The following is a 72,089-nucleotide window of genomic DNA, read 5'->3' on the forward strand; positions in this document are numbered from 1 at the left end:
GGAGTCAGCTCTCGGGGTTAATTAACCAAATTGCCCCTCTCCGGTTCATCCCGGTTTGTAAATAATTCAATATTTCTTCCGGCTCCCTGACCTAATTATTTGACTGGCTTAACAATTATTTTTCATGATTTTCTCTTTTCCACTGTGTTCGTAATGGTCCTAAGGACCGCGGCGTCACATTTTACGGTTCGAAATTTGAGTTTAAAACGACTTCGCAATCGTTCCCGAGAAGGTCACCCATCGGTGTGACTCTCGGCTCGTTTAACTTCTTATGTTCTGTTTTTCTTATTCATACTTAACTAATTGGCATTTACTAATTATTTATGTTTATAGCTTATTTAGTTGTCTTAAATGTGGTTCTAATCCCCTTAATTATCCGGACCGACACCGGTCACATGAACAGTGAAATATATCAGGCTATACAAATAGGGGTGTTACATTTTCTATTAATATGCTTGTAAGATATAGTTCCACTCCTACACGGAGATGTTGGAATAGGATCAAACATATATTGTAATATGTAAAAGGAATAATTGATATGGGTTTATTTTATTCTAATAAATCTAGACCAGCTCTAATTGATTAAGCATATGCAGAGTATTTATCTGATCCACAGAAAGTAAGATCTCAAACAAGCTATTTATTCACTTGTGATGGTATAGCTATGTCATGGTGATCTACAAAGCAATCTATACGCTATATAATGGCGATCTATGAAACAATCTATAAGTGCTACTTCTTCAAATCATGTAGAAATAATAGTGATTCATGAAGCAAGTCATTCCATTTTGCTGAGATCCATAACTCATTTTATTTGAGAGAAGTGTGGCTTGTCTTATAATAACATACTCACAGTATTATATTAAGATAATGCAGCATTCATAGCCCAGTTAAAGGGGGGATTCATTAAAGGAGATAGAATGAAACATATTTCACCAAAGTTTTTTTTCACTCATGATCTTCATAAGAATGGTGATATGATGTGCAACAAATTCAATCAAGTGAAAATCTGGCAGATTTGTTCACCAAGTCTCTGTAACACCCCCATATTAAGTAGTCTATACATTCTACTATTCCGGTGACTAGTGTCTATCCGGACAGTCAGGATGTGTGAAACCATATTTATATTACCTAGAAAATTCATAGATAAAAATTAATAAAAATTATATGAAGGTAAAATGGAAATAAAAAAAACAAAGCATAAGTGGTTAAATGAGCTGAGGTCCTAGCGATGGGTGACCAAACCGAGGAGCGACTGCGAGCTCAGTTGTCACCCTAAATTCGTGTGGGACCCTATGACACCACAGGCCTAAGGATAATTGCGAAGTTAATAGTAATGTAAAAACCACAGAAAAGAATAGAGAACAAGTTCAAATAATCGAATCAGAGTTCAGGAAGCAACCTAGTGCTATGGGAAAAACTGATCAGATAGACAATGGGCAATTTGGTCAATTCACCCTTAGAGGTGACTCTTGGCCTAAATGTCCATTAAAATGTAGGAAATTAAAATTACAAAAAATAGATTAAAAGTGAAGAGGTATATGGAAGAAAAGAACAAAAGAAAATAAAATTTGAAAATTAAAGTGATTATGACATCATCCTTATGTAAGCATGACACAATAAAAATTTACAATTTAATTTAATTATTTTGGATAAGCATATAATGGGATAAATACAAATTAAAAAGAAAAAAATTAGTCTTCTTCTACCCCAAATTGCCGTCCCACTTTCTCTCTCATATACTCTCTCAAAATTCCTCCATTAATAAGCCAATTCAAGCTTTCAAAGCTTGATTTCTTCCCATAAACCCTAACAATAAACCATAAAAAACTCTTAATTGGCCCTATAAGAGAAGAATTGAATCAAGAAATTTGGGAGAAAAGTGAAAGAATAGAAGATTGAGGGGAGCATCATTAAGGTGAGTTGTCTCTTTACTTAACTAAGTATATATGCATGAATTTAAGTTGAAATTGATGAATTTATATGAAGAAACATGAAAAATCATGCATATTGGGGAGAGATGAATTTTTTTCCAACCATGGTATAGTGAGGCCTTGTTATGTTTTAATCCAATTAAACATGTATTCAAGCTTAAATAAGTAAGAATAAGTGATTAGTATGCTTGAATTTGTATGAATTAGGGAATTGGAAAATTAGGGTTTATGGTGATTAGGGTTTTGAATGAAATTGGAGATTTTTGAGAATTGTTAACCAATTGATGTGTATAATGCTCAATTTTGGTCATTTGGTGTGCTTAGAATTGAAACCTTGTTATATAGAATTGAAGTAAGTGAGGTAGGTTAAGTTGCTGAATTCTTGACCAAAGAGTCCAGCAAGTTTAAACAGCCATAAGTAGAGTTGTGTTGCTTCAATTAGTGTGAGGCCAATTGAAGATGAAATTAGGGTCATAATTTCATATTTTTTTATGAAGAAACCTTACCCAAAAACTGACCATAAGTTAGTCTAAAATTGGCTTAAATCCGGAATTGGTGCCCTGATTCTGGGCAGAATTAACCAAACAATACAGGTTCAAGTGGTCATAACTTTGTTTAGAGATGTCCAAATGACCTGATTTTTGAACCATTAGAAAGCTTAGACATAGTAGAACAACTTTCATGAAGAATAGAAACTCAAATTCTGACCATAACTTAATCAAATTGCTAACCAAAATTAGGTCATTAAAACTACCAGAACCAGAATTTGCCCAGAAATTCTGGATATGGATCAATCCAGCCAGTTATGGTAAAAATGCCATAAATTGAGCTACAAAACTTCAAATGGAGTGATTCAAAAAGGAAATTAAAGTAGAGACATTAAGAACAACTTTGATGAAGAAAGTTTAGCCAAATTTCCACTGTAGATTGGTCCAATGGAACAGTAACATTAGTAATAAAAGCTGAAATTTTGCAATTACTCCTAACAAGCCTTGAATTGCAATTGATAACCAATGCCAACAAAATTGTAACCCAAAATGTGGTAGAACCATATGTTTAGAAATTGTATACCTATTAACTATGAAAAAATCAATATTTTGAATGAATAGTAATGTGAATAGTAACTACAATAATATCAAATGCAAAGAACTCAACCCTTATGAGAATTTATAAGTAAAATTAAGTATGCAAAATTCAATTTGTTGAATTAATTAGTAGAAATGATTTGGGTGGATATTGAAACACTTTAATTATGTGTTTCAGTTGGTAAGGAGTCATTCAAGGAAGGGGAAAAAGTTAAATCAAGTCAAGATTAGTTAAAGAGGTTCGTGTACAACAACTAACTCGCTTTTGTTTTTCAAATTAAATTTTGTATTGAATGAGTGGTGGAAATAGTTGATAATCTTTATTATATTGAATACCTTGATTGAGAAAAATCATGTGATGCTAGCCCATTTTTGAAAAATTAATTTGAATAAAATAAGAATATGAATTGATGAATACTTTTGATGCTTGAAAAATTTTTGAAATTGTTTGAAACCGCAATTGACATGACTATATGTTTTGAATTCCTCACTAGTTGTCTAGTGGGATGAATTGGATTATATTCCGTCTCTGACTAAAGTGTTGAGATATGTGCCAGTTGAGAACGAACTGAATGAGTACTCATATATATGTGCTAGCTAGCTTGGCATTCCCCATTAGTCTTTGGTTATTGGGACAAATTGGATAATTGTGTCATGATCAAAACTGTGTGACTTTTCAGAAATTTTGATTTATGATTGATGGAATAAAATTTATTTTTATTAAGCGATTTTCTAGCTTCAGAAATAAAGCATGATTTTATATGCATTAACATTTTAATTGATTTAGTTTGGAAAATTGTGATTTATATTAATGTGTAATTTTTTTTTTAAGTTGTGCACCACTGAGTCTTTGGCTCAGTGATAGCTTGTTTATGCTGCCACAAGTAAAGAGGCAGATAAAGCAGTAGAGTAGACTGCTTATGACGTGAAATTATCAGTATTTTGAAGTCATTACCGCGTATATAGATTATACCCTTATAAATTTTCTTTTAATGTATATGTATCTGTGTGTATGTACATGACAGACTTGAGCAGTTGTATAAAGATTTTAGAATTTTATTTTTGATCAGTATAAATATTTGTTATGTAAACCTATTATTTCTTATTAATGAAATGTTTAAGTTCTTTTGAATTTTTCAAATAATGAATTGCTATTTTTAATTGAGTTGATGGGATTGAATTGTGCTGAAATTATTAGAGTTGTGGTTAAAATGTATATTGGAAGTGTTTTTAACAAGTTTTGAAGAACTGTTTTCTCAATTTATAAACAAAACTTTATCAAAATTTTTATAAAAATTTTAGAAATTTCGAAAAGACCATAAATTATCGTTATGATATAAACCCCAATAAAAAAGTTCTTTAATGGTTATTTATCATCTCTTTCCACTTTAAAAGGAATTAAAATTGTTCAAAATCCCTTATAATATATTTAATGGATTATCAATAGGCGAAGTTCGGTAATTCATTGGATATATTACAGGATTATGTAATGCATTATGTAAGGATAAGGTGTGACAGTCTCTACCAACTAACATTTGAAAAAATGGTGTACAAGATTAGAATGTGTCAACTTAAGATTTTAATGCAGATATTCATAAGGGGAGTTAAATTTTTAGGCACAAAAAATATTATACTCTTTTTCCACTAGAATTTTTTTTCACTGAATTTTTTTTTCCAGTAAAATTTTAATGAGGCATATTTTTTGTATAATGGACATCTAAAGAAGAGTGTTATAAATCCATATTTATTATAGATGTCCATTTGATTTTTTATGAATCTATTTATATTTTCTATAAGTTTATTTTAAAAGACCATTTAATATTATGTCTCATAGGATATAATAAATATTCTATAAATATGAGTCTTTTTAACCTTATTGTGATTATATTTTTTGGAATTATTCTCTATCTATATAATAAAATTCTCTCCGTATTCTCTCTATATTCTTATATTTTATTTGTTTTTTTTATTATAATAGACAAAATCTTACAAATTCATAAACCTTAACCTTTTTTTTCTAGCCATACTCAGCATCTTCTATGAGTGGAAGCGTTGACCTAGAGATACCCAATAGTGTTTTTTTTAATTTTTTTTTTTAAATCAGTCAACAAATTATTAAATTAAACATCACTTAAAATAAAAATCAAAATAAAAATACCAAAATTTCCGAGTTAAAAGATGAATTGACCCGTCTCTTCCCAACTACCAAGAAAGGGACTCATGAATTTAGTCCATACGCTTTAGTCGTGAAAAGAATGGCAGAAAGCGGGACCAAAGACTATTAGGAATAAAAATTAAATAAGCTTCCTTCCTTCGTGGCACTACTTTGCTAGCGGTCCCACGGGATTCCAATTAAAGATCAAATAAATTTAAAATTAAATTTTAAATTAAATAAATCCCTATAATTTTTAATTAAGATTAAATAAATTATTATTTAATAAAATATTATTTTTTAATAAAAAATATTTTTCTTAATTTTAAATATTAAAAATTATTTATTAAAGTAAAATTAAAAATAATTGAAGAATAAAAATTATTTATCATTTATAATTAAGTAAAAATTTAAAAAATTGAAGAATAAAAATTATTTAATATTTAAATTATTATTTTTATTTTTTAAAAAAAATAAATAATATTTTATTAGATAAAAATTTGTTTTACTTTAATTAAAAAATATAAAAACATATTTAATATAAAATTTAAATATAAGTTTATTTGACTCTCGATTAAAAATATAGAAACGTATTTAATGCTTTCTCATTATTAATCAACATCACAAACTTGAAATTGCAAGTTTGGACATTAATAGAACTAACCCTACAATGCAAAAAAACAGACTACCCATCACATTCACTTTTAATCCATATGACTTGTCTCCAAATTTACCTTTTCTCTCATTATTAGGATCAAGGATGTTTCCAATTGATGTTGATCAAAATTATTAGCAACTACTAACTAGTGGTCTACCAAATGCGCTGAGTATTTTATAACAAATAATTAAAAATTATTTTTCTAATTGATTTTTTAAATTATGTATGATAAAATAATTTATATATATATAATTAGGGTTGTGCAAACGGTCGGTTTTGTTTCGAATCGAACCGAACCGATAAAATCAAAAATAAAAAATTTTAAAAATCGAACCAAACTTATTAATAAGAGAAAATCGAACCGAACCAAACCGATAAATATCGATTCGGTTCAGTTTTAAACATATCAAACCGAAATTTATAAATTGAGCATTTGATTTCCAACTGGGCTCGGTTCGATTTTTTTTATTTCCTTGATATATATATATTAACAATTTCGGTTCGGTTCGATTTTTTTTATTTTTTATGAAAACAACCGAACCGATTAACCGAAATTATCAAAATTATAAACTGAACCAAACTGATTGAATTTTAAAACCTAACTGATTGAACCAAATTAACTTAATTCGATTTGATTTTTCAGTTTAAACCAAAAATTGCTCTCCCTTATATATAATTATATATGATTCATAATTTTTTTATAAAAATAAATCAATTTAAAAATTAATAAAGTAATCCTATTTGATTCAATTTAATTAATTTTTTTCTCTCTAAAATTAAATCGAATTAAAATAATTAAAATTTTTAAAATATAAAATTAAATCAAATTAAATTATTTTAAAAATTAAATTAAATTATCAAATTAAAATAATTTAATTTAATTTATTCTATTTAAATTAAATAATTCCCCCCCCCCCCCCTATTTCAAATATCAAATGATTTCTGTATTCTCCCTAAGGGGGGGGGAAAAGAGGACGTATTAATAATTGCCCATAAAATGACATATATTGGACCACGTGGCAGTTATGCCACGCATACTCTAACATTTGCAGAGTTGGATAGGGATGTGATCCGTGTGGCTAAGGCTAAGCAGAATTCAGTTTAAATTAAAAAATTGAATCGAATCGAGTTAATTCGGTTCAATCGGTTTAGTTTTAAAATTTAATCGGTTCGGTTCGGTTTTAATTTATAAAAATTTCGATTATTTTGGTTCGATTTGATTTTGAAAAAAAAAATCGATTAAACTGAACCGAACCGAATAATGATTTATATAGTCAAATCAAACCGAATCAATTTTTGAATTAATTTATTTTTATAGAAAATTTATGAATTATATTTAATTTTATATATATTAATTGTTTAATTTCATTGATTAATAGTTATTAGATTCAAACTAAAATTAAAATTAAATCAAATAACTTGAAAATCAAGTTTAAATTAAAAAATTAATAAAAAATCAAACTGATCGGTTTAAATCGAATCAAACAGAAATAAAGCGATTTGATTTTATTCAGTTTTTCACTAATTTTGGTTCAATTCGATTTCTAAAATTGATGATTTAATTTTTATAATTTAATTCGATTCGATTTGAACCGATTGCTCACTCCTACGTATGGCAGTAGGGGCCAACCAGACAGAAATGTAATTGAGGGCGATGGCGCGGGAAACGATGACGTGGAGGCTGGTTTGGCCATAACTTTCCGGGACGAAAATCTAAGCCACTTGTTTGAGTGACAGAGATATGGTGTTGGGTCCCATGTCCAACCTACCTTAATTATGAATTTTTTTCGCAATCCTCACCTTGATTGTATTATGGGTCCCACTGTGGAAAGCTTGATTTCGTATGAAAATAATTTAAGAAAAGTATATTTAATATAAATTTAATTTCATATGAAATAATTTTAATAATAATTAAATTAAATATTTATATTAAAATTTATATAATTTTAATTAAAAATATATAATAAATGTATATATTTAAAAATAAATTTTAATTTAATAAGTATTAAGTTAATTTTTTTATGAGTTTAGATTTTTTATAATTATGTTTATATAATAATAATTAGCTTTGAATTTAATTTAACTTTTTTATGAGATAGATATCTTTAAAATTATTACTTATTGAGTATTTCTTATCATTAATTAAGGAATAAAATATAAATGAAAAATAGATAAATTGTATTATATATTTTCTATTTTGCTCTATTATAAACTAAATTTAAATTAAAAATTTAAGGAATGAGTTTCAGTTTTATAAACTCTTTTACTGAGGCACTGAGCCAACGTTGCCTACCACAATTTAGTTTGCTGCTTGAGCTCAAATAATGAAGATTAGGGTATGTTTGATTTATTGATAGAGTTGTTATTAAAAAATAATTCAAAATATTAAAAAAGTAAAAAATAAATTAATATATTTTAATTATAAAAATATTTAAAAAATAATTGAATTATTTTTAATCTTCAAACTCATTATCAAAATGCAACATATTGTTTGCTACAGAAAATTTGTATTTTATTCTGTCTATCATAAACCTATATAAATATAAATATATAAATTTACATATTTAATAAATAAATTACATCTATATTTTTATTATTTTATGATATATCAGTCTATATAAGAAAAATCTGTTTGCTACATGAGTCATGATATATAGAATGATCCATGAAACTATCTTAAACTGTGAAATTTTCTGTCGATAAACGGATTAAAACTCTCTTTCCTTCTACAGGCAGCAGAGATGGCTACCCCTCAAAGACGCAACAGCCGGCTCTCTATTGCCTTGGAAAGAACCGGCCAATGGTAAACTACAATTCATTAATCAAGCTTCTACTCCATGATCCTCAGATTACTAATCTATCTTTGCAAAACCTGTTTATTTCAGGGTGTTTTCTCAAAAAATTCCAATAGATATTGTAGTTGAAGTTGGAGAAGCCAATTTCGCTCTCCACAAGGTATCTGGATCAAATCAATGTTACCCTTTTCATGTATTTTGAGTGTAGAAGGAATGAATTCTGATTTGTTAATATTTCTTTTGGGAACAGTTCATGCTGGCGGCAAAGAGCAATTACATAAGGAAGTTGATAATGGAATCAACAGAACAAGACCTGACAAGAATCAATCTCTCTGATATACCAGGAGGCCCTGAGATGTTTGAGAAAGCTGCAAAATTCTGCTACGGAGTAAACTTTGAAATCACCATTCAAAATGTTGCTGCTCTTCGCTGCGCTGCTGAGTACCTACAGATGACTGATTTGTACAGCGACAATAACCTCGCAGGTCGCACAGAAGATTTCCTTGGTCAGGTTGCCTTGTCTAGCCTCTCTGGAGCTATTGTCGCCTTGAAATCTTGCGAAGATCTCCTTCCCTTGTCTGAAGATCTTAAAATAGTTCAGAGGTGCCTAGATGTTATCAGCGTTAAGGTGTGTACGCAACTCCTGTCTCAAGTAGAAGCTTAAATTTTCATTTGTTTCAATCAAATAGGCGTTTGTTCTTTTGGTTTTAGGCCTGTAACGAAGCAAACTTTCCAAGCCGGTCGCCTCCTAATTGGTGGACGGAGGAGCTGACGATTTTAGGTATAGAATTTGTGGGGAAAATCATTTGTGCAATGAAAAAACGGGGAGCGAAAGCACTAACTCTAGCCAGAGCTCTCATAACTTACACAGAGAGAAATCTTCAAGATCTTGTTCGAGATCACTCCAGCAACGGCACCAAGTCCTCGGATTTTGACGACTCCGATATTAGGAGCCACCAGCGGAAGCTTATACAATCTATAGTCTCTCTCATGCCTTCTGAGATAGGTGCTTTCCCAATCAACTTCCTCTGCTGCCTTCTCCGGTCTGCAATCTTCCTCCAAGCCTCCAACTCCTGCAAGAACGAGCTGGAAAAACGAATCTCGGTGATATTAGAGCGTGTGACGGTGGGCGATCTTCTGGTTTTGTCTTTCACTTATGACGGTGAGAGACTGTTTGATCTAGAGAGCGTGAAGAGGATCATATCAGGGTTCGTGGAGAAGGAGAAGACCATGGCTGTCTTCATCGGTGGCGATTTCAAGGATAATTTTTCCCCAGCGATGCAGAGAGTTACGAAAACCGTAGACGCCTATCTTGGCGAGATCGCCAGCTATGTAGAATTCATTATCTCCAAATTTATTGGAATTTCCATTCTGGTACCCAAAGGAGCTAGGAAGGTCGATGATGATCTCTACCGCGCCATTGATATCTATCTGAAGGTAATTCATTTTTTTTTTTTTTTTGGGTACTGTAATTGGAACTCGAGATCTCACAGTTATAGAGAAACTCTAGGATCACTGAATATCATCTTTCTGCAAACATTTGACAACTAAACTGTTATATTCATGTTATGCATTATGAGTTAAGCATTTGATCACTGACTATTACGCATTATGAATACAAAAGATAATGAATCACTAGACTGTTATCAGCATATTGCATTATGAGTCAGCCATTCAATCACTAAACTGCTAGTTATTTTGACTTACAGGCTCATCCGAACATCGATGAGATAGAGCGAGAGAAGTTGTGCAGTGTAATGGACCCATTAAAGCTTTCCTACGAAGGTCGACTTCATGCTTCACAAAACAAACGGTTGCCTGTACAGGTTGCTTTGCATGCCCTATGCTACGATCAGCTGAAGCTAAGAAGCGGGGTAGATGAACGCAGCACCCCAGAAGCTGGCGTTGGAAATACGAGAGATCACTTGCGGAAGGATGTGTCTCTGATCAAGGAGAACGAGGCTTTGCGGTTGGAGCTCATGAAGATGAAGCTTCTTATGTCAGATATGCAGAAGAACAACAATAATCAAGGGGCATCTAGCAAGCGTGGCCCTTGGAAGAAGCCCACCTTCTTCTCATCACTGTCCAAGACTTTGGGGAAGTTGAATCCTTTCAGAAATGGGTCTAAGGATACTTCTCATATTGATGAGAGTGTGGAAGTGGGCAATACCACGCCAAGGAGGAGAAGGTTCTCTATTTCTTGATCGTTGGATGTCTTTTAAATGATATGAAAAATTATTTATCCCTACTCATGTATATTATTAATCTTCTGTTAAACTTAATTTAGCATAAATTCAAGAAAGAATATTATATGATGAAATTTAAATGTAAAATTAGTAAAATTTACATATTGATATCTTAGATTCATGATAAATCATATCTAAATAAGTTATACTCAAACTAATAAATTTCCATTAAAAATCTTAGTAATAATCTTATTTTTATTCATTTATGAAGCTTTTGTTAATATAATCTTGAACTCAATTGGAATAATAATTTTGAGCAGTAGTACTATTGTGTTTACATTTAAAGTTTAAAGTCTCATTGATATTATCAATAAATTTTAATATAGTAATTTTGGAATCATTTTCTTAAAAGTTGTGAAATTTTTTTAATTTAAATCAAATGAAAAAGAAAATATCATGATATTGGATGAAAATATAATCAAGGTTGCTTTTAATGGATTCAAAGTATTCAAGTGATATAGTAGCCAATTTGGATGGAAACAACACAGCAGAATAGAATACATTCAGTGTAATGATGTTGCTAAAATCGCAATGTTCTTCCATATCTTTAAGAAATTGCAAGACCATGAAACTTAAAAGTTAAGAGTTGGCAGGAAATTTGATAGATAATAATAATTATGTTAGTTTATACACACACATATAGGGAGAGAGAGAAAGAGGAAAATTAATAAAGCAGAATTGAAAGTATTAAGTGAGTAATATACATTTAATCATTACTCTAAGATTTAAAATATGAGAGAGCAAGTAATATCTTATATATTAATTATAGAAATTGCAGACAATGGTTAAGTTTAGGCCTTGTTTGTTTGATTGAGTGTAAATAGAATAAAAAAATAAAACTTAATAGAAAGTATAGAAAAAAGTCTTATTTAATTTATATTATCAAATTAACTTTCTAAAAAGTAAAGCAATTTACTTCTCTTATATAAAGTAAGTAACTTACTTATGTGAAATTTGATAAACTGTACTTTTTTAATTAAGTGTAATGAATTTATTAATTTATTATATTTTAAATTATTTTATAAATATTATTATTATTTATAATTTAGATGTAAAATACTCCCTGAAAAATTTATTTATATACCAAATACATTTATTATTTCTCCCGAAATAAGTTCCTTGCAAGTTTTCTTTTTAGAAAATATAAAAGTAGATTATTTTAAAAAAAGCCTTTATTTAATTAGAATGGAATTTTTATTATGCATATATTGCAAACAAGTGATGTTTCACTTCTAAGTAGGACAACTTTCAAATTTTATTTGGCTCGCAAAATAACAAAAATGTAGTACGAAAGAAAGCATGGCGATAGCTTTTGCAGTGGGCTTTGGGCTTTAACTTGCTTTTTCAGCTTTGTTAGATAAGCACAATTGTAAGTTTGGGTTGGAGAGATTGGCTCACCCTCCATAATAAAAAGGAAAATCACAATTTAATATTTTATTGTTATGCGCTTTTTTTTTTTTTTAATTTTTGAACTATGACTTTTTTTTTTTTAATTCTTTTGTGGGAAGTCCAGTGGCTGACTTTAAAATTTTTTTTATATTAAAAAATCCCATTGAGCAAAAAATTGATGGTGTTAATGATTTTTTTTTTATTTTGTGTTAACGGTGAAAATCACAGTATTTATTTATTATGAAAAAACCACACATGATATTAATATTTTCTTTATTACCTCTTTTTAATATGGAAATTTAGAAAAATATTAAATGAGTGGAGGAAGAGTATTTTGATACCTATTTTTAAGAACAAAGGAACATTCAAAGTTGTACAAAATTCCATGGCATTAAATTGATGAGTCACAATAAAACTATGAAAAAGAGTGATTGCACAGACTTAGGGACACTACTAATATATTAGAGAACTAATTTGACTTTATTCTTGCAAATCTACAACAATGTTTATCCTTTTGTCAAGAAAATTGTTGGAAATTTCTAGGGAGAGAAGAATGATAACCACAAGTATTCATTGACCTAGAAAAGGTGTATGATTGAGTACCAAGGGATTTTTTTAGTGGGTTCTAGAGAAAAAAAAGGGGTCAATGTCATATATATATATATATATAAGTGTAATTCAGGACTTAAATATATATGAGGAGGCTATTAAAGTGTAAGAATAATGGGGGGAGGGAGGGGATTTCCTTAACAATGGATTTACATTTGTGATCTACTTTGAGTCCATAGCTGTTTACCTAATTTATTGATGTGTTAACTAGTCATATTAATGATGATATTCCATGTTGCATGCTATTTGTAGTTGAAATTGTTTTAATGGATAATAACTCTTAAGAGTAAGAGTTTTAGACTTAGTAAATTAGATGAAATATATGCATTGCAAGTTTAACTCTTGTAAAAAGAATAGAGAGGAGGTTTGATTTGATGGAATTTTAATTAATACAAAAATATAACAAATTCAAATATTTAAGTTCTATTATCCAAAAGAATGAAGTTATAGATGAGGATGTAATGCATTTGTTGTCCTTATTGGTGGCTCCACTAGAGTATATGGAGCCTGTGAAGAAGTGTTTGAGGGATGCTAAGATGGTATCAGAGCCTCCCCAATCAATATTTAGGCCTCCCATAAGCGCTTCACGCTTCAGGTATTCGGTTCTGGGTATGAAGGGGGTGTGTTAAGATCTCACATTAGTTTGAAATAGTGGTAATATGCCCTTTATAGAGCCTTGGACACTCCTCCCTTCTTGAGCTATCTTTTGGGGGTGAGTTAGGCCCGGCTCATATTTTTAAGATGGTATTAGAGTCTTTCAGAGTAAAAGTTCAAAGTTCAAATTCTGATCACCCCATTTATTAGTTGACTATTTCAGTCTAAGGCAAAGTGGGTCTGTGCCTAGTGGGCTTTCGCATGCGAGAGTGTAATAGAGAGATACATAACTATTCTTAAAGTGCTCATCTACAAGCTTAAACTTTTAGATTGAGCGGTTTCTTGATATGACAAATGTACTATATATGTGACCGTGGGATACCTAGCAAAGTGAAAGGTAAATTCTATAAAATTGTGGTTAGTTAGCTTTTTGTATTAGAATGAATGTTGAACATCTAAGATATTATACTCCCAAAAGATGAACGTGATAAAAATGTGAATGTAATATGGATGTATCATGTATGGTGTTACAATATGAATGACCATATCCACAAGATAGTTCATGTGGCACGCATTTGGGATAAAATGAGAATGATTGATTAAGATAGTTTGATCATATCCACCGTAAAAAATCAAATAGCTCTATATAAAAGTGTAATAAATTAGTGGTGAAAAAAGTGATAAGAAAAATAAAGACAAAGAAAAATAGTATCAAATTTTATAATTTTAAATATTAATGCAGAAATTTCAAATGGAGCTAAATAACATTCTAAAAATTTATGTAGTCATCTTAATTAATTTGAGATTACGATTTAATTATTATTGTTGTTGTATTAGAATGTGAATGAAAGTGAGGAAGTAGAGGGCATTGAATTTGGGGTTAGGAAAAGAGGATTGGGGAAAAGTAATTTTTATTGAGCAATAACAATAAAATGTGCATTTGTTTAGACAAAAGGACTTATTCATTAGCAGAATAAATATGCATGAAATAGTAACTAATTTAATTTTAAAAATAAAGGAATTCACTATTGAATAATGATAAAAATAATAAAAAAATAAATTACAATTCTCCCAATTAAAAATAAATAAATAAAATATTCAAAATAATAAAATAAACAAATGAATAAAATACTCAACTTAATTAGTGATGCACCCAAATTTGATAGCAGGTGCAAAATAAAAATTAATCAAGTTTAATCTCTCTTCTCTTCTGTAGTAAAATAAATAAAAAATAAATAAATAACTGGTTATTTCACACAATTTATGAATAATTTATTTAATTAATATATTTATTAAAATTTTGAAAACCTTAATTTTTAAATAATAAAAAAAATGAGATACTATTTTCTGAAAAGGTATTTTTCCTTAAAAAAAATCTGTAAGAAAATGTTAATAAATCTTAAAATGGAAGGATAATATTTTGGATAAAACCTTTATTATACTTCACATAGATTTTGTTTGACAATAATTTTTAAGATAGCGTTTAATATTTTGAATAGAGACAAAATATAATTATTCTTATTTATACTATTTGATAGCATAATGTTTATACTAGCTAATATTTAGAGGTTGAGAGAGTAGTTTATGAAATATTACCATCTTAGCTTTTAGATATTGAGAGGGTATTTTGACTAGAGTAAAAAATAATGATTCCATTGCTTTTACATTTAATAGTTAATTTAACAAATATTTTTATTGAATAATTATGCTTTAAATCACTATATAAACAATTAATTACTAACAGTTAATATCCAATTACTGCTAACTAGTAATATAGCTCAAAAATATTAAAATAATTAATAACTATTAAATCAATTAATATTATCTAACAAACCCTTAAAATAAAAGTGATAAAATCAATTAAACGATATTAATGGATGAGTTATTTATTTATATTTTTAAGTCATTTATTGAATAATGCAATTGCAAAAAAAGGAAATGATTGCAAAAACAAAACAAAATAAAATTAATATTTGCCAATATGAAGGTGTAAATAATTAAATTGAATAATAATTGATTCATTAAAATATAACTTCGCCAGTTATATATATATATATATATAGAGAGAGAGAGAGAGAGAGTAAAAATTAGAAATATTTTTCATACTAATTTAATGATGTAAATTATTGATGTAAGAGAAGGTCTGCCAAACTGAGCCCCCACAATTGCAATCATCAACTTTTTGATGGGAGTTGAGACATCCCAATTAGGGTTGGAAGTTTAATTTCATCCTTGAATTCTTAGTTGGGTAAAATGTTTAATTAGCTTTACAGGAATGTTTAAAATAATTAACATATTTTAAGGTGGTAAAAATAAATAAATAATTCTGATCCATCACTTGTCAATTTTCTTTCTACACATTTCATTGACTACAGATGAATTCAAAGGGGCTTATTATATTTTATTTTATTTTATTTTTTTACAGTTAATAAATATTTATTAATTTGAGTATGTATAGGAATATTCGAATCTGCATGGATACAAGAAGAAGACCACTTGAGTAGTTAGTTGGGTAATAATGAATAAATAAATAAAATAAATAAACGTTGAGTTGTTGGATCAAATTCAGTATATATTTATGTGTTTCTCCAAACTCTTGCTCTGTCCTTATTCATTCTCAAGAGCTGTATGATCCCACAACTTTAAGTAGAATGCATATCCTCCAACTACTCTGAATCTATTTGATTAATCAGTTTGGTTACATATTTTAATCAACCCTTTCTTATGAAATTGTACATAGTAAAGTGAGCTCAATAATTAGATAATTTTGTTTATTTAGTGGTTAACTTGGTTTAATTGTTGACTTTAATTTAAGGAAAAAATATATTTTAGTACCTGTGTTATTACATTGTTAAAATTTAAGAACAAAATTGCTAAATAATATCAATGTATGTTTCCGTTGTAAGTCTTAATGTGCTTTTAAGCTAGTATGGTAAGTGAACATCACATATTTGACTGTATATAATTATATTATCCATCCAATACTAAGTGAGAAAGAATGAGAAAAAATATATTATGGTACCTGTGTTATTACATCGTTAATATTTAAGAACAAAATTGCTAAATAGTGTCAATGTATGTTGCTATGGTAAGTCTTAATGTGCTTTTAAGCTAGTATGGTAAGTGAACATCACATATTTGGCTATATATAATTATGTTATCTATCCAATACTAAGTGAGAAATGATGAGAAAAAATAAAATATACTGACTTTTGCCTTCTATAATAAGAAAATTACAGCATACTGATATATACAGCTAAATAAGTAGGTTTTCACTTGCCATGCCAATTTAAGAATATAAGAAGACTTGCTACATCAGCATATATCGACACCGATTAACAATTATCCTTAAGCACTAGCAGTGTAACAACATAGGTCTTTAAGTATAAAATGAAAAAAAAAAAAAACACCTCATGCTCTTATTAATAAAATGCACAAACCATATAATACTAAAATGTACAATTTCCCTTAATTTAATACTTTCTTAGTCCCATTTCAAATGATTTTTAAGGTTTTTCCTAAAGATTAAGGAAAAAAAATATTAATAATTAACTAAATTATCTTTATATTTAATTAAGATAGAAAGGTAATAAGAAAGAAATAAATATTTTAGAAATAACAATATATAAGTAAAATTGAAAAAAATAATTAATATTTTTTCAATTTTTTATAAATATAAATAAAGTGAAATTTTTTTTTAAAAATCCTTGAAATGGAACCGAGGGAGTACATAGATTTATGAATCATGGAGTACCACTATAGCATAACATTCCTATAAAGCTATAACCCTTTGTCTTGTTACTTAAATCTTGACCGTTTATTAATTCAATTAATTAATTATTTAATTAGTTATAAAAATAAATGTTAATAACTTGTAATTGATTGTATAAATTATTTCGTTCATTAATCTCTCTTTATTTCTATGTTTCTTATTATTTATATGCACTATAATAATTTTATTAATTTCTCTTTTTAAGCAATTATAATGGAAATATCAATACATTTTAGTTGATAAATAAAACTTCTCGATAAAAAAAATAAAGTTTGAATTTCTATTTCTATTATAAATTATGATGATAATGATAAAAAAGAGAAAAGTTTCAATTTTTCATCTTCCTCTGCAATTATGATAATAATTACAAGATGTTTTTCTCAATTTCATATATTATGTTCTATGCATGTTAATTTTATTTTAATGAGTCATTTTCTTGTGATCTTCATAATGTTGTATTTACAATCCCTTCTCTTTTGTAATTATTATTATTATTTTATCTTTAAATTAATATTAAAAGAGTAAAAACTCGAACTTGAATTCACTGTGAGTGATATATTTTCAGTTACTAAATCAAATCAAATTAATTTATTTTTTATTTTTTGACTTATTTTATATTTATCATTGAAAATACAATATTATTACATTTATCAACTCTTCCATAATTTTATTTTAATAACAATTAAATATCAAATAATGATGAGATTTGATAGTAGTGAGAAGAGAGAGTGCACCACTAAAATCATCAAATTTGAACAAATAGCTAAGAATTTTCATGCATCATAGATATCATAACGAAATTTGAAAGTAGTTAATAATATGGATAAGATTGGATGACAAGAAAATAAAATAGAAGAATAAGTAAAAAAAAATTGGATAAATTTTATTTATGAAATTCTGGAAATTTTGAATAAAAATTTGTATATTTAAAATTTTGGCCGATTTTTCTAAGACTAAAAAAATTGGATAAATTTCTAAAAGGCAATAAAATTTGGCTTTTTAAGAACAAGTCTTAATACATGGTTAATTAGCTTAAAAATATATGTTAATTTAGGATTCTGATTTTTTCCACATATATAACTAATCACTTGCGTCCTGCTTTAACCGATGCAATTAGTGATTAATTATGAAAGCCACTGATTAACTGTCAAATTAATTATAATTAATAAACACAATTAACATTAAATAATTTAATAATTAAAATTGTAATTAATTTATAAAATTATCAACAATTTTTTTTTATCATTATAACTTATTATATAAAAATAAAATTTCATCAATTAAAAAAATAAAAATTATGTTTTTAGTATTATACATTATGAGATTTGAATTTTAAAAGAAATTGTAAAATTCAAAAGAGACATGGCAACACACCTCAATCACTAATTAAAAAGAAAAAGAAAACTTTAGAGAAGTCATTATTGAAGGAGAGAAAGCTAATAGACCATCTAACTGAGAAAAATAATAATAAAAAAAAGGAAGGAAGGAATAGGAAAAGTGAAGCTTTCACTCATTGTGTAGTTTGGACTTTGTTGCAAAGTCACAATCTGGAAGAAAAATAAATAAATAAATAAAGGCAAATTGGAATAATTAATATTGACTTGATTTTGGATTTCCAAGATGTGACATTTAACACTCTAAATATTCATTAATCTAAATCACCTTATTAGAAACATATGCCCTTAACAAAGGACAAAAGGATTAAAAGATGCCTATTAACTTAATATAATGTGTAAATTATGACTTTCTAGTGAGGAATGTTTACTTGGCACTAACCAAATCATTGCTTTGATGTAGTAAGTTTTTTTTTTTTTTTTTTTTTTTTTTTTAAATGGGTCAATTTAATAGTTAAATTGAAAATAAATATTAAATTAATTTTTTTTAATACAGTAGAAGATAGGGTGTTCATTATTTAGTTATAATCAAATAATCGAATTGAACCGACTTGATGAAATTTAGTTATTTTATTAAGAGTAATTTTAATTCGATTTGGTTTTTAGGTAATAGTAATAAAAATTTTCGGTTATTGATCTGGTTATCTTTGATTTGATAATATAATTACCGAAATAATTACTTTTTTCATTAATTAATATATTAATTATAATTTTATTAATAATATATTATTTATAATTATTTTTTTATTATTTATATTATTAATTAATTAGTTGAATATTAATAAAATTATATTTAAAATCTTTTTTATTTATAAAAAATAATAAATATAATTTAATATTAATATATTCAATTAATTTAATTATAATTGATAACTGACCGAATATTTTTTATTTTGGTTAATTTTACTTTTCTCGAATCTGAATGCTGACCCTGGAAGGAAGTAACCCTCTCATTTTTTTCATTATAAAAATAAATAATTTTAAAATATATGAACGGTAGACCAACCAAACTACCCTTATCTACAAAAAATAATTAACATATTTGATTTGAATAAGCCTTTCAATTGTTAATAATATATATTATTTATTAATTTAATTTAACAATTTTAAAATTGTCTATAAAATTTGTAAAATCTTATATTTGAGTTTGAATAAAAAATAAAATATATTACCTTTTATTTTTATATGTAATATTTATATAAAAATGAATAAATACATAGTTTCCATCTGTCGAGTTAATTTAATCTATTATGAAAACCAAGTAAATTAACAAAAAATTAAAAATCATAATAACATCAAACTGAATTTTAAAATTAATTAAATAAATAATAAATAATTTTAATTTTAATGGTCGCTCCTATTTTTGAGTGTAGCTGTAGCAATCATGAAGTACCCTAGGGAACTGCCAACAATTTCATATTTATTAAACAATTTGGAAAGAATTATATATATATTTTTTTTGTTAATTTGATCTCCCAACGCAAAGAGTTTTATATTAAACTAATAGATGATTTATGAAGCATTTTTTAATACTTTTATATTTTATTAATAAATGATAGTTATATATTCTAATTGTTATACATTTTAATCATATTTTGATATTTTTATTTGTTGATGTAATGTATTGTATTTTAGTTTATGGAAGAATTTTTTCCTAATTGGCTTCAATTTTTTAAACAATGAAAATTCATTTCATTTAAACTATATTTAGTAACACGTAGTAATGATAATAATAATAATTGTCCCTTCTAAGAGCGGTGAATTGAATTGTAATTAAAAATTTGAAAGTCAAGAAAAAAATTGATAATTTAAAGAATAAGAATAAAGGAGAAAAAAAATAAAATGCATAAAAAATTTATCAAGGTTCGGCTATTCTAAAGCCTATATCCTCTCCTTTAAGCCCTCCTTAAAGTTAAATTCACTAATCAATCTTCTTTAGTTGAATTAGGATTGTTCACTAGTTAAATAAACCTGACCAAATTGACTAACCCAAAATAATCCAAACCAATACATCGATTTAAATTTCAAGTTAGGATCAAGTTGACTTCTTATCTTCAAATACTTTTTTTTTTCTTGGTTTAGAGAATTACTCATTGAATACTCGACTTCCATTTTCTAACCCCTCTTCTTCTCAAGCTTTTGTCATCTTCTTTTGGTTTATGGTTGCTGCCTTCTCAAGCCACCGATTCTTGCACAAGATTCCAAGTGACAAAAACACAATAAGAGTGAAGAGGTCTTGTTTCCCTTTTTATTCCTCTTCTTCCATTGCAAAGCAATAGTCATCGCTTTCAATTTTGCAGCCAACATGTGTGACAAGGTAGATTTTCTCATATGATGGCCTTTTCTCCACCATGCATGGACCAACCTCAAAGTTTTTTCCTCTCAAGTGGAATTTAGAAAACTTGAGAAATTACTAGGTTTTAATCTTCTCTCAAGTGGAATTTAGAAAACTTGAGAAAGTCCTAGGTTTTAATTTCAAATTTGTGTGTATTGCTCTATGTATTATTGGTGATTTTTTTTTGCATGTATTGCTTTTTATGTTGGATTGTGTTTGTTAAAGGGAACATATTGAGCATTTGAGACTTTGAGCCAATTGCGGAGATGACACTTAATTGTAGAGGTAGTACATGTATTGATGTTACTGAGATTTATAACCAACTGAATAAGGAAAAGTAGCGGAGGGCTTTTAAGCTTGGCTTTCTTGTAATTCTTTTGTTTCTTTGCATATTCTGGTAATGCGATAAAGTTGCACTTCAAATGTGTTGATTTCATTTGGATAATTGTGTTTTAGGTTTATTTGTTTTTTAGATTTTTAATAATTATCTTCATTTATTTAATTTTCAATGATTTTTTTAATATTTAAATTTTAATGGTGTTTTATCATTTCAGCAAATGTGAAATGATAGATAATGGATTGTGTCACTCAATCGACCAACCGCAAAAAAATCCTACATCAGGTTGGGTCGATTTGCATAGTAACAAAAAAAAATTATAATTTACATAATATGGATTAGGTCTGTTCGGATGCAAATTTATCCAAAATCGACCTGTGAATAGCCCTAGTGTGAAGACCTTTACAATTCCTTAAGAGCGAACCCTAACTCTCTTACAATCCCTTTTTACTCAAGAGTAATTTAATACTTTATAATAACCACTCTGTAATAAAGAGAAATAATAAATCTATGAAGAATGAAGAGAAAATATGCCAATTTAACTCAAGAGTAGTAAATGAGAGGATGAAAACTTTGCAAGAAAAATTTCAACCTTAATGCATTAGGTAGATGGTTTTTACTATGGTGTGTCATATAGGTGGGGTTGAAAAACTTGTTGTTAGATGCATCTTCTAAAGTCAAAAACCCTTGAAAAGTGAAACATAGCCATTATTTTGTCTTCTATTGAACCAAGAAAAATGTTGTCAGGTTTGAAAGTCACATGTTATTTTTAAAAGTAATAGACTACTTTCACGCGAAGATTTTGCTTAGAAGAAAAGTAACACGTTACTTTTAAAAGTAATAGGGTCTATTTTTATTATTGTCCCAAAAGTTTACACTTTCAAAATATGGCTTTGAAAATTTTTCTAACATTTGAGACATCATATTTCATATGTCTAACGATGTGTAAACATTTTAAACCACCAGTTACTGGATAAAATAATTAATATTGGCATATTTTCCTTTCTATTATCACTACAAGGATCCTAAGCCTAACAACTATAAGTGCTTTACTTACTTAAATTACCTCAATGCTTTAAAATTATATCCTTTGAATTCTCGCTTGTCCCTTAGCATGATATTAGTTGTTTTTTGACATTTAGTGATCTTACATAGTCATTTATTGCTCAATTTCAACCATTGTATGATCCCCATAAAATTTTACTTTCTTTTCTTCCTTTTTCTCAACCTTGATTTGAAGTAATTTGACATTTTTGAATTTGGAGTCTACGAATTTGTCACAATTACTTCTAACATAATTAATAGCACACTAATTGCTTATATAACAACAACAACAACAACAATAATATATCAAATGCACAACTAAACTAGATTATATTTTCTCAATTAACATGCTTCCTTACCTTTTAACATAATTAGGGGTAGTAAAGCACAACCCCAAGTTACACATCTCCTTATGGCGATCACACCTACCATTTATTTCACAATACATAACCAGCAAAAGTCAGCCAAAAATCAACTTCTCATAGGTAGATAATCTAGCCATTATTATCAATACAATACACATATAGGAAATATTTAATTTATACTTATGCAGAATCTCTAATATTCATCTTTATTAAGAAATCCTTTTGTCTTGCAAAACTTGAAAATAATAGATCCAATAGGGTTGAGCTTTTGACTCATTAAGGATACATTAAATAATATACACTACATTTATAAGATTTACATATTAGCCTTTAGCATAGTTCCAATTTCTCTTTACTACATGAATGCAACTTGACAACTAGCAAGCCACAAGTAATCAAAACATTTCATGGATTGACCTATTATTATTAATCACACATATCTTAAGAGAATCTAATATATATCACAAACATTCATTCCAATGGGTGCACTACATAATCCATTGCAGGATCGATGGCATTACATGGTCGAATTTGTGTACAACATATCACAACTTGATTCCACTCTCTTTCTAAAGTAACAACACAACGTGATTGAATCCAATTTCAATTAATTATCTTTCCTTTAATTATTTCAATTCATAAACTTAATCCCTTAGTATATACAAGCAATAGTATAAAATAGTCTATGAAACACTGAAAACATCACATACAAATAATGTAAATAAATATTATGCACAATATTCTAATTTTAATTCTTAGGAAATACAATTAGATCAAATGAAGCAAATGTCATGTTAAAAGATATTGTTAATGCCATGGAATACTATATAATGTATACTCATAGTACTTTAATAGATCAATTGCTCACTCCTGAAATAGGAAAATCAAAAGGTCATTCAAATTTTCTAGAAAAATAATTATAAAATAATAAATTCAAATAAAAAAAATTGTAAACCCCATCATTGATATTTATTATAACACATTCCAAAGACTGTCAGTCAGTTAGTCACAATTCAATTTGTTAACCTTGTTATTTTCCTATTTAAAGCATATCCTTAGTACCCATATAATATTTCTTAATTTTTAGTGGATAATTATTCTCAAAATTAACTTTCCAAAACATCTATAAATAGCTTAAACTGCTCAAAGCAATATTTAGAGATTACTGATATAGAATTTGACTTCACCATTAGGTCCAACTCATTCAAAAATACTAGAAACCACTCACAACCCAAAATCACTCATTGGTACTATTCACCAAAGAGGCTAGTATATGGAGTTCACAAGTTATTGAGTGCCTTACACATCTAGTACTATTTATGTTACTGTTTATTGAAGGCACCAAAGGTATTTTCTCATTTTAACCACACATTTAAAATGTTCATTTCATGCTGGTTTTAAATATGAACCCAATTTTTTTAAGCTCCACTCCGACCATTGAAAAATGACTATGAAATCTTCGATCCTTTGTTGTTAATTTTTGTCATCCGATTATCAAAATGATTATAAAAAATGAATAAACTTATTGTCAAATAAAAGTTTTTAAAATTGCGAAACATGGTAACAAAGTTAGACCATCCATAACCTTCGCCTTTAAAATAAAATTTAAAAAACTTTTTTTCCCTTCTCTATTGTCTCTTTACTTCAATAAAAAATTATAATTATATAATTAAAATATAACATCTTTTTAGTACAATTCACTTCTATTAAAATTTGAATTTGATACGTTATCGTTTCAAAAGCAATGTTAGTTCAGTAGCTAGTGTTTAAGCTATGGCATATTTGGAAAAAACACAATAGGAGGGTCCTAATTTATTGCTCACAGTCACTTTGAAGATTTGGTTGCAGCCAATATGGTCTTATTATGCGTGATGACCTGCTAGTATCTGATCAGGGTTGATCTCCTCATTCTATAACATGATAAATCAACTTTGACGCAGACACTTGTAAGAAGAAATTGGGAGTAATTTCTATCATTAATAGCAATTCTTTTGGACAACTAGTTGGTTGGTCATGCAATAAAGTTCATGGAATCACTGACCCCCTTATCCTAAAAAGACATCAAGCTATTCTTATGGCCAAGAGCAAAGGTTTTCGGCATACTCTGATAGAAGGAGATTCCCAAATTGTGATCAATAGCCTCAGTGATGCTGCGGTTCCTTAAGACATTCAAGGCACAATTAGTGATGTTCTTTTTCTTTGCTCTTGATTTTGATCAAGGCTGTCGCACGTTGGCTGCCAAAGCTTTGGTTTATAACTAGTCGCATTGCCCGCACATTGCACGGATTATTTTAATAATATAGTTTAATATATTTTTATATTTTTAAAATCATACTAAAATTTCATTAATATTAAAATTTTCATTTAATTATATTAAATACAAATTAAATTTTATTAAAATTTTGAACATTGGTATCACTGGCCTGCTATTGAATGACAAGGGGAATGAATGAAAAAGGGCTTCCCGGTGAAAACTTTTATTACCTTATGTTTTGGGCAAATATGTTTTTTTAATCTAATATCAATAATTATTCAAATAAAATTATTAAGTCAAACATTATATAATCTAATAATTAAATTTATAATTAAAAAAAATAAAATAAAATGAAATTTCAACTCAATTAGGCATTATTTAATAAATATTTTTGTTTTTAATTTTCCAATATTTTTTTAATAACTAATAATTAAAAAAAAATTAGTTAAAGTGAAAATTTAAATAATTCATACTATTTAAATTCTACATATTTTATATTTTTAAATAAAATTAACTTAAACTGATGATTTTTATGCCAGGTGGTATAAATGTCAATAGTTATTAATAATTACTGTACTAAAAAAAATAAATGACAAAATTTTAAGTTACCTTTTAAACACGTAACATGATTTTATGAGTTTATTTGTATGCTTTACCTTTAATATGTTATATATTGATTGACTAATTTTTTTTTTTTTAACTCTATAGCCTAAATGATATTTGTATATACATCTTTACCTGTTTAGGCCTTTCAATGAATATATTTTTAGAAAAAAAAAACGATTCAAATATCACTAAATTAAAATTTATTATCAAAATATAACTTTTTTTTAACAATTAATTATTTTATTATAAATTATTATTTAATCTCTCAATTATATTAAAATTAATGACTTGATTTATATTTTAAAAAATACATAATTTAATTATTTACATTTAATTCTGTCAACATTCAGTCCCTCCATTTATTTTTATCAATTTAATCATTAGTTAAAAAATTAAAAGGTAGTAAATAAAGAATAAAAATGTTAATAATTCTAAAAATTTAGAGAAAAATATTTATAATTATAAAAAATAAAGGATGAAAGTGTTTATAGAAAAATAAACAGAGAATCAAAAGTGCATAACTGAATTAAAATTAGTAACTAATTAATATACTTTTAAAATATAAAAAAATAAATTATTAATTTCAATAGAAAAACAAAATAATAATTTCCTCTTTTACGTTTTAAATGTGAGCAGTTGACCACCATAATTAAAACAACATTGCCTGTTTTAGTATTCATTACTGTACTCGAGCATGTAAATCATTAATTGTTTTATATTCTACACAATTAATTTTATCCAGTTAAAAAAAAAAAAAAAAGTCCAATCCCAAGTCTGGACGTCCCACACCAGGCGAGTTACCAACTTGAAAAATGAAAATAGTTTCTCACTGGCTTTTCATCGGGCTGGTCAATCTCTCACTGTCTGTCACTCTGTCTCTATCTCTCTCCTACTTTCTCTATTTTCTCTTCTTTTGCTTCCCTCTCTCTCTCTTTCTCTCTCTCTCTCTTTCCCTCTTCTCCCAAACAAAAACTGCGAACTCAAAAATTTTTTCTTTTTTGATTTCCCTTCTTTTCCACTCCTCTAAACCAATTATTTCCCTAAATAGTTTCTTTGTTTTTTTAGCTTCAAAGTTATCTTCCTGCTAAAAAAAAAAAAAAAGAAACTGCTTCTCTGCCTCTTAAATGCTGCTCTATTCTTGGGGTTGAACTGCTCCCTTACTCCGAGGAAATCCTCCAAATTTGTGAATTCCAATGTTCTTTCTTCTTGTTTCAGAGATTACGCATTTCAGTAAGTTCTAAGCTTTAATGTTGGATCTGAAGATTATTTCTTTTTTGCCCCTCCAGATTCATCTTGTCCCCAGTTTTCTCACTTGTTGGGTCTTTTTTTGTTTTTCGAGCCTCGGGTTTTAGTAGCTTAATGGAGCTTTATTAGCTAAAGGCATTACTGGGTATTGAGAGAATTCTGCATGCTTCCAGGTTCTTACCTTCACCCTCAATTTAACTGTTTTAAACTCCTTAAACTTCTTTGGGGGGTGGTGGGGGTGGGGGTGGGGGTGGGTGTGGTGGTTATATTATATGATATATGTAGTTGGTTCTGCATTTTTTAAGCTGCATTCTAGATCTGTCTCATTTTTGGATAGTGATAAGTGTTTGTAGATTCTAACAAGGAAACTTTTAGCTTCCTAGATAATGCGAGGTTTTTCCTTTTTTGGATTCAAATTGGATTATTTCCGGAGAATTATTCAGCTTTCTTCTAATGTTTGCTATGCTTTCAATTGGGTTTAGATCTCAGTATGTTATCCAGACTTTTTAGGTGGTGTACAAGATTCAATTTCTTTTCTGTTCTTTTCTTTTCTTTTTTTTTTTTTTTGCTAAATAAACCTTTATTTGTTGAGCTACTTCAGCTTTTTTTTTTTTTCTTTTTTATAAGTTTAAATTAATCTTCTTTTTCAGGGATGAACTTTAACACTAATAAATTCTGGTGCCTGTGTCTACTGTCTATCTTCCTTTTCAATTTTCATAATTCATGTCCTTTTACGATATGTTTTCTAAACAATATGTTAATGGGGTTAAACAGGCTAGCCGTTTCATTTATAATTACAGTCTGTGCAGTATCTCATATGTTCTGGCTTTTCACAAAGTCTTGGATTCTTCTTTTTCCTTTAATTGATCATTATGCAAGTGTGATTTGCTTTATTGGTGCCCTTTGATGAGCAAAGGCTTAGTTGTTGTTATTTATTATCCTCCTTTTCTTCATAAGCTTTTGTCATTGAATCGTTTTCTCCTTTGCCCTTCAGCTACCAAATGGGAAAATAACAATTTCAGCACTGGAATGTGATACCAAAAGCATAATGCTTTTGTTTGCTTTATTCTCTCTGTGATTTCTTTTGCTCTTGATTTTGGTGTGTGATTAATTTTTCTAATTGTTCTCAACGTTTCTTTAGAAGTTTGGATGTGAATAACAGAGGGGTATTAAAGAATGAGTTTTAACTTTTCTCAGAAGAAAAGTTGAAAGAATGACCATTGGAAAAGCTTTTCTTTTTTTTTTTTTTTTAAATTAAAGATGTTGGAATCTATTAATGGTTGAAGTACTGCATGCATTTAGCCCTGTTTTGGGTGTTCCATAAACAAGATTATCATTATCATTGTTGCCATTTCTTCATAGAAAAAATGATTCTGCTACTGTTGTAAAATTTAGCTTCACAAATTTCAATATTAGTTACTTCTAAGAGCATGATTAGGTGGGGCTTTTGTTCAACTGTGAATAAAAGCTACAGTGACTAATTCCAGCTGATAAAAATTGTTTTTATGTTCTTCATGATATTTCGAGTGTATGTGTCTGTCTTGCTATTACTGGCTTGTGGTAACTGGATTAGTTATTGGTACATGCCAGCGGGTGGAGAATGGGAAGTGGAGTTCTGATGCAATAATAGTTCATTTTTCAACTCAAACATTCTCAGCAGTAAATAATTGGACTTGCATTTGGCGAACAGAGAGCTGCAAATGCTCTTTTTATGAGAGGTTGTCACAAACTGGATATACTGTCACTATTACATGTGAGGAATGTTACTCGCGTTACAACTGAAAACATGTTACTCGCGTTACAACTGAAAACTATGTCTTTGGTGGTTGTTTTTGTTGCAATTTAGCTTGCAAGTGTATAAATATTCAAGTTTTCTGTGTATGCATTATTTGCTGGCTAACTAATATTGTTTCATTGTCTCTGTACTGAATCAGGAAACAAGCAAGGCCTGCAGGCATTACATTTTCACATACCCAGTGCAAAACAACTTCCATGGAGTTCTTCCTGGCTTCAGTTTTTCGTTTCTTTCTTGTTCTAGTTACTATTATTCCTCTAGCTCATGCGGACCTGAATTCAGATAAGCAGGCCCTTCTCAGCTTTTCTGCCGCTGTACCCCATTATCGGTTACTCAACTGGAACCCTGCGTCATCAGTCTGCAGCTCTTGGACAGGTATTACTTGCAATCCAAATCGCACTCGTGTGATTGAGCTCCGACTACCTGGGGTAGGGCTTTTTGGTCATATCCCAGCCAACACACTTGGTAAACTTGATGCTCTTAGGGTTCTAAGCCTCAGATCCAATCTGCTCAATGGTAATCTTCCATCTGACATTTCCTCTCTTCCATCACTCCAGTTCCTTTACCTCCAACACAATAACTTTTCTGGTACAATTCCCACCTCCTTTTCATCACAACTCAACGTACTGGATCTCTCATTTAATTTTTTCTCGGGCAACATTCCCAAATCAATTGCGAATTTGACACAACTCACTGGTTTAGGCCTCCAGAACAACACCCTTTCTGGACCCATTCCTGATCTTAACCAAACTAGGCTCAGGCATTTGAATTTAAGCTACAATCACCTTAATGGCTCTATCCCATTATCCCTTCAAAAGCTCCCAAAATCATCCTTCATTGGAAACTCTTTATTATGTGGACTTCCTCTTAAACCTTGCTCCCCCATTCTTCCTCCACCTTCGCCCTCTCCAGCTTTCGGTCCTCAGCCAGCAATTCCTCGTAAACAAGGTTCAAAAGCAAAACTGTCAACGGGAGCTATCATTGCCATTGCTGTTGGAGGGTTTGCAGTGCTGTTTCTTCTTGTTTTAATTATTTTGTGCTGCCGTTTGAAGAAAAAGGATGATGGAGGCAGTAGCGTGTTGAAAGGGAAGGCTGTTAGTGGTGGGATGGGTGAAAAGCCCAAAGAGGAGTTTGGGAGTGGAGTGCAAGAACCTGAGAAAAACAAGTTGGTGTTCTTCGAAGGCTGCTCTTACAATTTTGATCTTGAGGATTTATTAAGGGCTTCTGCTGAAGTGCTAGGAAAGGGTAGTTATGGCACCGCTTATAAGGCTGTCCTGGAGGAATCAACGACTGTGGTAGTGAAAAGGTTAAAGGAAGTAGTGGTTGGAAAGAGGGACTTTGAACAGCAGATGGAGACTGTGGGAAGAGTTGGGCAGCACCCAAATGTCATGCCACTCCGTGCTTATTATTACTCAAAGGATGAGAAGCTTCTAGTGTATGACTATATCTCCAGTGGCAGCTTATCCACACTTTTGCACGGTAGGCTTTGAGTGTAGTAAACTATCTTATAAGTTGCCTTGCAAACAATTGAAGGATGCTTTCACTCTTTTTTACATGGAATTCTGGATAATTCATTCGCAGCAACCTTTAATAGGTTCATAAGTAGATAAATAAACTTAAATCTGTTTTTTGATGGCAGGAAATAGGCAGGCTGGCAGAACTCCACTAGGTTGGGACAGTAGAGTAAAGATTCTTCTTGGAACTGCACGGGGCATTGCTCACCTGCATTCTGTGGGTGGTCCAAAATTCCCTCATGGAAACATAAAGTCCTCAAATGTCCTACTTAACCAAAATCAAGATGGGTGCATCTCTGATTTCGGACTGACCCCACTAATGAATATTCCTGCAACTCCATCTCGGAGTGCAGGCTATCGTGCTCCGGAAGTAATTGAAACTCGAAAATACACTCATAAATCAGATGTTTACAGCTTTGGTGTCATCCTGCTAGAGATGCTGACTGGAAAAGCTCCTCTCCAATCTCCAGGACGAGATGACATGGTTGATCTCCCTCGATGGGTTCAATCGGTTATAAGGGAGGAATGGACAGCTGAGGTTTTCGATGTTGAGCTAATGAGATACCAAAATATTGAGGAAGAAATGGTTCAGATGTTGCAAATTGGGATAGCCTGTGTAGCAAAGGTGCCAGACATGCGACCAAACATGGATGAAGTTGTCCGGATGATCGAAGAAATACGGCAGTCTGACTTGGAGAACCGACCATCTTCTGAAGAGAACAAATCAAAGGACTCAAATGCGCAGACTCCATGATTGCCCAAAAGTTGCTGTGTGATTTCAAGATCAAGATTTCCAATGAGCACATGCCTAGTAAGGCTTTCCCAAGCATTGTTCTCAAAGCCTTGTGTGCATGCGTGGTTTCTTAGTGTGAATTTGTCCAAAATTTTTTCAGTTCAATTTTTCTCAGATTTGTAGTTTATTATTATTTTTTGGCTTCATTTCCATTTATGGTTTAGGGTTTCTCCTAATTTGTTGTAATATTTAATTCAACATTATGAATGAATTGATAACCATGAATCAATAACTTTTCAAATATTCCCTGCCTCTCTGTATCTCCTTTTTGCTGGTAGGATACTTGTTGACCATAAGCAGAGTTGTTTACCATAGAAGTTGATGATTATGATTCTCAAGGTTAATCTTGGCTTGCCTCTTATTCCTGATAAAATGTCTAAATATTTATCAAGATTTTTATTTACGAATTTATTTTCTAATAATTCTCATGGTTGATCTTAGATCTTAAAGCTTCATAGCATATCTAAAAGATTATCAAGATTTCATTTAGATTTGCTAAATATGTTAATGTATCAAACTAAGAATTGGTGATTGCAATTTGTAAGGTTGATCTTGCCTCTTAAGCTTGATGGCGTGGCTAAATTTTTTCTGAGATTTTCAATTAATAATTTCACATCCCATGGTTTATTGAAGAATCAAACTTTATTTTATATATACTTCTTAATCACAGCCCATGTTTTGCTCTTGCGTTTTGGAGGTTGTTTATGCGGCTTGTTAACGTCGTTGCTTCTGGTTTTCCACTCCAGCTCCGGCTTTAGGTGGTCCGGCGGTGCTTCAAGGGTGATCATGGCTGGTTTTGTTATTCTGCGTGCTGGTTTGGCCAGGCCTTTTCTGGGTTTAGGCAATCTGCATGAGCTGAGTTTGCAGGGCTTTTGCCATTTCTTCGGCATTTTCTTTAGTTTGATGTTGGTGCTTTTCGGCCCAATGAGCCTTGCAATGCAATTGCTTAGAATCCAAAAAAAAAAAAAAATTTACATAGTAAACATTAAGGTTAGTCAGCTTGGAGATAATAAAGAAATCCAATTTGCTATTATTCATTCTTCCAACTTATCTGGCATTGCGAGTTGAATTAATTTTTGCAACATGATTTTTATTTTCATTTTGTTTTTCTTCTCTGCCTCACAGAGAGATAAATTTTTAAAAATAAATTAAAAATTATAATTTCGTATTTACATGTATTAGTTATCTAAATAAAAATTGAAATTGCATTATTTAAGATGCGATGGCCATCATTACTGTTTTCTTATTTTTTGATTTTTAAAAACTAAAATCTGTTTTTAATTTTCTGTTATTTATTTTCTAAAACTATTTTCTGAAAACCATTTATAATGCTCTTTTTATTAAAATCACTACATATAAAAAAAAATAAAGAATTATTTTTTAAAATATTTGAAAATATAATAAAAATAAATATATATTTAAAAAATAATAGAATAAATATAAAGAAAAGTTTATGGTATTTAATAATAAAAAATTTTATGATGGTCATTACTACAAATGTTCATAAAATTAAATAATTAAAAAAATAGTTGATAATACATGCCTTAAGTTCAATACAAAAATGTAAAAATTATTGACCATTATAATTTTGCCATGAATATTGTGCTATTCGATCTCGAATATTGCTCATTTGACGAAGTTGATTTGGATTAATACTACCAGTTCATGTTCCCTTGAAGTATTGGCTTCATTTCTATAATATTTTTCAGGGGAGAGCAGTTTTCGGTTTAAACCAAAAAACCGAACCGAACAGATTCAATTCGGTTCAATCGGTTTGGTTTTCAATTTTAATCGGTTTGATTTGGTTCGGTTTATAATTTTGATAATTTCAGTTAATCAGTTCGGTTCGGTTATTTTCATATAAAAATAAAAAAAACCGAACCGAACCGAAATTATTAATATATATAGGAAATTAAAGAAAATCGAATCGAATTGAATCGAACCGAATCGAATCAAATCGAAATCAAAGAAAACCGAACCGAACCTTAAGATTTTTTAGTTTTGATTTCTAATTTTTTTTGTTTTTATGTTTTTATTATTTAGATTTAATGTTAAAAATATGAAATTTTATGAATTTCGGTTTGATCGGTTTAAAACCGAACCGAACCGATATTTATCGGTTCGATTCGGTTCGATTTTCTCTCATTAATCAGTTCGGTTCGGTTTTTAAAATTTTTGATTTTCGGTTTTTGATTTTATCGGTTTAGTTCGGTTCGGAACCGAACCGACCATTTGCACACCCCTAATATTTTCATTTGCATATGTAGCAACCGAACCGACCATTTGCACACCCCTAATATTTTCATTTGCATATGTAGCAAACAGATCTATTCAATATGCAGTATTTAGGGAAACAGATATAGATTCAAGGAAAATGGCCCATGGAATTAATTCTAAAAAAAATGGAAAAAAAATGGCTGATGCAAGGACTAACAAGTGAGCAAATACCAGTAAAGTGAGCCTATAAAAAAAATAACAATAAAGTTGAAGAAAGTCCTAAAATTTATGAGACTTCAAAAAACAAATGGCTCATTGTTAAATAGACAATTTCAAACAGACTATATATATATATATATATATATATATATATATATATATATATATATATATATATATATATATATATATATATATATATATATAACTTTACAATTGGTTCGCACAGGTCAAGGTAGAAAATAAAATTAATAAGGTAAATGAAAATTTCTCTAACTTCGATGCATTATAGGGCAAGCAATCACCCATTAAACTAATGAGCTAATCAAATAGATGACTTTAAGGTCACTACCATGTGTTGATAATTATTATGGACATATATTACAAAATAATTCAACATGCTTAGTCTGTAAATTATCACAATGACAATGATTTATTAGTTAGAGCAACGTTTTAGAAAGTAATCTCTTACACTTATATCAACATGGTAATTTGGTGCTTATCAATTGATCAACAACAGAAGGTTATGAAAAAGAAAATTCGCATATGGGTATTTGAAGTAAATTTGAAAGGCAATGAGTTACTCAAGTATAGGTACAATCACAAAAATAACGCATTACAACGTGTTTCACAATCAAAATCCACCAAATGCTCTATAGTAATGATCCATACAATATGTATTATTGATAAGAAATAAAACTAGGGTACAAAACTAATATCCTTGAAGTAATTGTGCTGAAGAGCACTCTTGGATGTAATTCTCATGCTGAGATCCAAGCACAACGTTATTGAAATAAAACAAGTACTCTTGTATAGGCTGAAAGTAATTTTAAATGTATAATAATTTGGATTCCTAATTTTATAGAGGTTGAAATTGCAATAATAAGGTTAGACATGTCTAAACTTCAAACATCCTTGTCAATTTCAAAAAGAAATTGAAAAACATCTATTCTCAAAATTAACTGAATTTATATATTTAGTCATAATAAAAATATAAAATTTAAGGCATAAAAGAGAAGATATCAAATCAAAAAGACATAAAAATGGATGAAGATTTTCTAACTTGCCAGGAGTATGAGACTTGAAGGTAAAGTATGAGACTTGAAGGTAACATGGCACGACCCAACCTATGGGCCGGACCGGCACTAGGACCTGGGCCAGCCTAAAGCCCCCGAGGCCCGTAGTAAGCCTACTATTCATTAATCCAACTCTAAGGCCCATTTGGGCCCAATATCAAGAAATCAACCGGACAGAGTCCGACCATAAAATGGACCTTTCAACGGGGAGTTTTTGACTCACCCGACCTGTAATCAAAATATATCATCACTTGGGGAGCTCAGCTCACCCTCCACATACTCAAATCAACATAAAGATAAATGGGAGCTCAGCTCCCTCATCCAGTCCATCAAACATGCATATAATAATTTTACAGGTCCACATAATAATTATATTACAGACCCGAATCATTTAAATATTTCTAACACATGCGGAAAATCTAGGAGTAAATAAAATTACACAAATATTGAATAACAACCTGCGAAGAAGAAAAGCAGGTTAACCACAATAAAATCCTCCTGTAGCCTAAAAAAAATATTGAACAGGAGTGAGCGTTCGACTCAGAGAGTAAAATATCAATTTTAACCATAATCTCTATAACTATCTAGAACTAGTGCACCCTGTAGAGTGAAATGCAGCATCAGCAATAAATTCACATCATAACATCAAAAAGGTAATTTGGAGCACTCACACACCCTGTAATATCAATCATAATATATGGGAGCTGATCCCCTATACATCTTTCTTAAATCCAACTTGGTGCCAGCGAAGAACTCAAGCCGGACTTTCGCTTAATAAACCAAATCGGGGATCCCAGCGAAGAACTCAAGCCGTGACTACCCCCCGAAGGATCGGGTCCCAGCGAAGATCTCAAGCCGTGACTACCCGTCCTATCCATAGTCCACACTACATCACACGCATGCCAACGCATGCACTCTGCTCCAAATTACCACAGCAACATACATGGCACTTTCACAGTTATGAGTGCAACATAAATCGTGCCTAAAGTTTATCTACATAGATATATGCATATAAGTGATGCATGGGCATGCTTGAACATATAATAATAGTGAAATTACAATTAAAATTAATATTTTACTCACAGACTTGACAATGGTTACTGTGGCGGTGAGGCGGAAAAAGGTCATCGGCTCACCTGACAATTACATTACAATTATTTAATACAAATGACTCAATACAATTAAGAAAAGACCAAATACGTCCTAAGTCGTGCCGAAAATCCGGCAGAGTCTCCCCTATACCTAGGACCTACCCAACCTGCAAAATGGCTCAAAAAAAACTTCTATATTCATAATCCATATATCCACAACTCAATCACATCACACAGCCCCTCCTGGGCCCATCAAATTAGTCATCCATCATAATATGTAAAATTTCAATTTAGTCCTTATAATTGATCATTTTTGCAAAAACTACCCAAACAAGCTCTAAAAATTCTAAAACTTTGCCCCGCGGTCCTTAGCAATATTACTAGGCTATTGCAAAAAGAATCATAATTTTCTGAGCTACCACAAATATTTTATGAATTTTTTAATCCTATTTAAGCACTAGAAAATTACGAAAAAGCAAGGTTCGGGTTTACCTTTGCCGATTCTGACTTCGGGAACGAGCTCGGGATGTCTGACAATGGGGGGGTAGCCAAAACCTCGGTCCAATTCGAAGACTTTTCCGGTAACGGGTCTGTCTGGCTTGAAATTTGCAGACCCGGTCAACTGTCGAATTTCCGCGAATTGAGGATACCTACACGAAGCCCACAACACGGGGGTTAGTACATAAATTTTTCAGAATTTTCTAAGCTCATTTAATGCTCGGAAAAACACTGCGAAGTTCCGTGGGACCCACCGAAAAACGGTGTCGGAAAAATTCAAAATTTATGTCGCCGCGAAGCTCTCGACGAGTGGAGCGCTCTGGTACTCTCGGTTTTCTCGTGGGATTCATGGTTTGCGAGAAATCCAGCCCGAAAGTCAAAACGGGCTAAAACTTCTCGAGTAAAAATTGGACAAACCGCTCGATGGATTTCGGCGTTCTTGGTGTTTATGGAAAGCTCTCGACGAGTAGATGATTTTAGACACAAGACTCGGTCCGATTGGTGGCCGGATCGGCCGGATTTTGGCCGGGAAGACGAACGGTCGTGCGCCCGAGGGAGGGAAGTTCGCGCGCGTTTTCCGGCCGTTTGGGGTGGCGGCCGGTGGGCTGGGACGGCTGGGGGTCGGCGCCGACGAGCTGGAGAGGCAGGGGAGGTGGCGGCGCGGCAAGGGGAGGAGGGAGGAGAGAGAAAAGAGAGAGAGAAGGGGAGAAGGTCGGACGCGCGCGGGAGGAAGAAGGAAGAAAAAGAAAAGGCTGGTCCGATTTGATCGATCCGATCCGGTCCGGTTCGATTCGGTCGGTCCGATTCAGGATACAAAATTTTGAATTTTTACTCTGCCTCGAGACTGAAAACGAGGTCCGAAAATTCCGAAAAAATTTCAGAAAACTCAAAAAAATTCGTAGATTCCAAATATATTTTTAGTTTTGCCACGTGGTCTTTAAATTAATTTTTAAAAATCATCAAAGTTTATATTTTCGGAAAATAGAACCCGATTTTTAAAATTCGAAAAATCTCAAATAATTTCTTAAAATTTAAATAAAAATTAAAATACCAATATTACTCATAAAATAATAAATGTAAAATTTTTGGGGTGTTACATAACAACTCCAAAATTTGATTTCCAGATAGCAAAAATCTCAACACAAAAAAGAGCTGTAATCTCTTTTAATAATTTGGATGAGAATGAGATCTTCATATCTTTGTTGATTTAATAAAATTTGCAAAGAAATAAAAGTTAAAGCCTTTTAACTGAATGAGTTATCCATTTTAACGACAGTGTTAACGAATGCACCCTTAGTTTCTTATATATCTCAACACGTCCCTTTCCACTCTTTCTTTACAAGATTCATAAATTTTTCATTTATTTATTTATTTTTCAAAGAGATGACCTTATGTGGCTTTTATTTCTATCCTTTTAGTGAAATTACTTAGCTACGCTCAATAATTTCTCATAATTTTGAACAATTTTGTCCCACTACTTTTACTTAATAGGACATTATATCTTAAGTTAATAAATAAAATTCAATAAGTGAAAATAAAAGGAGAAAGTAATAATGAAAAAAAAAAATTCTTTTTTATGTTTAATATAAAGAAAGAAAATAGGGGAAGAAAGTTGTTTTTATGAACAATGAATTATAATTTTGTCCTTTAATTTTTTTAAAGCTAAGCATGAATTGAAAAACACACTTATAATTTTAAAGATTTTTCTCTTACTTTTCTTTCAATTTGAAGTAAAAAATAAAGTGGAGCCATAATTCATTTTCCATTCAAAATTTTCTTGAAATGAATAAAAAATAAAATTATAATTTACTTTTTTTTTTCAGGTTTGCAAACAGTGTAACAAAATAGTTAAAACATATATATTTTTTCAAGCAAGGCCTAAAAGATTTTTCTCAGTCAAAGGCTTAAGTTTAAACTTTTACTCAATAATCAATGTAACCCTCAATTTTTAATTTAGAGTCAATTGAACTCTTTAACTTTTAATTAAAATTAATTAAATATCTTATATTTTAATTTTAGTCAAAATGAATTTAATTTTCATCATATGCTAATATGTGATTAGCGGACTAAAAAAAAAAAACATGTTTATCTTAGGAGAAATTATGTAGACAGTATTTATTTAAGAGAATGTAATATTACGGTACCTAAATTTCAATTAAACATCCTAATACTTAATTTAAGTAACATAAAACCTCAAAATGACATTCAACAACTAGTTTCTTGGTTGTTTTTACTGACATGACACTTGTCAGATTAAAAATTATGTCTTTTTATTAATTTGACACATGTTAGGGAAAAAAAAAATTTAATTTTGTTCTTTGTCTGCCAATAATTTCAATGATTCAAATTACACATATCGATATTTCAGTAACCAAGAACCTATTTACCTGAAATTATCAATCTATGAAAGCATAATTTTTCAATTTGAAAATACTATGTCAACATAAATAACCTAAAAATTAGCTAAATGTTTTTTGTTAAACTAATGATCAAGGAGTTTTATGTTACAAATTAAAATTTAGATATCTTACTATTATATATGCCTAAGTTGAGATACTGTCTGTATAATTTACCCATCTATCTTGTTATTTTTGTTGCTTCTTCTTCTTTTATATTAACGATTCAAGCCTTATCCTCCTTTACTTGAGATTCAGCTGTTACACTCATTTCATATAGAAATTTTAGAGTAGTTTTGCATCCATTTTGCCCTTATATTTTAGCATATTTTATATTTTTAGCTTTATTTTAGCTTATTTGTTAAATTTAGATACTTTATATTTGATTTTTGTAATTTTGCTATTTTTGATAGGATTTTGTGGCAAATCGAAGATCAATGAGTGCATTAGGAAGTGATTTGAAGAAATTGGGAATTCTTTAAGCATGGAGGAAAGTTGAAGAAATCAAGTTTTGAAAGAGCAAGTTAGCCGAAATTTGCTTAAGACTTTGCTTATGATGTTGCTTAGGGTATGTCATATAAGCTTAACCTTAGGCCTGTTCAAGCTGAAAGTCAAGCACGGCTTAAATCCTACATATTCAAGCTTTTACTCCGCAACCTGCCGAGAATTGCTTAAGATCCTGCTTATGGTAAAGCGGTAGTGCTTAAGGTGCAGCACAGATCAAGCTGGAAGTCATGCATGAGCAGAAAGAAAACCCATTTTATTCCAGTCTGTCGAGATTTGCTGAGGGTCTGCTTAACCTTAAGCAGACAGTGCGACCAGAAGCTGAAATTTGCTAAGAAGCTGCTTAGGGTTAAGCCGTACCCTAAGCAGACTGCCCAGAACGTGAATAATGCTGCTGACTTGGATAATTTTACACCTCATTTCCTATCCACTCCTTGGCTCTTATTTACTTTTAGGGCAACTTCTTGGGGCGATATAAATTCATCATTTCCTAATTTTTGCTAAGAAAAGAGGAAAGGAAGGGAGAAACAAAAAGGAAAGAAAATATAAGAGAGAGAGGAGGAGACGCCATTTTCTGGGGAGGAGCTACTGCAACTATTTTTGGAGCTCCAGAAACCAGAGTTTTGGGTTCTTCTACCTAGGTTTTTCTATTTTTGTCCTCTTATCATGTTTTTCTTTACTTTTCCATCAATCTTTCTTGTAAATACCATCATGAGTGAGTAAACTCTGTAGATTTCAGAGTTGGAAAATATATTTTAGATTAATTTATGGATTTGGACTGGGTATTTCCTTATTTTACATAAATATGAGTTTTGATTCCTTCCTTGTGTGCTTGATTTACTTGCCTAATGTTGGTACCCATTGGGTATTGTGTTAATCTTTGATTGAAGGATCGAAAGGTGAAAGTCATTGATAGGTAATCAAGGATTGGAACTTAAAATCACCTAGATTTAGAAATAAACTAGGATTTTTAGAGGAATTAATGATTGGTTACAAAACTTAATGGGTTTTAAAGTAATCAAATAACATATGAAAGTAGGTTTGATTATTTTAGAACACACTTTGGTTTGCTTGAAAAAGATATAAAAGGAATTTAGAATCAATTTCCTTTAAACTCTATTTTTCCCTTAAAATTAGAATACCAAGACAAATCCCAATTAATTTATGCATAAACTCCCAACTCTGGAATCACTTTTAACATAATTAGACTTTGATTTGAATTATCCATTGTTAATTTAGTTTAATTACAAACTAGATCTAGAATTTATTTGTTTGCTCTTTACCCATTTCAATTAGATTAATCAATTTACCTTGCTCATTTACATTTACCATTTATTCATTAATCATTAGCCCAAATAATCGCTTCATTCATAGTTTGGTACTCAAACAGTAAATCCTTGTGGGAACGATACTTGATTCATCACTTTATTACTTGAGACGACCCGTATACTTACGGATTCGCCCCATCAAGTTTTTGGCGCCGTCGTCGGGGATTTGATTTTTGTTTGATATTGAACAATTGTTTGTTTGGTTAATTTAGACATTTTATTTTATTTTCTTTTTACCATTTTACTTTGAGAATTTGCTTATTCTGTTTTTCAGGTACTTTATTTTATGAGAAGAACAAAAAGTGAAGAAATCAATTTATTCTTTGATCCAGAAATAGAAAAGATAGCAAAAGCTTTAAGAGCAAAATCTAAAAGGAGAAAAGCTGAAATTAAAGCTCAACAACAACAAGAAAGAGCACAAGAGCAAGAGCAATTACAAGAAGAAATGGCCAACAACAACAACAACTGCTCTGTGAAGGATCATGCCTATCCTAACATTGGGGATTTCATGCCAAGTATCACAAGACTAAGAGTAGAAGCTAATAATTTTGAACTGAAGCCTGCACTTTGTCAGATGGTACAACAATCACAATTTGGAGGAAATCCAAGTGAAAGTCCACATGTGCATCTAGCACACTTTCTTGAGATTAGTGATATGTTGAAGATAAATGGAGTTTCTGATGATGCAATTCGACTCAGATTATTTCCTTTTTCTTTGAAGGACCGAGCTAGAGAGTGGTTACATTCTTTGCCACCGGGTTCTATCACAACATGGGATGAAATTTCTCAAGCATTTTTAGCTTAATATTTACCACCAAGCAAGACAGCTAAGCTAAGAAATGAGCTGACTTCTTTCAAACCTAGAGATGATGAGAGCTTGTATGAAGCATGGGAAAGGTACAAGGATTTGCAAAGGAGATGTCCACATCATGGGATTCCTAAGTGGATGCTTGTTCAACACTTTTACAATGGAGTTTCACCAGCTATTAGAAGTACAATTGATGCATCTTCTGGAGGTGATCTTATGGAGAAATCTGAAGATGAAGCTTTTTCTGCTCTTGATAAAATTGCTTATAACAACTACCAATGGAGTTGTGAGAGGAATGAGATCAAGAAACCAGCTGGTATGTTTGAGCTTGATGCCATGAATATGATTAATGCTAAGTTTGATGCTTTAACAAGGAAAATGGACAAGCTAAGCATGAAAGTATATTCTTCAGCTGGAGGTTCCAGTAATTCAGCAGAAGTTGGAGCTGCAAATGTCAATTGTGCAGCTGATTTTTCTGCATTTAATCAAGATTTTTCAAGTGAGCAAGTGGATTATGTGGGGAACTACAATCAAAGACCAGGTGGTAACTCATTTTCTGCAACTTATGATCCAGCATGGAGAAACCACCCCAATTTCTCTTGGGGAGGTAGACAAGGACAACATCAGAATTTTCAGCAACCTTCTGGGTATCAACAACATCAGAATTTTCAGCAGAATAGAGTCCTCCTCCTGGAATTCCTAAACCTCAAAATGCACCTGCTCCACCTCTACCACAACAAACACAACCAGACAAGACAGCTAGATTAGAAGATATGATTGAGACTCTACTTGTGAGCCATCAAAGTCAACAAGATATGATTTTTCAATTAGCATCTAAAGTAGATCAAATGTCAACACACAACAAGATGTTAGAGAATCAAATAGCCCAACAAGCTAGCTCTTCAAATAACAAAGCATTTGGGAAGCTCCCTAGCCAGCTAGAAAATTCAAGGGAGCATTGAAAGGCTATTACATTGAGAGGTGGAAAAATATTGGAGAATGGATATAAAAAGATTGAAGAGAAAATTGAAGAAGAGAAAGACAGAGAAGGAGATGAACAAACTGAAGTTGAAGTTAGAATTGAAGCTGAGAAAGAAAATTCAGTGGAAGAAAAAGGAAGTAAGGAGAGAGAGAGCAAAGAGGAAGAACCTAAATATGTAGCACCTAAAGCCTACATGCCACCTTTACCATTCCCACAAAGGTTCCAGAAAGCGAAATTGGATAAATAATTTGGGAAGTTTTTGGAAGTATTGAAGTCTTTGCATGCGACTATTCCTTTCACTGATGCCTTAGCACAAATGCCTTCATATGCTAAATTTTTGAAGGAGATTTTATCTAACAAGAAGAAATTGGAGGAATTTGAGACCGTAGCTCTCACAGAAGAAAGCAGTGCTATTTTGCAAAATAAGCTTCCACCCAAACTGAAAGATCCTGGAAGTTTTTCCATACCATGTCACATTGGGGATATCAGTATAGATAAGACTTTATGTGATCTTGGAGCCAGTGTTAGTCTAATGCTATTGTCTATTTATGAGAAAGTGAAGATTGGAGAAATGAAGCCTACTACCATTTCACTACAGTTAGCAGATAGGTCTATTAAATTTCCAATATGTTCCTCTGAAAGTTGAAAATTTTTTCGTACCAGTGGATTTTGTGGTATTGGAGATGGAGGAAGATGTACACATTCCTATTATTCTTGGTAGACCTTTCCTTGCTACTGCTGGAGCTGTGATTGATGTAAAAAATGGAAGGCTTACATTAGAAGTTGGGGAAGAAAAAGTTGAATTTAATTTGTTTCAAGCAATGAAAAAGAAAGATGATTCAAATTCATGCTTGAGAATTGATGTGATAGATGAAGAGGTCAGAGAAGTGCTCAAAAAGCAACATCCTGAAGATCCCTTAGAAGCTTGTTTGGTTTATAACATCAAAAAAAGGGATGAGATTGAAAAAGCTGCAGAATATGCTACAATCTTGGAAGGAAATCCACCTTTGCCTATGGCTGATACTGAGAAGATTGGGGATTTGAAGCAAGATACAACTTCATCATCAAAGCTTGAAAAAAGTGAAGCGCCGAAGGTAGAGTTGAAACCTCTTCCAACAAATCTCAGGATAAAGGAAGCTTTGATATCTGCTCATATTATGCAACCACCTGATTGGTCATTACCTTTTGAGTTAATGTGCGATGCTAGCGATTATGCCATTGGGGTTGTTTTGGGACAAAGGAGGGATAAGAAGGTGTACGCAATATACTATGCAAGTCAAACCTTAGATGATGCTCAAATAAATTACTCTACTACAGAGAAAGAGTTTTTGGCAGTGGTATTCGCAGTAGATAAATTCAGGTCCTATCTTGTGGGGTCTAAGGTAATAGTATACACAGATCATGCAGCTATCAAATATCTCATTCAGAAAAAAGAGGCCAAACCTAGGTTGATAAGGTGGGTGCTACTCCTTCAAGAGTTTGACTTAGAAATTAAAGACAAGAAAGGAGTAGAAAATGTGGTAGCAGATCATCTGTCTAGATTGAGGCAAGAACAAGGAGATAATTTGGGAAAAGAGCCCCCAATAGATGATTATTTTCCTGATGAGCAGCTGTCAGTAATCATGAGTGCAAAAACCCCTTGGTATGCAGATTTCGTGAACTATCTGGTGTGTGGAATCCTTCCACCTGACCTAACATGGCAGCAAAAGAAGAAATTTCTTTTTGATGTGAAGGATTATGATTGGGAAGAGCCATTTTTGTTCAAGAGATGTGGAGATGGATTGATTAGAAGATGTTTAGCTGATGAGGAGATAGGGAATGTCATTAAAGATTGCCATTCTTCACTTTATGGGGGTCATATGAGTGTGACAAAGACTGCAGAAAAAGTTCTTCAAGCAGGGTTCTTTTGGCCACATATGTTTAAAGATGTGAAAAAGTTTGTAAATGCATGTGATAGGTGTCAAAGGATGGGTAATATCTCGAAGAGAGATGAAATGCCCCTCCAAAATATATTGGAAGTGGAACTATTTGATGTGTGGGGCATTGATTTCATGGGACCTTTTCCATCGTCCTTTGGACACAAATACATTTTAGTTGAAGTAGATTATGTGAGCAAATGGGTTGAAGCTTTACCATCTCCAACTAATTATGTTAGAGTTGTGATTAAATTCCTTAAAAAGTTCATTTTTACAAGATTTGGAACTCCACGTGCCATTGTAAGTGATGGAGGTTCTCATTTTTGCAACCATCAATTTGAGAGATTATTACAAAAATATGGAGTAAAGCATAAGGTTGCAAGACCCTACCATCCACAAACTAGTGGTCAAGTGGAGATCTCAAATAGAGAGTTGAAAAGAATTCTTGAGAAAACAGTGAATAGTTCAAGGAAAGATTGATCACTAAAGTTAGATGATGCTCTTTGGGCCTATAGAATAGCTTTTAAAACTCCTATTGGCACCACCCCATTTAGATTGGTTTATGGGAAAGCTTGTCATTTACCTTTGGAGTTGGAGCATAGAGCATATTTGGCCATAAGGACACTGAATTTTGATTTAAAAACTGCAGGAGAAAAAAGAATACTGCAACTAAATAAACTTGAGGAACTTAGATTGGATGCTTATGAAAATGCCAAGCTTTACAAGGAAAGAACTAAGAGATGGCATGATAAGCATATTAGGAGGAAAGAATTTCAAGAAGGTGATGTTGTTCTCTTATATAATTCTAGGTTAAGGTTATTTCCCGAAAAATTAAAGTCAAGATGGTTAGGGCCTTACACTGTTATAAAGGTATACCCCTATGGAGCTGTTGAGATAGGGAATGAAACCTCAGGGACTTTCAAAGTTAATAGCCAGAGATTAAAGCATTATATTGTTGGAGAACCCACACAAAAGGTTGTAGAGGTTTCATGGCTTAGTTCCCCAATTGGGGATAATTAGGTGATTTGGAGTGGAAGGTCAAGCTTAAGACCTTAAACAAGTGCTTCTTGGGAGGCAACCCAAACGTATCCTTTTATAGTTTATTAATCTTCTATTTCAGTTCATTTTCAGCTTTTACCCTCATTAAACTCAAAAGTGACATTTATTTATCTTTTGTAGGTCATTCATGAAGATTGGGCAAATTAACACATATAGCAAAAAGAAAGAATTGAAAGGGAGCAAGTATAAGCAAAATTCTTCACTTTATCCAGTACCTGTGAACAGTAACACCTTTAAACTTGTGCTAAATTACTGATATTATAATCTACTTGATAGCACATGTTTAATTTTGTGTCTTGTGTAAATTTTGTGAAATGCAACTTAAATGAGGATTAATTTTGATATTTAGGACTGATATGAGCTTTATTAAAGTGCAAAAATAGTGTTTGTTAAGTTTTACCTTTTAGTATATATATAGTTTTTGTAGTCTGTTAGAATTTGCATGTTTTTGTTTGAATTGCTGCTAGTTTTTGTAGTCTGCTAATTTTTGTTACTGTTCATGCTACTGTTCATGCTGCTTAAGAAGTCAATTTCTATGTCTTTTCTGCAATTTTTGAATGTCTGAAACTTGTCTTAAATGTTGCTGAAAATGTGCTTTGGGTATAAGCTTGGAAATCAAACCATTTCGTTAGGTTTGCAGAAAGGTAATTACAATCCATGCTTAATTTAAGTTGTTTGCCTTTCAAATCCCTTCATGGTTATGTTATGTTTGATGAGTTCTAAGAGATGATGAGCTTAAATTTCTCAATTTTATGGTATTTGTGTGTATTTGGTAATTGCTGAGGGTCATGATAGCATTCCATATAATTTGGACTGTTTTTGATAAGGTAAACCACAATTTTTTTCAAAACATGCCGAAACTTGCTGATGATATTGCTTACTAAGCCGCACCCTATGCAAATTCTGCTGAACCCTATGTAAATTCTGCTTAACCCCAAGCATAACCTAAATCACCAGATGTTTGCCCTACATTTTAAAATGCCCCAAAATTTTCGCCATTTTTTTTTATGAAGCCCTCGCCCTTTTTTTTTTATGAAGCCCTCGCCCTCACTCCCGATAAACCAAAGCACTATTCCCCCCCACCATTTTTTTCGGCATTTCTAAGGAAGCTGAAAAGTTTATTTCTCTTCATTAAATGGTGAGAACCAAGATATGGTCCGCCCACAAACCCAGAAAATACAAGCGCTCTGTCAAATCAAAAATGGCTACTCCATCCTCATTTTCTGCGAACCCTAACCCCAATCCCAGTCCACCACTACCTCAATCGCCACCACTGCAAACACCACCACTACCTCAATCGCCACCACCGCAAACACCACCACTACCCCAAAACCAAAACCAACCCTCATTCCGCCAACTCCCCTCTCGCCACAAAATGAGCCACAAAATGAAACACCCATTTTCGAAACTCAGTTTCCAGAACCAATGTCTGAACCCGCGCCAACTCAAACCAAATCTAAAAGTAAAACCAAAATGGCTGCGGGTAGACCCAAGAAAGCCATTGTCGAAAAAAGAAAAGGAAACCCCTCAGTTCCTTTGGACTTAAACTCTCCACCTCAACTTCCCTCTGAACTAGTCAGTAAAAGAATTAGGTCCTCATCGCAAATTTCATCACCAGCCGTTCAAATCCCTATATCTCAGTCACCCTTAAACTCTCCCCGACATCCTTTGCTCCAAAGACACCTCGTCATCGCTAATGATATAGAGGAGGTACTTTCTCCATTACCTTGGGCTTTTAAAGATATGGATATGAAAAATTCTTATGAGAGTTTAGCTTCTAAGCCTATTTTGGCAAACAAATATATGGATGAGCAGATTTTAAAAGAGTTAGGCATTTATGACTCTGTATTTGCTTACTTAGATGCTATCAACTGGACTAAGTTTGCTAGGATTAGGGAACCAGTGTACAAGGATTTGACCTTGGAATTTTTGAGTTCCTTAAGGCTGAATTTCAAACCAACAGTACCTAAGCATAAGGATGTGATCTATTTTCGATGTGCTGGCATTGATAGGGAGTTAGACATGGATTCTATGAATGAAATTTTTGGTTTTTAGGGTTCGGGCTATAAAAGTATTAAGTGGCAACAAACCATTTATGACCCTGTTCAGTTCTGGAAAGAAATTGCACCTTGTGGGGGTTATTACAGACAGAGGACAGCAAAAGCCTCTAGGATAGTCGATCATGTGTTGAAATAGCTCCATAGATTTATTTCTTACACTGTTTTAGGAAGGGGACACAGTAATAGCATTGTGGGTGCTGGAGACTTATTTTTCTTGTGGTGCATCAAGGAGAGAAAACAAGTTAGCACAGCCCATTTCCTAGCCACTCATTGGCACCAAACTATCACAAGGCATACCAAAGGTAGCATAGTTATTGGAGGCTATATAACTGTCATAGCCAATTCATTTAGCTTTGATGCTAGTCTATATAAGCTACTGCCAGTGTCTGATGAATCATTTATAGACAACACAATGTTGCTACACATGGATCTTTGTGAGAAAGTAGGACATACTTATGTTTTGTTACAGCAGCATGCTGATGCCAGTGGTACTATAGAAACAAATACCTTTGCACCAGCAGAACCTCAAACAGCCACTGCCCTGCAGTTTTCAACAGATATTTTGTCCCTCCTAAGATCCTTGGAATCCAAAGTAGCCAGTTTCACTGTCCAACCATCTGTTCCCTCATCGGATACCATAGATATCCTTGCAACCTTGAAGAGCTTAGAAGTTAAAATTGATACCAGGGGTCAGCAGCAGGTCAACCAAAAGAAGAAGCTAGAAAAGAAACTTAAAAAGAGATTTTCATCTCTTAAAAAGAAGCAGAAGCAGCAACAACTTCAAATGTTGGAGCTCCACAACAAATTGGCCCAATCTTATAACAATTTATATCATTGGGGCCAAGACATGCTTCAGGAAATGAAAGACATCACAGAAAATTTGGAAACTGCTTCTGAAGCTTCTGATCACAATGAACCTACCGCAGAACCTAGAGCAGACCCTGATGCAGCAACAAAGCCTTGACAACAGAGTTTGAATAGTAGCAATAGTTTAGTACTAGTTTTAGTTCTTCAGTTCAGTTTTAGTTTCTGTTTTAGGTTTATTTTGTAATCTGTTTATTTTAATCTTCAAACTTTAGTAATAGTTGTAATACTTTGGTAATTAGTTTTTATGATTATATTTGCATTCATTTCCTTTAGTTTAGTTTATTTTATTTTATCTTCTAATATGGATATAGTTATTCTATGAATGCTTTTTGGTTTAATTCTTGATTTAATTGTTAGATCTTATTTCATTACACTTTTTCATCTTCTTGCACATTATTTTTGTACTTTATCTTTTATTCAGTCCTAATTTTGTTAATATTGATGAGTTGACAATTTCCTTTGAGCTGCATATGTTTAACATCATTTTGAGGTAACAGCTTACCCTTTTACTATTTATGCTTATGGTATGTTGCCAATGCTTATGCTTTTGCTTACCCTACTCAACAGGTTAAGCAATATCTTAAGCAGTGTAAATTCATACATTTGGGATACTTTTTCACATTTTTCTCTCTAAAGCTTCATTGTTAATATCATTTTGAGCTAATTTTGGAATTCTTGAGCTTATATTGATTTAATCCCCAATTGTATATATTTCATTAATTGATTAGTTCACACAATTTTGCCCATCTTTGCATTCATTTTAGACATTGAGGATAATGTTTCATTTGAGTTTGGGGGTGAGGGCAAAATTTTTGTAAAATTTTTTAAAATTTTCTTTAAAATTTTCATTCATTCATTTATTGCATTTCATTCATCCATATATAGATAATCCATATACTTATACATATACCACACACATGTCTATACTCATACACATACATTTGCATATAGTTTTCATATAGATTACACTTAATTTTAATTTGATTTATGCATTCATTTTAGGATCATGCATATTATAAAAATAAATTTTTACTTTGTCCTTAGAGGATTGAGAGTTGCTTTGAAGAGCAATTAAGCTTACTTTTAGAATGGTTTGATGGATTGAAAGTTCTAAATAGGTGCAAAGTTATTAGATCCTTACTTTAGTTTATATCTTCTTAGCCAAGGGCCACCCAATCAATTGCATTGACTTTGAATGCCTAGAGAAAACTCTAGGGTTAGAAGTAGCTAATTGATGTCTCACCAATCCTAGAATAATATTTCTAAACTTTTTAAAGCGAAATCATAACATACACTTAAAAAAGAAATGATCTAGGCATTCTTTGAATTTTAAAACCATATTTTAGCCTTAGCCAACCTCACTTTAAAATTTTCCTTTAGAACCAATTTGAGCCTACATTTATCTCTCTTATTCTTTTGGAACCCACATCAATGCCTAGCCATAAACCCAAACACTTACCTACCCTCCATGAGAATAATTCTTTGAGTGATAGATACACATAAAATATATATATATATATATATATATATATATATATATATATATAACAATTAGTTAGGAGAAGTGACTAAAATAAAAAGGCTAGCAAATTCAATTATGGTATGTAAAGTAATTCACCACCCAAGTATACAAAGAAATGAGTTTGGGGGTGAATTGAAAGGGACAATTATAATTCAAAGTCAATGTTATTTATGTAATCCCTCAAAAAGCTTCAAAATTATATGCTAGCATTGGTGAATAGTTGTAAAGCTCCTTCCCCCATTTGATTCGAAAAAAAAAAAAATTTACGTGTCTTGATCTTTTAATAATTTGATTATTTTCATATTTTGTTACCTTTATCCTTTCCTTGTTAGCCACATTATCACCCCCTTGGCCCCATTACAACTGTTGAAAGTCCTTTTGATCTTTTGATGGTGTTTTGCTACATTAGTGGAGATTGGAATATGAGAATTGCCTATGGGATTGTGATATCATTAATCCATTCATTTACTTCCATCATTATTTGAGACACTTTAGTTTGTGGATTACCCTATAGTCTATTTAGGCATGATTATTCTTTGTGATTGAGTGGTTTGGGCTTGATGATATGGATAATTGACCCAAGGCTAAGCGGTGATAACTTTGGTGAGGATTAAAATCTTTGTATCTTGAAAGTGGGTATATGGTTTGTTGGTGGCTAAAGGTAAGCTTGAGAGTTTGGATAAGTAATTTTCATAAATTTAAGGTAAGGTACCCCAAATTGCATTAATTATTTTAATTTGCTTGAGGACAAGCAAAGGTTTGAGTTTAGGGAAATTTGTTACACTCATTTCATATAGGCATTTTAGGGTAGTTTTGCATCCATTTTGCCTTTATATTTTAGCATATTTTATATATTTAGCTTTATTTTAGCTTATTTGTTAAATTTAGATATTTTATATTTGATTTTTGTAATTTTGCTATTTTTGATAGGATTTTGTGGCAAATCGAAGATCAATGAGTGCATTAGGAAGTGATTTGAAGAAATTGGGAATTCTTTAAGCATGGAGGAAAGTTGAAGAAATCAAGCTTTGAAAGAGCAAGTTAGCCGAAATTTGCTTAAGACTTTGCTTATGATGTTGCTTAGGGTATGTCATATAAGCTTAACCTTAGGCCTGTTCAAGCTGAAAGTCAAGCGCGGCTTAAATCCTACATATTCAAGCTTTTACTCCACAACCTACCGAGAATTGCTTAAGATCCTACTTATGGTAAAGCGGCAGTGCTTAAGGTGCAGCACAGATCAAGCTGGAAGTCATGCATGAGCAGAAAGAAAACCCATTTTATTCCAGTCTGCCGGGATTTGCTGAGGGTCTGCTTAACTTTAAACAGAAAGTGCGACCAGAAGCTGAAATTTGCTAAGAAGCTGCTTAGGGTTAAGTCGTACCCTAAGCAGACCGCCCAGAACGTGAATAATGCTGCTGACTTGGATAATTTTGCACCTCATTTCCTATCCACTCCTTGGCTCTTATTTACTTTTAGGGCAACTTCTTGGGATGATATAAATTCATCATTTCCTAGTTTTTGCCAAGAAAAGAGGAAAAGAAGGGAGAAACAAAAAAGGAAAGAAAATATAAGAGAGAGAGGAGGAGATGCCATTTTCTGGGGAGGAGCTGCTGCAACTATTTTTGGAGCTCCAGAAACCAGAGTTTTGGGTTCTTCTACCTGGGTTTTTCTATTTTAGTCATCTTATCATGTTTTTCTTTACTTTTCCATCAATCTTTCTTGTAAATACCATCATGAGTGAGTAAACTCTTTAGATTTCAGAGTTGAGAAATATGTTTTAGATTAATTTGTGGATTTGGACTGGGTATTTCCTTATTTTACATAAATATGAGTTTTGATTCCTTCCTTGTGTGCTTGATTTACTTGCCTAATGTTGGTACCCATTGGATATTGTGTTAATCTTTGATTGAAGGACCGAAAGGTGAAAGTCATTGATAGGTAATCAAGGATTGGAACTTAAAATCACATAGATTTAGAAATAAACTAGGATTTTAAGAGGAATTAATGATTGGTTACAAAACTTAATGGGTTTTAAAGTAATCAAATAACATACGAAAGTAGGTTTGGTTATTTTAGAACACACTTTGCTTTGCTTGAAAAAGTTATCAAAGGAATTTAGAATCAATTTTCTTCAAACTCTATTTTTCCCTTAAAATTGGAATACCCAAGACAAATCCCAATTAATTTATGCATAAACCCCCAACTCTGGAATCACTTTTAACATAATTAGATTTTGATTTGAATTATCCATTGTTAATTTAGTTTAATTGCAAACTAGAACTAAAATTTATTTGTTTGCTCTTTACCCATTTCAATTAGATTAATCAATTTACCTTGCTTATTTACATTTACCATTTATTTATTAATCATTAGCCCAAATAATCGCTTCATTCATAGTTTGGTACTCAAACAGCAAATCCTCGTGGGAACGATACTTGATTCATCACTTTATTACTTGAGACGACCCGTATACTTGCGGATTCGCCCCATCATCAGCCTATATAAATTAGCTAGGATTTTGCCTTTCTTGAATTAGTTTGCAAACACTTCTTTCTAAGCCACCATACGAATTCAATACTCCCCCTTCTCTCAAATGATGTTTGTTTTCTAAAAGAAAAATAAACAAAGGGAAAAGAATAATATTGAAAGAACCATGGCAATTTGTGCCACTATTTCCAAATTCCCAATGGACTAAGATGTGCAAGAATTTTCAGGCCTCTCTTGGGGAGTCATTGTTGTCACAGGCCCAATATTAACACTCACTTGGGACAGTGTGGCGCTAGGCTTGAACTCTTTCAAGACAAGTCAGCTAGAAGAATCTTGCAATAATCTATGGATCAAAACGAGTATATTAGCATGGGCCTTTGGTCAGCCAATTGGGAAACACATTACAAGCATTGCATGCAAGCAAACATTACAGCATAATAAGCACAACAAATAAGGAGGCAAGAAAATTTAAGGAATGGTCTAATCATTCATTCATATAACATAATCAATACAATAGGACATACAATCCTCACATCACTTATAGACAAGGGGAAACCTATAAGGAGTAAAGGGACAGGGACTCCACGGATTCGATGGCTAGCTAGGACCAATAATGGCCAATTAGTCACTCCTCCCTAAAGAGCATTAGGGACATAATTGGGTGTGGCAGAAGGAGACATTACTATGCTTGAGCCATCATACCCTTAAAATTATATAAATAGAAATAAATACAAAATACATGGATATTCCCCTTTTTAATCCTAAAAATTTACAATTTACTACCCAAACTTCCTACCCTTAAAATTCTCCTCCATTAAAATGATTGATGTCCTTGTCGACTGATCTTGTAACAATACCTCAATCTCTTTGTGCATGTGGTTATAGAATATGCAATGAAATAACATCTCAGGAAAAACCTTTACCAAGAAAACCAAGTGGGAAAAAAGTCTTGGTGAAGGAAAAAAAAGTATAGTGTGTATTTACAAATGGCACCGAGCTTGCAAGAACTCTTTAATCTTTTGCTTGTGCGGTTGGAGGTTTGTTTTCTTCTCCCAACTAGTCTGTTTTACACTCAAACCCTTCTACTTGACCTTGTATGGCTGACGCTTGGTGGTTTTGACAACTTACTCTGCAGGGATCTCTTTTACTTTTTAGTTGGCTACTGGCGTGTGGGTGAAAACTAGTGTGCAAGATCTATTGTGGCTGAGATTTATCTCATTTGCATGATATGGCTTCAACCTGTTAACATGGAAAACTGGGTGAATCTTTATCCATTCAAATGGCTTTATTTTGTAAGTAAGTTGGCCAACTCTAGCAACAAATGGTCTTAGCCCTTCATACTTGGAAAAACTAGTCTTTTCTCTCGATTGTGAAGGAATCGTAGTTGATTAAGTTGCAACTTCACCATCAATAGATCACCAACTGCAAACTCTTATAGCCTTCGATTCTCATTTGCCCATTTCTTCATGTGTCTTGATGCTTTCTCTAATTGGGCTCTTGCAATATTTGCATTCTACCTCCATTTATGCTTTGGGATTTCTACCAGTGTAAGAACCATCCAAAGTATGAGATGCCAAGGACTATTGATCTGTAACAATCTCAAAAGGACTCTTATTTATAGTAGAGCTCTTTAAAGAATTAAAATAAAATTGTGCCATGTCAAGTAACGAAACCCAATTCTTCTAGCTAGCATTGACAAAATGTTGCAAGTATTCCTCTAGCAACTTGTTAAATCTCTCTGTCTAGCCATCTATTTATGGATGGAAACTCATTGAGACATGTAGTCTAAAGCCCAAAATGAGGAATAACTTTGACCAAAATGATCCCATAAACTGGCCATCTTGATCACTTACAATGCTCTTTAAGACACCTTAATACTTCATCAGATTCTTAAAAAAGGCATGGGCAGTATCTTCTACTGAATCATACTTTAACATCGATACAAAGGTCCTATATTTGGAGAATCTGTCAATTATTACCAAAATGTGATCATATTCGCCCACTCTCAACAAGCCAGCAATGAAATCCAGAGAAATACTTTCCCATAGTCTACTTGATAATGGTAATGGTTATAGCAACCCCCCAGATTTTTGTCGTTCCACCTTATCCTTCTGACACACTTGACAAGTTTTCATATACTCTCTCACATCATCCTCCAACTAATGTCAACAATAACCCTTTTTCAATAGAGCTAATATGCATTACTAGCCTAGGTGACTCGCCCATAAACTGGCATGACATTCTTCGAGTAATAGTCTTCTTAAGTTGCCCACCTTTGGAACATACACTCGATTTATTCGAGTTATCAGGAGATTACCCTCTAGCCAAAACTATCTAGCCTTCCTATAGGAGCAGGGGCATGAGGTAAAATATCATCCACTAGAATTACATAAAATGCACTGGGTAATGCCCAGGAAAGATGGCGGAGTCATAATGGTCTCACTTAAGTACTACCTACTTAGACAGCATTTTCTAGACATGCACTTCATACAATCCTAATAAAATCAAACTACTGGCAAATACCATCTTCCCATAATACTATTACGGTACTAAAGATTTATGCCACGAAGGCATAGATAGACAGGAGTCGCCACCCAAGTAATAATCGGGATATATTCAGTGTTTCTTTCGAGGGTCATGGATAGCAACTTACTCTTTGCAGAGTTTTCACAACCGTCATTATCATAGCCCAATGTCTAGGTTCGGGATATTGGGTACGTAAGGGGAGGGTGTTAGGCACCCCTTACACTGGGTCTAACCCCGTTAATTCGAGTGCCAGTCCTCTACTAATGTTTCTAGAAGTCTTGTTTATTATTCCTTTATTAAACTTTATCCTAAAAATGCAATTCTAATCCTACACACGCAAGTAATTCACAAAAGGGTTGTTGTTTACAAGTAATTTTCATGCACAAGTAATTCCTATCTATGGTGTTGCTAATTATTTAAATGATATTTATCAGATGACTAAAATTAATTTATTATTGAGAATTTAATTTACAAAAAAATTTAATTTCAAATAACCTTAAGTTTCTATTTAACCTAATTAATTAATTTTTCACCGAGTCACCCTAAGGATAATTAAACTAAATTAATTATATACATGTGTAATTTATTCTAATATCACATAAGACCCAAACAATCATAACTTAATAAAAATTTCTAACATGTAAATTTATTTTACAATTACCAAATATTAAATTAAATTTATTTTACATGTCAAGGTTAGTTTAATTTATAAACAAGATTAATTTTAATTTACAAAGTATTTTTTTAAATTAATTACATTAAAAAGTCAGTTAAATTAAAAACAAAGTTAATTTTAATTTACCAAATAAAAATCCTATTATTACTATAATTTTATACCAATGGTTATTTTAGGAATTTAGGATTACTTACTTGTTAGTAATTGCAGCTGTCATTAGGGCAAGCTACCCTTAAAAAATGATTTTCTCTTTTAGTATGTCAATGATATCCTTGGCTTACTCCTATTTAGCTCCATGTAAGCTCCATGCAAATACCCTCTTTGGTACTTACGTTGAGGCTACTTACCAATTTTGTATGTAATAAAAATAAAGAAACTAAAAAGTAAAAAAACTAAAGAAAATAAGAAAATACTAATAATAATTCATATTGAATTTTAACTCTAGTCTCCTAAGGGGTTAAAATTCCTAATTAATTACAACTACCTAACGGTCCAGGTCTTCTAACATTATACAAACACTTCATAACACTTCTTGACTTAAGAGAACTCAGAAAAATAAATCAAATATCAATTAGAACTCAAGAACACAAAAGAACATACATAAATATACAATTCTTAGATTCTGGCAAATTGATAGTAGCAAGAAATTTGATTTTGAAAAATAGTTGGACATGCCTAAAAATCATGAAAAAATTACACAAGACAGCTAAAACATCATACAAGATCATAAAATTTATAAATCAGACAAAACCCTAGTTGAATGGTTTACACAAATAGTAATTTTTTCAAGTGATAGAATCACACTACTTTTTTATAAAATTCATAACTCATCAACCACAATAGATATGAATGCAAAACTAATTGGAAAAGATTCATAATATTTTGAAATTAATTTTAGACACTAGATTCACATAAAAATATTAACAAACAAGAGAGATATGAGCTTCACAAGTCGGGTATTTTGCAAATTAGGTTTTGTAGGAACCCTAAATTCAAACATCTATAACTTACAAAATACAAAAGCTTTTTTAGTGATTCTTGAGTCTAAAATTAATAGAATTTCATGAAGAATATGAATATAATTTTATTAAAATTTTTACAGATTCAGAAAATAACAAAAAATAATAAAAATATGAGAGACAAAAAACTAAATGTGTGCAGAGTTGTGTATCCCCTCAAATTAAACATGACTATATGATCTATATGAACATACAAAATAAATTAAAAATAAGAAATATAGAATTAAACATTACATGGCATAGATCTTGAAAAGAAAATAAAAGAACTAACCTTCAAGAAATATCAAAAGAAAGAAAAAAGAACTAAAAGAAATTTTGACTATTTCTCTCTTTAATTTTTTTTTCCTTTTTTTTCTTTTTTCTTGTCTTCTCCTCCTCCTCTTTTTTTTTTTCTTTTCTATTAGGGTATTTATAGGGTTTTGGGAGAGAGGTGTGATAGGTTTTGAAGTCTTAGGGTGATAGAGTTCAGATAACTTAAACAACTAGGATTGCAGAATTTGGGTGAGACTGAGATATGGATGATGTGTTTCAACCAATAGGAAGAGAGGGGAAGGGGAAGACACTAATAGGGAGCGAGGAAGAGGTGTGGCAGGTTTTGAAGTCCTAGTGTGATAAGGTTTAGATAACTTAAATAACTGGGATTGAGGAATTTGGGTGAGATTGGGATATGGGTGAGACAGGGATATGGGTGAGGTGTTTCAACCAATAGAAAGAGAGGGAAGGGGGTGGCACCAATAGGGAGTGAGGAAGAGAGTGGGGCTAAAGGGGGAGAGAGAGTTTGTATGAGAGAGAGATGGAGAAAAATATATTTTCTTATTTTAATTTTTTAAAAAATAAATTAAATGGGTCATATTTAAAATTCCTAACTATACTTTCTTAGGCCCATGGGGCCCAATTAAACTTAATTAGGTCCATTTAAGAACTACCCATATTAAATTTAAACAAAACAAAATTTTATTTAAATTAAATTAATTTCATAAAAAACATAGTATTTTTTTTTTCAAGATCATGCCATTGAATTAATAATTCAGTTTCATGCCTCCAATTAAAGCTTGCAGTCATATAATTTTTTATCATCGGGTTTTTCACTGCCTCAATGCACACACTCATCACAAAATAAGGGTCCACACTTCCCCCTCTTCTACTAACTTCATTAAAGCTATGGCCTAGGAGTCTTTCTTTAAGTTGTCTTGAATTTGTTCTCGCAAAGTGTTAGACACCCTACTACTTGATAATTGCACTATCTGCTTAAGGGTTGTCACATTTGTCTTCCTACTCCAAGTATCCGCAACTCTATTTGAGCTCTCCGGTTTATACTCAAATTTGAAGTCAAACTTGGTTAGAAATTCTTGTCATCTTACTTGTTTAGGCGTTAATTTTGGCTAGGACAGAAAGTGATTGACTGCAGTATTGTCTGTCTTCACTACAAACTAGGGGTAAGCACTATTTGGTTTGAACCGAATAAACTGAACTGAACTGCCTTAATTCAGTAATTTAGTTTGGTTTTTAAGATAATTCAATTCGGTTTAGTTTTATATTTTAAGAATTTTAGTTATTTTAATTCTGTTCAATTTTGGAGAGAAAAAATCAATTGAACCAAACCGAATCGAATTACTTTATTGATTTTTAAATTGACTTATTTTTATAGGGAATTTATGAATTATGTATAATTATATATATATATATATATTGTTTAATTTCATTAATTAATAGTTATTAGATTTAAATCAACGTCAAAATTAGACCAAATAACTTGAAAATAAGTCTAAATTAAAAAATTTATCCAAACTCAAAAATCGATCGGTTCAAACTGAACTAAAACGAAATAGAGTAGTTCGATTCGGTAGTTTTTCGTTCATTTTGATTTGGTTCAGTTTCTAAAATATAGTAATTCGGTTAATTCAGTTTTGATGATTCGATTCAGTTCAGTTCCATTTGAATCGAATACTCAGCAAGCTATAAACTTTGACCCCAACAAAATAATGTCTCCACATGCGAAGAGAGTGTGTTGCTGCTAGCAATTCTTTCTCTTAAGCTGTATATCAAATCTCTGCCTCTTTTAACCTTCGACTCTCTAAAGCAATCAAGTGGTTTTCTTGCATCAACACTCATCCTAGCACTAAATCGAAAGCATCAGTTTGGACTTCAAAGGGTTTCATCATGTTTGAGAGAACTAACACTGGTTCAACTACCATCACCTGCTTTAAGTTATTAAAGGCTGCTTGGCACTTAATAGTCCATTACCACTTATTTCCTTTCTTCAATAATTTTGTAAGGGGGCATATCATTGAGAGTAGCCATGCATAAATTATTTATAATAATTTTCCAATCCTAAAAAGGATCTCAGTTGAGTTATACTCTTAGGTACCACCCATTCTTGGATTACTTTCACCTTGGCTTAGTCCATACAGATTTTGCCTTGTTCAATCACATGGCCCAAGAACTTGATTTGGGTTTAGGCAAAAGCACATTTCTCCTTTTTCAAAAAGAGTTTATTTACCCTCAACTTCTCAAACACAAGACGAAGTGTTTCCTGTGTTCTTCTAGTGTAGAATTATACACCATAATATCATAAAAATAGACCATTACAAACTTATCAAGATAATCATGAAATACCTGATTCATTGGAGTGCAAAAAGTAGCTAAAGCATTTATTAGTCCAAAAGGTATGATAAGAAATTTAAAGGCACCGTATCGTGTCACACATGTGGTCTTAGGTTCATCCTCCTTCATGTGCACTTGAAGATATCTCGATTAGAGATTGAGTTTTGTGAAGAATTTTGCTTGAGCCAACTGGTCAAATAAGTCTGCCATTAAAGGAATTGGATACTTGTTTCACACTATTACTTTGTTGAGAGCTCAATAGTCCGCACACAATTTCAAACTACTGTCTTGTTTTTTTTTTTTTTAAAAAAAAAAGAATAAAGGCACCAAATAGAGCTTTTGCTGGTTGAATGAATCCAGCTTCCAACAGTTCAGCTAACTGTTTCCTTAACTCAGCTAATTTAGGATAAACCATTTGATACGAAGCTCTTACAAGAGGCTTGGTTCCATGTAACAACTCAATCTCATGATCTACGCTGTGGCATGGTGGCAAAATTGCAGGCAACTAATTTAGCATTACATCATTATACTATAGCATTATGTCTTGAATCTATGGTGGATGTTATAATTTTTGCTAGCTTCTTTAATATTCAAAACCACCATATGCATTGGCTCTCTAAGCTTCACCCCTTTTTTGAATTGAAGAGTCAATATCAGTTTCTTCTCACTGATGAGGCTATAACTTATAAGAACTATGCACGGATTGTCCTCCATTAAGAGAAGGCAATCTATAATTGGAACTTGAATGGCTCGTGACTTTTTGAGGAACTCCATCCTAATTACTACATCAAAATCATCAACAGGACTTATTATGAAATCGATCTTGTTATCCCAAAATAGTCCAAGAGGGGGAGTGAATTGGACTTAAATAATTTTTCGATCCTTACTTGTAGCCTAATGAAAAATTATGACTTTGTTCAACTAGGTGTTTTTTTATGCAGTGAAAGTGATATGTGTTTCAAGAATATGTTTCTAAATTTCAATTCAAGCCTCAATCAATATTTATAGCAATTTTTAATACAACATGCATCATAAAATATTCAACTAATTTCTTAACCTAATCAATATATCTTCAAATATATCAACTCAATCTATCATTAATGTCTCTTAACATCCAATATCATGTATGGATAATAAATTACGCAAAAGTAAAGAGATTAGAGTTAGAGAAATTAAACACAATAATTTTTATAGTGGTTCAGCTTAACTAGCCTACATCTACTCTCTCAGAGAACTTTCTTTGAGTCTTCACTCCACTATTTGCTCTTTTAAAGGCAAGAGACCAAAAGCCCTTTACAAATTCTTCAAAACCAAGCCTTTACAAAGGTAGCTTGAAACCTTAAAAAGTGTTATATCAAGCACTCACAGTCACAAGCTTCAATAGGTGCTTGTACCACCTCTCTTAAATGTAATTTAATGTTTTAACACTCACTCTCACTCAATACAAATCAAACTATAAAGAAGAGATGAGTTGATTTGCCAATGGCAGATCAAACACTTTAAAGCTCTTGAATGAAAGTAATAAATGAAATATCAAGATTGGAGAGCAATTATAGGCTTTCATTAAGTGTAAAATAAAGTAAAGAAAGTGTATTTATAGTCCCAAATCATTTTAGACTGTTTGAAACCTTTTTGGAACGTTACACACACTGTTCTAGGCAAAATAGCCATTATTTTGTCTTTTCGTACGAAGTAGAGTAATTATGATCATTTAGCAAACTAATGAAATTTTGGCAACAATAGCAAACTATAACTTTAGCAAAAACATTAGCAAACTAGTATTTTAGCAAATAAGTTAGCAAACTAATTTACCAGATGCCTGTTTCAAAATTTTCAGAAAAATTTTAATCTTTAAACATCTGATTTAGACCTTAAGAGAAATATATATTCTAATAGAAATATCCAAGGTCATGATGAGAGAAAATTTTATAAAGTAATTGAAAGAAAAATTGATTTTGAGCTCCAATTAACTAAAACTTTCATCTATTCTTTTTACACAAATCCTAAGACTCAATTCCTAACTCTATGACTTTCACACCTTCAACTTGAGTCTTAGCTTTCATAATCTTGTTCTTTCTCAACTTAGATTCATCTTGGGATGCCTTTGAGTGCCCTTCCTCCTTAAATGCAACTTCAAAGATTCTTTATAAATAAGATAAAGAATCTACACATCACTGAAATTGAGTTAGATAGATTCTAATTGAGTTTTATTATCATCAAAATCAATGCTTATTTTGAGCTACATGGGATTAACAATCTCCCCCTTTTTTATGATGACAAAACTCAATTGAATCATTAATCAAGAATAAATAAAAGTGTGCGTAAATTTATGTATAACCAAGCATGTCAGTATGTGGGAATTTCTCCCCCTAAATGTATGCACACAAGAAAAAAAATTAAAAGTATTAATATTTATACAAAAATCCCCTTGAATTTATGCTACAAAAAAAAATATTCATAAGATGTCCATAATAGTTTGCATACACACTTCTAAAACATAAGCTTACATCCATTCAAAATAATTTGCACACACACACTTCAACATAAGCACACATCCATTCTCCTCCTTTTTGTCATCACCCAAAAAGGAAACATGAGATATTAATCTAAAAAGAATCAAGTAAGCACAAACTTTAAAAAAAAATAGTAGAGTGAACAGTAGCAAACTGAAAAATCATCTAGCAACGGTAGGAAACATATTAGTAAACTAAAAAAATAGGTCATTTTCTAAACATTAAGTCTTTTGCTCCTTCGAACAGCTTTGGAAGGCATTTTCTTCTTCTTAGAAGGTTTGGCAGTAGGTGGTTGAGAAACTTGAATAGCCAAAGCATCACGAGAATCATGCTCCTGTGATTCATCCTCATCAGAATGGCTTTGGAGAGCAGCAGACAAACACTGTTATGCATTTGTCACTGTAGACTTAAATCTTTTCCTACTATTCTTAGCTTGTGAAGCTTCAGCTACATAAATTTCAGGTGGAGCACCCTCTTGCTGATCCTTTAGAGAACTACCATTCTTCTATGTAGACTCAACTATAGGTTCTACAACCTGTTCACTTTCATGCTCAATAATAGGTTCAACTACAGGTTCTATAACTTATTCACTGTCATGCTCAACAGTAGGTTCAACTGCAGGTTCAACTACAAGTTCGGTAACCTATTAACTTTCATCCTCTATAGCAGCAGTAGATTCACCAAGACCAGTACCTCCACATTCAGCATTACCATGATCAAAAGCACTGCCATCATGAGTAGAAGGATCACCTGCATGTGCATCAGTCTAAACTCTAGTTGCAAAATCATTTCCTAGGCCTACTTAAGATCTGCAATCTGTTTCTTTAAATCCTCATTTTGAGCAAGTAAATGATCCACTTTGTAATCAACAATATCCACAAATTTCTTCAAAAATTCAAGAGACTGATTAGATGCACTAAATTTCTCATTAATAAATTCTTTCAATCCTTGAAGCTCACTCATAATCTCATTTTTGAAATTAGAATCAACTTTGGCTTTGGAAGATCCACCTTTTTCAAAATGCTTTTTTCTACCATCATTATCAGAATGAATTTCTCTAAGCACAATTAAATCTGCCCTAGAACTTTGCTTAGAGACATTTATATCCAATTCTCTAAACAAGGCAGTTAAAGAGATGAGCATATGGTAATTTGCCAATTCTAGGCTTTAAACATATTTTTGAAAATCAAATAGGCCAAATTCATTCGCACTTTATTAACAATATGCCACATGATGCACATGTCCAAATAACTCAAATATCCATAGCTGTTAGATTTAGGACAAAACACATAATTCACTATGCTGTGAATAATCTTATTGTGCTGAAGGGCTTTAGTGCTAGTGGATTTTTCACTAGTGTATGTGTTGGTAGGAAAGATTTCACTCTCAAATTCAGTCAAATTAAAACCTGAAACTCTAGCAACATCTCGATGAGCAAAAATTTTATTGCCATCATTAGGCAATTTTAAGGCTTTGGCAATCAAATCAATAGAGACCACATACATTTTGCCATTCAAAGAAACCTTAAATCTGTCTTCTTCATCGATAACTTTTAAAGTTTTATAAAATCTTGGACTAGTCTAGGATAGAATACATCAATGCATTCACACATAGTCAACCATTCTTGAAATTCAAAGAGTTCCTTAAACTGAAAATCAACTTGATCAAAATTTTCGCACTTTTTGAACTTACTGTCTAAAAGCGCTTTGTCGACAAGAAAACCCAAGGATTTAGAAGCAGCCTATTCATGTTGAATGTTGATCCCATGCACTTTCCTTCCCCTTCCCTTTTCTTGTGCCCTGACTGTAAGTACAATTTCTTCAGATGAATCAGATGATGCATTGTTTGAATCAATTTATTTCTGTGATTTCCTCTTTTCTTTCAATTTCCTTTTTGAAGCAGCAACTGGGATTTCTTCAGATGAGGAAGAGGGCAATGATGCTACGGTGGGGGTTTACATTTGGTGTGAGCCATAGATGGTGAACAAGAAGCAATGAAGAATCAGGAGTTTAAAATGGGTTCCGGTGCAGCTAGGAATGAATGATGGATTAGGGTTTTGAAAAAAATAATTTGAGAGAGAAGCGCTTGAGAAATAAGAATAAAGATGGGTCGGTGCAGTTAAAAAAAATTGGAAGGCAGAAAATGAGTAAGATTGGCACCGAGAAATGATGAGAAGGTGAGGAAGGAGTTGGGTATGGTGAGAAAGAAAAAAATTACAGGTGGGCAACGATTTCGTGCAGCAGTGGGTATATTTGAAAAGATGTAAAATCAATTTTTCTTAACTCCCACGCTTTCCTTCTTCTTGTTTATTTTATTTTGTTTTTATTTTTATTTTTAATATATATATAAGACAGCAAAAAAAAAGAATGGTTAAGTACATTGATTGATGCATAGAGAGTCTCATGCACAGACACTTTTAACTTAAAATTTGAACAACACAAGACACAACAGACCAATTTTCGGCACACAGAAGTAGCATACAACTTAGTAAACTAAATTTCACAAGTATAAAATTAAGTTAGCTACTGTTATATAGAATTTTCTTAGCAAATTAATATCACAACAAATTACTCATAAATCAAACAATATGCAAATATATTAAATCTATATGAATTAATTTTCAAGAAAGTGGTTCACTCATGCCAATTTCTCTTCTAATTTTACAAAAAGTTTCCTCATTTAGTAGTTTTGTAAAAATATCTGCAAGTTAATTTTCAGAAGCAACAAATTCAATTTTGATATCTCCATTTTGAACATGATCTCTAATAAAATGATGTCTAATCTCAATATGCTTTGTTTTTGAATGTTGGACCGGATTTTTTATCAAGTCTATGGCATTTGTGTTGTCAGACCTAATTGGAACATGATTATATTTTAAACCAAAATCTTTCAATTATTGTTTCATCCATAAAATTTGAGCAATACAACTACCAGTAGCTATATATTCAGCCTCAGCTGTAGATAGAGCTACTGTAGTTTGTTTCTTACTATGCCAAGAAACTAGTGCAAAACCAAGAAATTGACAAGTACCTGAAGTACTTTTTCTATCCAATCTACTACTAGCAAAATCTGAATCACTATAACCAACAAGATCGAATGATTCACATTTTGGATACTATAAACCAATTAAGTGTGTATCAATGAGGTATTTGAAAATTCTTTTAACTGCACTTAGATGAGATTTTTTTGGACATGATTGAAATCTTGCACACAAGCAAACACTAAAATGTATATCTAGTCTAGATGCAGTAAGATACAAGAGAGAGCCAATCATACCTCTATAAAGCTTTGTATCTACTTCTTTACCTTTTTTAGCATTGTCCATTTTAATTGTTATACTCATAGGAGTGTCAATGCTCTTCAAATCTTCCATTTTAAATTTCTTCAACATATCCTTGATGTACTTTGATTGATTTATGAAGATGCCATCTTTCATTTGCTTAATTTAAAGTCCAAGGAAGAATGTGAGCTCCCCCATCATGCTCATCTCAAATTCATTCTACATAATCTTAGAAAATTTCTTGTAAAGAGATTCCTTAGTAGCCTCAAAAATTATATCATCAACATATATTTGCACAATGAGCATATCATTATGATGCTTTTTAATAAAAAGTGTTGTGTCCATTTTGCCTCTTTGGAAATCATTTTGTAAAAGGAATTTACTAAGCCTTTCATATCATGCTCTAGGAGCTTGTTTTAAACCATATAAGGCTTTAGTAAGTTTATAAACATAATTTGGATGCTCATGATTTTCAAAGCCTGGAGGTTGTGCAACATACACTTCCTCATCAATATAACCATTTAAAAATGCACTTTTAACATACATTTGATAAAGCATAAAATTCTTGTAACATGCAAAGGCACACAACATTCTAATAGCTTCAATTCTAGCAACCGGAGCAAAGGTTTCTCTTGGTTGTAGCCTTGAGCCACTAGTTTAAATTTATTTCTATCAACATTGCCTTTTTCATCTATTTTATTTCTCAAAACCCATTTAGATCCAATAATTGAATAATTTTTAGGTTTAGGAACCAAATTCGAAACCTCGTTTCTCTCAAATTGATTGAGTTCTTCTTGTATGGCAAGAATCCAAGTCTCATCATTTGAGCTTCTTCAAAATATTTAGGTTCAATTTGTGAAACAAAGGCAACATTTCTATGGAATCTCCATTCTTTAGGTAAATCTTCATGTTGGGGTTCATTCCCTTGTATTTCTTCCAAATTTGGCATTTCTTTATTGATTTGATCATTGTTGGCATTATGGACGTTTATTGTAGTATCTCATTGAGTTTCTTTAACTTTGTCATCATTTTGTTTCATTTTTTGACTTGATTTTTAATTTTCTTTTCTAAACACCTGCTCATTATTATCATCAAAAACATCTTTCCTTCTAATGGAAGGGTTAGCCTCATCAAACAAAACATGAATAGTTTCCTCAATAACTAATGTTCTTCTATTAAACACCCTATATGCTTTACTCTTTATTGAGTACCCAAGAAAGATTCCTTCATCGGATTTAGCATCAAATTTCTTCAAGTTATCCTTCTTGTTATTTAATATATAGCACTTACATCCAAATGCTCTAAAATATAAAATATTTGGTTTTCTTCCTTTCCAAAGCTCATAGGGGGTCTTTTTCAAAATTGATCTAAATGAAATTCTATTCAAAACATAGCAAGTAGTGTTAATAGTTTCAGCCTAAAAATATTTTGGCAAATTGTTTTCATTCAATATAGTTCTAGTCATTTTTTGCAAAGTCCTATTTTTCCTTTCTACAATCCCATTTTGTTATGGAGTTCTAGGAGTTGAAAAATTATGATTAATTCCATGTTTATCACAATATTCTTCAAATGAATGTTTGTCAAATTCGGTTCCATGATCACTCCTTATAGATGTGATGCAAAAGCCTTTTTCATTTTGAACCATTTTACTAAAAGAAGTGAATTTCTCAAAAGTTTTATCTTTATGAGCAAAGAATAATGTCCATGTATATCTTGAATAGTCATCAATAATAACTAAAGTATATGTCTTCCCACCAAGACTAGCAGGAGATAGGGTTTCAAACAAATCAAGATGAAGCAATTCTAATAGCCTAATAGTGGAAACAATATTTTTAGATTTAAAAGATGCTCTAGTATGCGTTCCCAGTGCACATACCCTACATTGAAATTCATTTTCATAGTTAATCTTAGGAAGACCTTTAACAAGTTCCTTCTTAGACAATTTTGAAAGTGTATGCATGCTTGCATGTCCTAATCTTTTATGCATAAATAACTAATATTGTCAAAAGATACTAGACATGTAACATGATTAGTTTCAATGTTATTCATGTCAAGCAAGTAAACATTATTAGATCTATTGGCAATGAACAATGTGTCATTATTTAAGTTACTAATTGTGCAATGAGAAGAAGTAAACTTTACCTCAAAACCTTTATCACAAAGTTAGCTGTAACACCCCTCACCCGACTACAGTGTAGTCAAGCAAGGCGTGCTACAATCGGTGCCGAAACACCCTAACTTATCTTACTTTATTTTTTTTTTTTAATAATTTTGAACTCGTTTAATTTAATATTAATTAATTTTCGATGGAAAAACTAGCGGAGTTTCCCCTATTTTATTATCGTTTGGCGTATTTCAATATTCACCTGTTTGAAATTCAACAATATTTCTAAAATAAAATCTTATCCATGCTAATCATAATTATCTCATCAATCATTCTCATAATTTTCTTATATTTCAAATCTCATCCATACATTTCAATTTCATAAACATTTCCATACATTTCCATTCATACTCAATTCATATGTAAACATTCTCAAATTACATAAGCAAAATTTTCAAATTTCCTTAATTTACATAATTTACAAAATAATTACAAAATTTCATAATTTACATAATATATAAATTAATTACATATGAAAAAGCTAATTAATTAATTTACATCGCATTCCTATTAATTACCTGTTCATAATCTACATTATAATACAATATCTAGCATTTTATACAAAATACAAATTATGATCTATATGGGCACATGCATTGCTGAGGAGGTGACAAACTTTGACACTCTGCAGATCAAAACTCCCAAAATTCCCAGTCAAACGTCTATTGGGTTCTAGCTTCAGTACCTGCGCGAAGGAAACAATTCCATCGCGCTAAGCATTGCTGCTTAGTGGTGCAATAATATAACAAGGAAACAATATACAAATAAAGATAGAAATAAAACATAATTCAAATAATTAAGATTTATTTATACTTCACATGCGGTTTCTAAAATTTAATAAGTTTTATCCTAATTTAGTCTTCTTTGGAAGTGTTTATTTCGCCAATGTACAGTAATAATGTACATAGAAAAATGATCTAAAAATAATAAATTTATGCTTATATTATTATGTAAGTCACATTTGCAATATTTATGTATGTTATAATTTTCTTTGCTAATCTTTTAGCATTTTCTCAATACTTTCTAGGTTGTCTCAGTTTATTTCATAATAAGTAAATTTTAATATCGGTCCAGTTTATTTCGATTCTTTCTAATAAATAACTATTCTAATTTATTTTAGGTCATCTTACTCATTTATTTAATTTCTAATATTTTTCATTACTAATATTCTTAACTTATTTCAATAAATTTCACTGCCCAAGTAACCTATGACAGGCTGACTAAACTGGATAACGGATCGTTGGCACTGGACACCGTGGTGCCTCGGGCCGTCATACCATGGGACGCAGAACGTCAACCACGTATGCAGTCAGTATGGCTAAAAAGCCATGATAACACATAATGGGGCATAAAAGCCATGAATGTTGGCATAAAGCCATGAATACGGCACAAAGCCATGAATACAGGCATAAAGCCTTCGCGATCGCTAAAATAATACCCTATTGGCATGCCAAACTATCCAATCTGACACACATGTCTAGGCAATACAAGGGCACATAATATCATTAAATATTAATATATTGTGTTTTATGACTTTGTTATTTCATGATAAATTTCATAATTTTTACATTCATCATAATATTCATACATTCCTTACATCATTCATATTGATCACAATTCATAACAATGGTGTTCATATACCATTGTACTCAAAACATTCTTCCTTTCCCTTATAAAGAAAACTAATGTTCCATTCATACTTTCATGTGATTCATTTAATCATTACAATATTTATATGAATTTATAACTCATACCAGGTCTTATTATCTTATTTGTAATAGAAACATAAATCCTAATATAAACCTCATCCTATTTATACTCAACAATCCATCTAGTTAAATTTCATTTCATATTCAAGTGGTATTACTTGTGTTTTATTAGAACTACTAGTAAGGGGAATACCAATCTTAATCATATACTCACATAACTTAAATGTTTATTAAGTCATTTAGGTAAATTACTATTTCTATTCCAAGTAATCCATGAATGTTTCATGGATTCCAAATTTCATACCTTAATTTCCTCTACAAATTTAGTTATCATACTTTGTGTCTTTGTATTACTATTCACATTACTATTCACTCAAATTGTTGACTTTTTAATACATAATAAATTTATTGAACCTAAGTTCTCCAAGATACCACATTTTGCATTCAAAATTTGTTGGTATTGGTTGCCAATACCATTTCCAAGCTTAATGTTAATTGGGCAAAATTTTCAGTTTTCATGCCTTGTCTTTACTGTTCCATTGGTCAATTTTACAGTAGGAATTTGGCAAACTGATCAACATGAAAGTTGTTCCTCATTTTGTCTAGTTGAATTTCCTTTTTTGAATCACTCCATTTGGAGTTTTGTAGCTCAAGTTATGGCCTAAAAACCATGACTGGCCGGATTGGGCAGAACCCAAAATTCTGGGTAAAATTGTTTCTGCCAGATTTGGTAACTCAAGTTTGGTTGGAAATTTGACTAGGTTATGATCATAATTTGGGTCAGGTTTCTTCATGAAAGTTGTTGTTTATATCTCAACTTATTGCTGGTAAAATTTCAGGTCAATTGGACCTTGCTACATTGAGTTATGGGCAAATGACCAAATACTGTTCATTTAGTCATTTTGCCCAGGCAGATTGCAGGTCACCCGAATTAGGGCAAACTTTTGGTCAAGTTGGTTTGGTTTTCTGGGCATGATTTCTTCACCAAAGTTGTGCCATTATGTGTCTAGTTTCACCTCCAATTGGCCTCATACCAATTGGAGTCACACAACCTCAGTTATAGGTCAAACAATACCCTGGACTCATAGGTCCAAATTTCCTGCATAAGAGAAGCACTCCCAATTTTCAATTTCACCCAACTTCCAAACTTCAATTCACATTTATAACACTTCTAATAGTCAATAATCAACCTCAACATCATTAAATTCAAGTCACAACACAAAATTCCATATTTGAGCAAACCCTAAATCAACTTGCAATAATTTTAAATTCCAAGAGAATTTCTAGCACTAGCCTTATTCCTTAGCTTCACTCAACTTCAATTCAACCTTCTCATCAATAAAAAACTTGAAGCTCCTTCTTGGTCCACCTTGGCTGAAATTCCTCTTGCCCCAAACTCATTTTTTTTTTGGTTTTCTTGAGTGCTTTCTACTAATTAGGCTTTAGTTTAGGGTGGGCTATAATTTTTCCAAGAAAAAATTTGGTTGAGACTTAGGGTTTTAAGGTTTGGATTTTGGGTTTTAATGGAGAATTTTAGAGAAGAAGGGAAGAAGGCAAGTGACGGGAAGAAGAAGGGAAAAATGCAGATTTTTGGTTCAATAATTAACCTATATAATAATTAAATATTTAATGGCAATATGGTAAATAAGTAGAATGGCAAATTTGAAATTATTTTGAAGTTTATAATCATTATAATTTGACTTTCCAATAATTATTTTTAATTTTCATAATTTCAATTAATTAAATTAATTTAGCTTCATTAAATTAATAATCATTATTTTTGGTCAATATTGGACCCTCAAATTTAATTGACCAAATTTTGCTCTTACCGAGTTGTCGGTTTATCTTTCTTTCTTCTTTCTTTTACTCATGTTTAATTTAATTTTCATCAATATTTATTCCTTTTTTTATGTCATAATAATTATTTACTTAATTGGACAAGTCGGCCAAAAATCATCTCTAAAGACGAAATGACCAAAATGCCCTCCGTTTGGCTTAACGGGCTAAAATTGTCTGTACCGATTGAAAAATTTTTCTAAACCTTTTCTTGGCATTATAATGTCATAGAAACCTCAATGACTCTTCTCTGGAGTCTCAAAAATTATTTTATGAATTTTCTCCCGGGTCTAGGGCTCCTAGTTGCGAGAACCGCAACTTCCCACTAGGTTACCCATCGCTAGGGCACCGGCTCATTTAACTTGGTTGTATTTTATTTCTAAAATTTTTCCTAAATTTTTCTTATCAATATTTGAGTTAATTATAGTTCCTCACTTTAGTTTAAATATTTTTCCGGACGTTCTAGCTGTCCGGACCGACACCGGTCATCGGAACAGTAGAATGTATGGAATTGCTACAGTGAGGGTGTTACATTAGCTTACACTTAACAAGTTGTATTTCAAACCTTCAACAAGTGAAACATCTTCAATGCAAGGATCGGTTTCAATTGTGCCATTTCTAATTATTTTTCCCTTTCCTTTATCTCCAAATTTCACATGTCCTACATCTACCATTGTGATTTTTGAAAACTTGTCCTTTTCATAGGTCATGTGTTTTGAGCAATCACTATCTATATACCATTTCTCACTTTCCTCCATCCCTTTGAAGCAAACCTCATTATCACTTTCTTCTTCCTTTTGTGAACTTTTGGCTTTCTCTTCAAATGCCATCATGCAAAAGTGAGCAACTTCCTTGTCACTTGATTCATCATTTGAAGATTCTTTACTATTGCTCCATACAACTTTCATGGCCTTTTGCTCTTATCTTCTTTTCCTTTCTTCTTTTTAAGCAATGGACACTTAGGCTTGATATGTCGCTGTTTGTGACATTCATAACATACAAGCTCTTCTTTTGATTCCTTGAAACATTTATCCTTGGGAGTATACTTTTTCAAGAATTTCTTGTATTTGCTTCCTCCCTTCTTGAAAGCTCTTTTAAATTTCCTTGCAAGCATGGCCATTTCTTCATCATCATCACTTGAAGCACTTGAAATGTCACTTGAGTCAGCTTTAAGTACTACTCCTTTCTTCTTTTCCTCATCCTTATTAGACTTGAGAGCAATGCTTTTCTTCTTGTTTTGCTCATTCTCAACTTCATTTTTCTTATATACCATCTCATGTGCAATGAGAGATCCAATGACCTCATCATAGGTGAATAGTTTAAAATCCTTAGTATCTTGGATAACCGTAATCTTTGCTTCCCAAGATTTTGGAAGAGATCTAAGGATTTTCTTCACAAGTTTAGCTTTCTCAAATCTTTTACCAAGTGCTTTGAGAAGATTGACAAGATTGGTAAAACCTTGTGCTTATATCCACAATTGATTCTCCTGGTTTCATTTCAAATAGCTCATAATCTCGAATAAAGAGGTTTGCTTTGGATTCCTTGATGACATCCATTCCTTCGTAAGTGTCCTCAAGCTTATCCCAAATTTCCTTAGCAGTTTGACATCCTGAAACACGATTATATTCATTAAGGTCAAGTGACCAATGCAAAATATTAATAGCTTTAGCATTCACATAAATTTTCTTCCAATCATTGTCATAATATTAATTTTCAATTTTAGGAACTTTAGTGTTTCCTTCACCATCTTTTTGAGAAACATATGGACCATTTTTAATAATTTTCCATGCGTCAATATCCACAGATTGCATGAAAT

The 72,089-nt window shown here is 31.5% G+C and overlaps 2 protein-coding genes and 1 non-coding gene across 4 annotated transcripts; 2 read left to right on the forward strand and 1 right to left on the reverse strand.

Annotated features, from left to right (window-relative positions):
• The first annotated feature begins 8,463 nt into the window (after positions 1-8,463).
• LOC131171422 (root phototropism protein 2-like) lies at positions 8,464-10,944 on the forward strand. The gene is made up of 5 exons (XM_058131511.1): positions 8,464-8,632; positions 8,715-8,784; positions 8,875-9,252; positions 9,336-10,061; positions 10,334-10,944. The coding sequence occupies exons 1-5, from the start codon at positions 8,571-8,573 to the stop codon at positions 10,826-10,828; spliced, it is 1,731 nt and encodes a 576-aa protein (XP_057987494.1). The 5' UTR covers positions 8,464-8,570; the 3' UTR covers positions 10,829-10,944.
• A 15,503-nt stretch (positions 10,945-26,447) lies between these two features.
• Positions 26,448-31,157, forward strand: LOC131171423 (probable inactive receptor kinase At5g58300). Of its 2 annotated transcripts, XM_058131513.1 has the most exons (4): positions 26,448-26,799; positions 26,909-26,987; positions 28,749-30,088; positions 30,249-31,157. In XM_058131513.1, the coding sequence occupies exons 3-4, from the start codon at positions 28,807-28,809 to the stop codon at positions 30,875-30,877; spliced, it is 1,911 nt and encodes a 636-aa protein (XP_057987496.1). In that variant the 5' UTR covers positions 26,448-26,799; positions 26,909-26,987; positions 28,749-28,806; the 3' UTR covers positions 30,878-31,157. The 2 variants fall into 2 exon arrangements, with proteins under 2 accessions (XP_057987496.1, XP_057987495.1); XM_058131512.1 differs by lacking the exon at positions 26,909-26,987.
• Positions 31,158-41,074: 9,917 nt separating this feature from the next.
• LOC131171609 (small nucleolar RNA R71) lies at positions 41,075-41,181 on the reverse strand. Its single transcript, XR_009142269.1, has one exon. It is a non-coding gene; the product is annotated as a small nucleolar RNA R71 (small nucleolar RNA).
• Between the last annotated feature and the right edge of the window lie 30,908 nt (positions 41,182-72,089).

This window comes from Hevea brasiliensis, chromosome 12, assembly GCF_030052815.1.
Source record: "Hevea brasiliensis isolate MT/VB/25A 57/8 chromosome 12, ASM3005281v1, whole genome shotgun sequence".
NCBI lineage: Eukaryota > Viridiplantae > Streptophyta > Magnoliopsida > Malpighiales > Euphorbiaceae > Hevea > Hevea brasiliensis.

Excerpts from the sequence above, each read along its gene's own strand:
- LOC131171422 (XM_058131511.1), top strand. The coding sequence starts at position 8,571 with ATGGCTACCCCTCAAAGACGCAACAGCCGGCTCTCTATTGCCTTGGAA. Across the intron at positions 8,633-8,714 it reads TTGGAAAGAACCGGCCAATG|GGTGTTTTCTCAAAAAATTC; the intron begins GTAAACTACAAT and ends TGTTTATTTCAG. Across the intron at positions 8,785-8,874 it reads CCAATTTCGCTCTCCACAAG|TTCATGCTGGCGGCAAAGAG; the intron begins GTATCTGGATCA and ends TTTTGGGAACAG.
- LOC131171423 (XM_058131513.1), top strand. The coding sequence starts at position 28,807 with ATGGAGTTCTTCCTGGCTTCAGTTTTTCGTTTCTTTCTTGTTCTAGTT. Across the intron at positions 30,089-30,248 it reads CTTATCCACACTTTTGCACG|GAAATAGGCAGGCTGGCAGA; the intron begins GTAGGCTTTGAG and ends TTTTGATGGCAG.